Genomic DNA, 72,089 nt, shown 5'->3' with positions numbered 1-72,089 from the left:
TTCTGGTGATATTTTTGCGTACTAACACCTGTTACTTCGTCTTGTTTATCGAGTTGTTGTACATCTGCTTATTGAGTTGTATTTTACATCCTTTAAGTCTTGGCTTTGCTTATAGAGTTGTATTTACAGTTGGTTAGTTTATCGAGCTCTTTGTTTTGATTATCGAGCTATTTTTGTCCTTACTCGGTTCACTACCTGATTATTACGAGGCAAGTGCTTACTTTTCAAACAAAGGTTCAAATCTCATTTACATTGTTATGCGATGGGATGCATAAAATATAGCACTTTTTGAACGAAATAGTTGTTTCACTTCCATCATGTCTTTTGCAAAATGTACATAGTTTTGAGAAAGTGAAACATGCCTGAGGCAGTGCAATGTGCTTAAACGACCAGTAAAAAGAAAAGTAAAACAAAAGGGGAGAAGGGCAGCAGAGTGTCTGGATTAATACCGGTGGCCTCCCCTTGTGGTCGATGCACCTCCCATGCCCTTGTTCGGGCCAATTATGTGGTTTGGCATCTTCATTACTCAAGACAGTGCAGGGAATTGCACTCTTGAAACCTTAATAGATCTTCATGTTGACCATGGACCGTGTCTTCTATGAGCAACATTTGGTAAGTGTGAAGAGTATCCTTTCTCGTATCCTTTTTGTATCTTGCAAATTCCACAAATCGTTTCAATTATGCTGTAGTATGTTGCTTCGTTTTGGCTTCAATAAAGCATGCTCGTTACGCGTCTTGCGTTGAGTGCTGCCTCGTCTTATTTTGAATTGGCATCTCAACATCATGAGTAACATGCCTTTACCATGCTTCAGTTGAATATCCACCCTTTTCACATTACTTTTCATATTGCATATGTTTCCACGTATGCTTTACTTACATGTGTTTATACCCCCCTTCAAGTTCCTATACACATTGCATGCGTTGTCGCGTCATGCTTTACTTATATGTGTTAAAGTTTCTATACATATTGCATGCATTGTCACGTAATGCTTTACTTTTATGTGTTCAAGTTCCTATACATATTGCATGCGTTGTCGCGTTATGCTTCACTTATATGTGTTCATGTTTTTATACACATCGCATGCACTGTCGCGTCACGCTTTACTTATATGTGTTCAAGTTCCTACACACATTGCATGCATTGTCGCGTTATGCTTTACTTATATGTGTTCAAGTTCCTATACACATTGCATGCGTTGTCGCGTCGTGCTTTACTTATATGTGTTCAAGTTTTTATACACATTGCATGCGTTGTCGCGTCATGCTTTACTTGTATGTGTTCAAGTTCCCATACACATTGCATGCGTTGTCGCGTTATGCTTTACTTATATGTGTTCAATTTTTATACACATTGCATGCGTTGTCACGTCATGATTTACTTATTTGTGTTCAAGTTCCTATACACATTGCATGCGTTGTCGCGTTATGCTTTACTTATATGTGTTCAAGTTTTTATACACATTGCATGCGTTGTCGCGTCGTGCTTTACTTATATGTGTTCAAGTGCCTATACACATTGCATACATTGTCACGTTATGGTTTATTTATATGTGTTCAAGTTCCTATACACATTGCATGTGTTGTCGCATCGTGCTTTACTAATATGTATTCAAGTTCCTATACACATTGCATACGTTGTCGCGTGCGCTTTACTTATATGTGTTTATGTTTCAAATCGCATTGTTATGCACCCCTCTCACCCAACATTGTCATGCACCCCCCTCGCTTGCGTTGTCACGCACCTTTCAAATGCATTGTTGTGCATGTTTCTAACAATGTTGTACCTGTAAGTTTTCTTTCCCTTGCAGGCACGATATTGTATGTACGGTTCGTTTGAAGCTGGCACGACCAGACGAACCGCACAGGTATTGCATTCTCCGCGTAAGAAGTAGCGAGAATTCAATAATTCTCTTACATCCTCTTTGCTTTGTAAAGTAGTTTGGTTTATACTAGCTTAAAACTATTGCATGTTTTGCTTCGTTACTGCTTTCTTTGCATGATCATAAGTTATGCTCGGCTTTGTGCATTGTTCTTGCATTTTACCCCTGCCTTCGGGCGCATACCTTTGTCTGTAGCTTGTATGTTTTGTCTAAGTCTTCGGCCTTGTCAAAAATGGGTCATCTCTGGGCTTTGACATTCACTCCCGTCATTGTTATGACTTTCGAGTTCTATCAAAGAGGGGCAACTGTAGACACCCCATTTTTGACCGTCCTCAAGACTTGGACGTCATCGTTTGAACACTCGATGATCATCCACGTTCGTGTTCGTTTTGAGTTCCCAGAGGTCTCGGCCGCGCGCCTTGCCTCAAGATCTATTAACTTGCCTATTCTGTGCTTGGTTGTGGACCAAGAACTTGTTTTTTTTTGCTTCTGAGGGCAGAGAATGGCTTGTTGGTCATCCCCACACCTCACCGGCCTTGGCTTGAGGCCACCAGCCCGGTTGTGTTGCTACCGGCCATTGGTGATGGCTGGTCGGCATTGTTTTTGGTCGGCCGGCCCAATCGGCCATATTTTCTGGCCGAGACTTCTTTTTTGCCTTTTTTAGGCATTGTGCATGCCAGTTGTGCCAGCTGGAGCACACATACCTGTCCTCCATATGTATGGAGGATTTACACCCTTTGCACCCTTTTGCTCTAGCTTCTTGAGGAAGCTTGAACCCTTTGTCTTAGCTTCCCCAAGAAGCTTGAACCTTTGTTCTAGCTTCTTGAGGAAGCTTGACCCCTTTGTCTTAGCTTCTCCAAGAAGCTTAGGCCCTTGTTTTGTTCTATAAAAAAGGGCCTCCCTTCTCCTTTAGAAGGGTTGAGCAAATCAGAGGTATATATCAGAGATATATGCCATATATATCACTCCCTCTCTATATCTCCCCCTCTCTCTAGATTGTGTGTGTAATAGTGTTCAAAAGTGTGTTTTTGTTCCTATTTTTGCACTAAAACACCTAGTGTTATACTATACTTCAGTTACTAAGGTGTTGAGGGACTGGTTTCAGAGTTTTTTAAGTTGGTTTTGATCAGAGGAAGGGGCTGGGGTTGGTGTTCTTGAAGTATTCTTCAAGGGTGAGCACTATTGCTTTATATTCCCCATTTTTGTACAAGATTTTAACCTATCTTGCATGTTGTTTTGGCCTTTATGTATAACTCATAAAAGTTCTCATTTTTTCACGTTTAAGATGTTTCGTTAAGGTCTCTTTTGTGTTTGGGGTTGTTCACCCCCTCTTAGGCCTTGTTTGGCCTCTTTTTGTGCCTCTCTCTTTGAGCTTTGGGACCCCTTTATTTTGACCTTCTCAGCACTGAAATCCAGAGGATTTTCAGTGGTGGCGAAGTGGTTTTGAGGTCATGTATAGGGGAGGGACACCTCTCTCCCTTTGTGTATCATTTGCTTGTGTTTTTGGCTCATAAAGGTAGCATGCATGCTGAGTCGATTTTGGTTCCATCTTAGTGGGTATTTAGTGATTTTTTGTCATGTTATACCTCTTTTTTAAGTTGGTTTAATGGCTTCTTGCATGCATCATATGCTTGTCTTGTAATCCCATGTTTTGGCCTAACATGCATCATGTTGTAAGGTGGCATTTTAGCATGATTTTGGTTTGGTTCCATGAACATTTTAGCTCTGTTTTGCCATGCTTAAGGTCTGTTTGGTGTCCTTTTGGTCATGCTTACATCGCTTTGTATAGCCACCATGCATTCTAGTTTGTTAGCCCCGGGTTTATGAGTCATTAGCATGCATTACTTTGACCTTTCTCATGATTTGGCATCACTTGAGATCATATTTCAGTCCATGCTTCATGCTCGTATGCTCGCATTTGCCACCCCCTTTAATGCTTTGAAGGGTTGTTCTTTGGTGCCTTAAAAATGGGTCATTGTGCGGGCCTATTTGTTTAAGTCTTTGGGCTGCCATACCAGTGGGTTTTGGGGGTCCTTTTGGCGTATTATAACTTTGTTTTTCTTTAACTCATCCATGCCATGTGTGGTTGGGGTGGTTGTAGTGGAGTGCCCTCTTTGTGGCCTTGCATGCCCCTTTGTTTTGCACCCATTTCTTAACATATTTTGGCCATGATCCATGCATGCTTTAGCCTTGTTTTGGTCTACTCAGAGACTATTTTAAGTCATTTTGACCCTTTGAGACTTGGTTGATACGGCCATGGTTTGAACCCCTTTGTTAGTTTTCGGTTTCAGGCTTTGTTGCATGCCTTACTTGCATGGTTAGGTTGATTTGGCGTCATCCTTTATACATTTTCAGAGCTTGTCATGCTTGTGATTTGTCCATGTTTGTCTCTTCTTAATGTGTTTAAGAGTCGACTCTTTTTATGCCTAAGCGTTGGATCTTTGCATGTGCATATTTGAAGGTGTTTTGTCCATCATTTCCATGCACTTTGGCCACATTTTTGAGATTGGCTGAGGTCTTCCCATTTCGGTTTAAGCCCATCTTTGCATATAGTTGCATGTTTGACATGTTGCATTTGTGTGTTGTTGCATGCTTGCGTTATACCATGTTTGCTTGTTTATCATATTGCATGTCATTTAACTAGTTGCATCGCATAACCTTGTTGCATACTTGGTGTGTTTGTGTTACATTAGCTTAGCTTTCATGTTAGGTCGCATTGCATTGCATCTTGTATGCTTAGCACATTGTACATTTGCATGTTTAGGTTGCATTGCATTTGGCATGCTTTGCTAACTTAGCCTCATATTCCATACATGAGCCATTTTGCATATTTGAGCCATATTGCATACATGCATTGCATTGTGTTTGGTTCGGGGTGTCAAAACCAAACATGAGGTATGAGGTGTGTTCACACTTAAAGTGACAAAATACGGCTCAATCCTCGGTCTCCGACACTCTTGATCCCAACATGATAGAGTGTGTAACATTCATTTGTTTTCGTTGCACTCATTTTACATTGATTTGCAAACTTGGCACCTTTGGCCATCATGCATCGAAATGTATGATTGGTGGCTTGAGGACTGAGAGCCATGCTCCCTTGAGTTCATTGCATGATAGGGAGAGTGGCTATGCACACATTGCCTTGAAAATACCTTGTCCTGCACTGTCTGTCCTCTACTGCAGTAAAACCAATGTTTTGCAGGAAGTAATAGTCGGTCCGCCACTTTTAGTGCCGACCGGCTACCAAAGTCTAGCCGGTGGTTCCACTTTTGGTCGATAACTGTATTCCAGTGGCCGGTGGACTTGCATTATGGCCGGTGACATCCCACGGTGCTATGGGAGTGTTCCAAAAGCATCACAAGTATTTTCATAGCTCTCAGAGGTGCAGAACAGTGCTAACAGAGACAACAGTGGCATGGCGATGGGTTTCCGAGCGAGGCGAATCGAGCATACATCATCCAAGCATTCCGAGGCGGGGCTGCAACGTCCTCCCTTTGTAACTAATTTGTTAATAAATTTAGGGTTTGTAATAATCAATTAGCTAGAGTAGTTAATTATTTATTGGGTTTGTATTATTCTTTCGGACCCTCCGTCGAGAGGGAGAATTTGTAATAAGTGTGCGTGCGTGTGTGAATGTCTTCCAACCCCACGTCTTTCTCCCTTTTACTTACCTACTTTTGATGGTTAGTTTTAGGTCATGTTTCGATTAGCATACCTTATGTTATCATGTTTGCATATATTCATTTGTATTGCACGCACCGAGCTCGGTGCATCATACTAATTGCATAGCATTTCAATTCCAACTTGAATACGTGTATCGAGTTGCCACATTTCACATGCCATTCTTGGAATAGATGAGCCTATTTTAGTTGCATTTTGCATGTGTTGCATTAGCGATCTTAACATGAACTAGGATCATGCATGATTCCTAACTAGTTTCTTGTTTTGGCTCGGAGTACTGGGTAAGTTTTTATGCTTTAGCATCTTACATGAGTGTGAGTTTTGCCATGATAGCATGCTTGCCATGAGGCTATCTGCTTACGTGATATAACTGCCTGCTTACGTGATATAACTGCCTGAATGCCTGTGGATGAAGGTTGGGTGGCTTGAATTGGAATAATCCGTCAAAACCCATGTTTTTAGCCTACTTGCGGGTAGCAAACTTCAAATCCATTTTCAAAACAAACGGATATGCGATGTTTTGTTCGAACTTAGGCAATCTAGTCTATACTTAAAAGTTGTGCGCATCACATAGTAATTCTAGGCTAATAACCTGAATAAGAGCACATAATGTTTTCAAAACTCGATATCATGGTTAGTAGAGGTCGATCTTTGATCGGGCGAGCGGGGGTGGTCACGAAGTGACCTTCCCCAATCGTACCCAAGTTCCCGAGCCGAGGCAACTTTGGTGATGACGGACACGTGGCCGTAGGCACGAGTTAGTGTTTCCTAAATTCCCCACAAAATAAAATACTTAGGTGGCGACTCTGTATCTAGCAAAGCAGTCCATGTTTGGCACTTCTTTACCAAAAAAATCTGTTTTCCAAAATGATTTGTCGGATTTGGACTCTTTGACGATTCATCAATCTTGCATTGCACTCCGCTAGATTAGATACAGGACCGTGACATTGAGTGCTGAACTATAGTAAGCCCCAAATGAACAAAACGGGATTTTCCCTTTCCCGGGGTGTTCAGGGACGTCTACAGCACCCAGTTTGATTGTGGCGTATACTGAGAGTTGTGCAGCAAATATGGTATTCGGCCTTACTTTTCTATGCCGGCTTACCCCCAAAGCAATGGCCAAGCCGAAGCCTCTACTAAATCCAAGTTGGACGGCATCAAGAAGAGGCTGGAGAAAGCCAAAGGCAAATGGGCCGAAGAATTGCCGAGTGTACTATGAGCTCATCGAACTACACCGAGAAGATCGACTAGAGACACGCCGTTTGCCCATTGCTTTGGAACCCAGGCAATCTTACCCCTGGAGATCGGCCACTTGACATTCAAGTCGCAAGTTTTTGACACGGGCCGAAACAACATGATGATGGCTTTGGATTTGATTATAATCGAAGAACGAAGAGACCGAGCCCTTGCATCCATGGCACGGTACCTGCAGCAGCTAGCAAAGTCGTATAATCAATGCGTTCAGCTGTGCCGCTATACACCAGGAGAGTTGGTCCTGAAAAAGGTGCTCCCAGCTAACAGGAAACTGGCCGATAAAAAATTGGGTCCTAACTGGGACGACCCCTATCAGATCGATTCGATCGCTGGAGTAAGGGCATATCGGCTCAAAGACAAGTCAGGAAGGAGTCTGCCAGGACCTTGGAATTCCACGCATATTTCTGATCAAATAAAATGTGCCGAATAACAAGTTTCCCACCTTATATTCGGCACATTTTATAATAGACCGATCTTCACTCGGCCCCTTGCTTAATCGGTCGCTTTGGCTGAGTAGGGTTGGATTTGAGCTTTCGAGCCAATTGTCGAGTGCTTCGAATCTCGACTCTCCTAGATTCGACTATCTGGAATATCTACGACTCCCAATTCTCAGCCCCCACAGTTTCTATCAAGTTGTTCCTTGCCCTTATTTCCATCCTACAATCCATGAAGAAGTTGGGGCCAGACTTCAATTTAAAGTTCACTTAGATGTGGAGACTCTCTTAACTGAAAATTAGAAATTATTTGATCAATTTAGCTTTTACTGCTACAGCACCACACCTTACCTTACCACAAGATTCAAGGAATGGTGGCTCCTCATGAATGCTCTGATCTTCGACAATGAGCTCCAAGTCTGCCTCTAGAATGTAGACCCTGACAACAGGAGAGGAGTAGAAATGAGCCTTGGTAAACACTTACATTCCTCTTTCTCTTATGTCTGTTTAGGATTATTTTCTTTAGGTGTGTATTGGTACTAACTTGCCATGCTTCTTTCGTGTAACCAAGACCATTCCTTTGGCCATAGAGATGCCTGCTCAGTCTGCTCCAGTCCCTAAAAGCAAAGGCAAAGCTCCACTGAACCCACCAAAGAAGCTCAAAGGCAACCCTTTGAACACAACTAGTTATGAGGGGTCCATACCTTATAACCAAGCGGTTGAGATTGAATGGATGTAGACACCCCATTTTTGATCGACCTTAAGACTCAAACGTCATCGATTGAGCACTCGGTGATTGTGCATGTTGTGCTCATTTTGAGGTTTCAGAGTTCTTGGCTGAGAGCCTCACCTCCGGACCTCCGAACTCTTTATACTTTGACTCGATCTGTGGACTAAGTCTTGTTTTCTCTTCCCAGAGGGAGGGAGAGGTCTTGTAGACCATCTTGCAGTGGTCGTAGACTACTTTTCATGGTCGTAGGCCACTGTTCCCGTTTGGAGACTAGTTTCTGATTTTCGGAGCCATCGGCTGTGCGCCTCGGTTTGGGACCGCTTAACATTCTCCGTTTGGCACGGTTTTTGGAACACACCTTGTTTCCTCTATTTAGAGGGACACTATGGTCCGAGAGACCACCTTTGTGGTTGTACGCCACCTTTTGTGCTCAACAGCCAGCTTTCGGGGCACTCGGCCGCGCGCTTTGCCCCCCGAACTGTCGTTTTGCATCCGTGTTGGTTCATTTTGGGCATGAACCTTATTTTCCTTGTTTTGGAGGTGGTACAAGGGTGGGAGACCACCTTTTCTCCTTGGAGACCACTTTCTCCCCGCCAGCCGGTTTTCTTGTCAGGAAGCTAGTTTTCTTGGTCTTTGGGCCACATTTGCTGGTCTCCCACCACACCACTAGCTTGCTTTCAATGTGGAGACCACCATTTGCATTGGCCGACAAGTTTTTATCTGGGAGACCACTTCCCCTGGTCGGCCGACCAGGGAAAGTGGTCGGCCGACCACCTCTTCTGGTCAGCCAGCTTCCTCTTGCTTTGTCTGTCTGAGTGCATGCTACTTGTGCCAGCTGGAAGGCACAGACTGGATCCTCCATACACGTGTATGGAGGATCTTGAGCCTTGTTTTAGCATCTTGAAGAAGCTTTGGCTTTTTTTGTCTATAAGAGAGGCTCTCTCTCTCCTTATACCAGGTTAAAAAATTGCTCTAAGGCAAAGCTTATATCTCTCTCTTTGTCTCTATATTTTAGGCTTAGAAAGTGCTTTGTTTTTAGCCTATTGCACACCACCTCATAACCATACACCTCCACCACGGTCACTGAGTTGTTGGAGGGTTTTGAGAGGTCTCAAAAGCTGCTTTTTGGTCCCAAAGTTGGCTGGTTTTGCTGAGCTCCAAGGGTAATCACTTTTCCCTCTTTTAAGCATTATTTTGATCCTTCTTTTAGCTTCATTTGCATGCTTATTTGAGCTTTGCTCTCAACTGAAAAAAGGTTCATATTTAAGTGGTTTTCATGTTTGTTTCAGGTTCTTTTGGTGTTGGGGGTCATCTACCCTCTTCCATGCTCTATTTAGGCTTGTTTTCTGCCATGCCATAAGGCATTCGAGCTAGTCTTTGCTAGGCCTTCCTATCACTGAAATCCAGTGGATTTTCAGTGGTGAGAATGTGGCTTTGAGGGCCTAAATCAGATAGGGGTGACCCTCTCTCTTTTTGTCTTGTTTACTAGCATTTTTGGCCTACTAAAGGAGCATATGTTGATACCATTTGGAGGCCTAGTTTAGGCACTTTTTGGTGACTTCTAGGACCTTCCTAGTCTCTGACCATAGCTGGTTTGGTCCCCTTTTGCTTGCTTCTTGCATGTGTAGAATAATCCCTTTCAGGGCTTATCAAAGGAGCATGTCATTCTTGCATGTATTGGTCTTGTTTCAGTTGGTTTTTGGCCATCATTTGGCATGCCATGACTCTGTTTTTGCTTGGTTTGGTAGTCCTTCACATGCTTCATATGCTTGTAGTGTAACTCATGTTAACTAGCTCACAATGCCTGTTGTTTTAGCCCTTTATGCTGGCATATTTTTACCATGCTCCAAACTGATTTTGTTCATATTTTGGGCTGCCTTAGCTTTGTTTTGAGATCCCTTGGTTGAATGATGCTTTCCATGTATGGTTGTAGTGTAATAGCCTTGCTTAGACTTGAGTTTTGAATTCCCTTGCATGCTTAACTTGAGGTGTTTGCATCTTTTAGCATCATTGAGCATGATATTTCAAAGTTTATTTCTTGGCCATATTCTCATGCTTGTCACTCTTTCAATGTGTTTGAGAGTTGCATCATTATACCCCATTTATGAGCCTTTGCATTGAGCTTTATTCTTATGCCTTTCAAGCCACCATCTTGGCCTATTTTGCCACTATTTTGGACTTGCTTAAGGTCTGTTTGGAGTTGGTTTTGTCATTTGAGCATTGCCTTGCATGCCTCTAGTGTAATGTGCTTCACTAGCTTCGGTCCTTGAGCCTTTCAACATGCATTATGTGAGTTGTTTGCATAATTTGAAGCAATTTTGTATATCATTTTAGAGCTGGAACATGTGTCATTGTTTGCAATATTTCATCTTTTCAATGCTTTTGAAGAATTGCATTTTGTGCCCTTGGGCTTAGGTCCTTGCATTGTGTATGGTAGCATGAGTTTTGGAGTCTTGTTTTCATCATGTTTGGCCACTGATTTGGGTGTGGCTGAGGCCCATTCATTTTGGTGTAAGCCCATTTTTGCATTCAGTATGCCGTTGTATTCCATAGCATTGAGTATGCCACACTGTCGCATGATTGATCATTGCAATGTGCATGCCTTGTTCATCTCATTGTGTATGTTAGTTCTTAGGTGCATTTTGTATGCTAAGTACGACGTGCATTGAGTATGCCATTGTTAGTTCATAGCATTATGTACTCTAGTTACATGTTTGCATGTCATCCTTTGCATGTTTGCATCACTTAGTTGCATAGCATTTAGGTTGCATACTTAAAGTCACATTGTGCATGCCATTGTTTGTTGCATTGTGTTCGGAGTAGGAGTTAGTCCGAACACGAGAAACGAGGGACGTCTCGTACTCAAAATGACGAAACGTGCCTCGATTCCCTATCGCCGACACTCTTGACTCACATGATGGAGTTTAGGCATTTATGTGTTCATATATACATTCATTCTATATTAAGTTGTGCAATTCGGTTCCTCGGCCATCATGCATCGAGATGTGTGATTGGTGGCTCGAGGATCGAGACCTACACTCCCTTGAACTTGTACAATGATGGGGAAAGTGGTCATGCATACATATGTTGAAAATACCTTGCCATGCCTCTCTCTTGCTCCTTGTTGCAGAAAACCAGAAACCAGAGGCAGAAACTGGTCAGCCGACTAGCTTTTCTGGCAGGCCGACCACCCCTTTTTGTTTCTCCCACAAAAGGTGGTCGGCAGGTGTTCTCCAAGGCCAATAGCTGGTCGGCAGCCTTCCCATAGATTCCCAGGGCGGAGTTTCAGCCTTCTAGAGCCTCGTGCAGTGTTCTGAGGTCAATTGCAAACAAAGGCAAGCCAGGGCATTGCGATGGATTTCCCGACAAGGTCACTCGAGCATACATGCATCCTTTGTCACTCAAGGTAGAGCTGAGGCAATCCACATTCATGTAGTTTGCATGCTAGTTTAATTGCTTACTTAGTTAGTTTGTTAATTAATTAGAGTTGTTTAATAATTAGCTGTAATTTATTATTCATTTTGGCTATGTAATAACTAGCTTAATTAGATTGGCTTAGATTAGCTAGTTGGTGTTGTATTATTTATTCGGACCCTCCATCGAGAGGGCCAACTATTGCAATAAGTGTGCATGTGTGTGGTGCATGTCTTCCAACCCCACGTCTTTCTCCCTTTTATTTACCAGCTTATGATGGTTAGTTTTAGGGTATGTTTCAATTAGCATCCTTATGCTCGCATGATTGCATCCATTCATCTATCTTGCATGCACTGGGCTCGGCGCATCATACTAATTGCGTTGTATTTCAATGCCAAGTTGAATACATGTTATTTGTAGCATCTCATACACCATCTTAGAATAGTCGAGCCTATCTTAGTTGCATTTCGCATGTGTTGCATTAGCCATCTTAACATGAACTAGGATCATGCATTGATTTCTAACTAGTTTCTGTTTTGGCTTGGAATACTCGGTGAGTGTTTATGCTTTAGCATCCTTGCATGTGTGTAAGTGACTGCCGTGACTGCATGCTTGCCATGAGGCTAACTGATTATGTGATATACCTGCCTGAATGCCTATGGGTGCAGGTTAGATTACTTGAATTGGAACAATTCATCGATTGCGAGTTTTAGGCCCACTTGAAAGTGGCAAATCACCAAGTTTTCTAAGCCCACTTGAGGGTGGCAAAATCAGCATTTTAGCCTACTTGCGAGTAGCAAACTGCTTTCAAAAACAAACATGAGGTGTTTTATTCCAACTTAAGCGATCCATTCTATACTTGTATGCTATGCGCATCACGTAGTAATTCTAGGTTTATAAATGGAATAAGAGCACATATGTTTTGGTGATGACGGACCCAAGTTCCTGAGCCGAGGCAACTTTGGTGATGACGGACACGTGGCCTTAGGCACGAGTCAGGGTTTCCTAAATTCCCCCAAAATAAAATATTTAGGTGGCGACTCTGTATCTGGCAAAGCAGTCCATGTTTGCCACTTCTTTCTAAAAATCATTTTTTCAAAACAATTTGCCGGATTTGGACTCTTTGGTGATTTATCGGTCTTGCATTACACTTTGTGAGATTAGATTCAGAACCGTGACATTTGAGTCCGAGCTGTAGTGAGCCCAATGAACAAAACGACATTTTCCCGGGATGTTCGGGGACGTCTACAGTGTTTTGGCCACTCTGTTAGGGAGTTAGAGAACTTGACTCAAACTTATGATATCTTGTTTTGACTACACTTATGTGTTTCTTTGCATTGCATTTGCATTGGTGCGCCTAGGACACTGTGTTTGCCATCTGCTATTCCTAAATGGTTTGTCGGAGGCTCGCTTTGAGAAGCGTGCCATAAGGATGATCGGTTACGGGCTATACCACGATGGGAACATAAACCCCGGTTTTTACCGGGGCACCCTTTTGGACCGTTCGACCTAATGCATATTCGGAATCCATAGTGATTATTCCAAACTAGGACAGGTTGCTTACCCGATTATAGGTTGTTTGAAACCGTTGTGTGCGCAGTGAAACCCTAGCTCCTGACAAAATAGGACAAGGAAACCCTACCCCAACATAGGGGTATTTTTGCTCTCACTTGCTTGTTATGTGCTTTTAGAGTGTGTCTCTACAGGAATGCATGTATCAGTTTGCAAGTCTGGGTATTAGGCCTACGGGCATCAATATCAGTATTTGGCAATCAGTTTTACCTGTGGGTATCGGATTCAGATTTGGGGTAGTGATTTGGAAACAATGATCAGTGTTTGAGAATAGTATATCCAGCTTACAAATGCCGACTGTGTGTTGTGTTTATTTAAGCCGTTTTGCTGTCCATTTTTCTAGTTGTTTATTTCCTTATTATGCTTTATTTCTCTTTTTGCCAGGTAGTTTAGCACAATTGCTTCCAACCAAGCAGATATTCCCCAAGCACTCTGGACTTGAGGTCGCAAACTCCATCGATCTGAGGATCTGATAGACGGACAACCAGTGTTCTACTCTTTACCCCTGGTTGCTAGACGAAGGTCAGTGAGGCACAGTGTATCCATACTGCGGTTCCCAGATCAGTGGTCCTTGAGCAGTCAGGTTGAGATTTTTCGAGTCTACTGTAAAGGCAAATATATCGGCAGTTCAGTTGGATCAGGGCAGTTTAGCAGGAACCGAGGAAATGATGCGTCAACTCCAAGTAAGTATGAAAACTATGCAGCAGGACGCTGTGCGTCAAGCAGAATTTGCCAAACAACAGGCTGAGGTCATGGCTTAATAGGCAGAGTTAATTGCTAGACCACAACAACAAACCGGAGCATCTGCTTCACACCAAGCTCCTCCCCCACCAAGAGTCCCAATACCCGGGGAGACGGCGAATGTCCAGAATGTCCAGGAGGATACAGGCATCCCAACGGGGCCACCTCTGCCCCCGATTCTACCTCAACTATCCAAGGCACCCACGCCTATCAATCTACCGATTCTCCCTTCGAGTTCAAGGTGGACCCCATGGCATTAAAAGTGAGCAAGCTTGAGAAGCTGTTCAAGAAATCTCAAGGTGTGAAGTCCATTTCGGACATTGAGGACAGGTATACTGATGCGGCCATGACTTTGCCGAACCGGTTTAAGGTGCCACATATTTACCACTTTGACGGATCTGGGGATCCCATGGTGCATTTGTGGCTGTTTTCGGAGATACTAAGGCCGATGGGCCTTACTGGATTACAGAAGCTTTCCTTGTTCGGCCGGACCTTGTCAGGTGTAGCGGCCATTTGGTATGCAAAATTGGAGGATTCCGTCAAGAGAAACTAGGAGGAGATGGCCGAGGCCTTCGTAGCTCAATACTCCTACAACACACAGATCGAGATCACAACTCGTGATCTTGAGACGACTAGACAGGAGCCGAAGGAGAGCTTTTCTGACTTCATAACTTGCTGGAGGGCCAAGGCCTCGATGATGACCATTAGGCCAACTGACAAAGATCATATACGGATGGTTGTGCGCAACCTCCAACCCAAGCTCATGCAAAAGATGATCGTCCTCCCTCTCCTCACCTTTGCAGATCTACATGAGATTGGGGTGCAGGTTGAGGACGCTTTGAAGCAGGGTCTGATTGACAATGACAGAGAGCAGCGTAGGAGAACCTTCAACCGCAACACCAATACAGGCACGAGCAGTGCTGCAACTGCCAGTGCCTCAGAAGTAAGCATGGTCACCGCCACCCCCGTAAGAACCCTTACAGCTACACCATTCACCGGTGCGTCCAGAAGCAACTCACAAACAACCAAGTACCAACCTCGAGGCCAAAGAACCTTCACCCCATTATACATGCCACTGTGCAAAGCTCGGGGGGTTTTAATCAAGAAAGGACAATTGAAGCCCCTAGAGACGTGGCCATTGCCAGAAACACTTCCCTCCTCCCATAACCCAGCCAAATATTGCGCCTTTCACCAGCAACATGGTCATTTGTGTCACGAGATTCAGGATCTCATCGACATCAGGGTGATCGTGCCTCCGGAGAAGCCCAACGTCACAACCAACCCTTCTCCTGCCACACAACCAAGCCCCACCTCCCAAACGCATCAACTCAATCCAAACTGGGGTCGTGTCATATGACCCCAACATATATATCACCCCTTCTCACCTACCCAAGCCGGAGGTGCTCATTCCTGACAGCACTGACTTTTGCATGTTGGACATCTCCCGAACCCAACCTGAACCAATGGTGGTGATCATCGAAACTAGAACAAGGATGATTTTGCAGAAAAGTGGGGCTGATGATGCAGGATTTGAGGAAATTAGGAGTTGTGCTGGGGAGGTATATGATCTGAGTTGCTACATCGTGTCAGTAGGCCAGGTTAGGCTGAATGTGGAATTGCTAATGGGGGCAGAAATTTGTGTAATACGGGGGAAGGGACTTGATCAGTGAATAGATGACTTAGCAGCTCTAGAAGGGGACCTAGCTAACCTTCAGTTTTTCAACGAACAAGATCCGGGAGAATGACAGTCAACTGGCTTGATTTTGAGGAGTCGGCAGAGGTTGCAGGGTGGCTTGACAACCAACCAGATATTTTTGAAGAATCACAGCTAGAAAAGGGCCCATCGGGGGCTGTGGACGTCCCCGAACATCCCGGAAGGGAATCCCGTTTTGTTAATTGGGGCTCACTACAGTTCAGGACTCAATGTCACGGTTCTTAATCTGATCTCGCAGTGTGCAATGCAAGACTGATAAATCACCAAAGAGTTCAAATCCGGCAAATCGTTTTGGAAAACAGATTTTTAAGAAAGAAGTGCCAAACAAGGACTGGTTTGCCAGATACAGAGTCGCCACCTAAATATTTTGCATTGGGGGAATTTAGGAAACCCTGCCTCGTTGCATAAGGCCACGTGTCCGTCATCACCAAAGTTGCCTCGGCTCGGGAACTTGGGTACGATTGGGGAAGGTCAGCTATGAGCACCCCCGCTCGCCCGATCCGAAGATCGGCCTGTAGTAAGCATGATATCTAGTTTTGAAAACATTATATGTTCTTATTCTGGTTAATTAGCTAGAATTACTATGTGATGCGCACAGCAAAACAAGTATAGACTAGGTCGCCTAATTTGGAACAAAACATTGCATATCCGTTTGTTTGGAAATAGTTTGAAGTTACTACTCGCAAGTAGGCTAAAATACGGATTTCAATGAATTATCTCAATTCAAGTAACCCAACCTTCACCCAGGGGCATCCAGGCAGTTATATCACATAAGCAGATAGCTTCATGGTAAGCATGCTATCATGGCAAAAATCACACTAATGTAAGGTGCTAAAGCATAAAAACTTACCTAGTACTCCGAGCCAAAACAAGAAACTAGTTAGGAACCATGCATGATCCTAGTTCATGTTAAGATGGCTAATGCAACACATGCAAAATGCAACTAAAATAGGCTCGGCTATTCTAAGAATGGCATGTGAAATGTGGCAACTCGATACACGTATTCAAGTTGGAATTGAAACACAATGTAGTTAGCATGATGCACCGAGCTCGGTGCATGCAAAGCAAATGAGTGATGCAAACATGCGAGCATAAGTATACTAATTGAAACATGTCCTAAACTAACCATCAAAAGCTAGTAAATAAAAGGGAGAAAGATGAGGGGCTGGAAGACATACATCACACGCACACACACTTATTACAACATTGCCCTCTCTCGGAGGGTCCGAATGAATAATACAAATTAATTAACTAACAAGCTAATTAAATATTACAGACCCTTAATTAATTAAACAAATTAATTAAATTACTGAAAGTAGTAAAACAACCTCGGGAAGAGGGACGAATGCATGCACGCTTGGCTCCGCTCGGAAATCCACCGCCATGCTCACGTTGCCTCTGTTTACACTGCTCTGCACCTCTGAGGACTGCACAAGTCTCAAGGTTACTTCTAGACTTCTCCCTGAGCACTGTGGGAGATCACCGACCAAGAGGAAACACCACCAGCCAAGGAATTATGGTCATCGACCAAAAATTAGATCACCGGCACTATTTTGGTTGTCGGCCGGCACTGAAAGTTGCCGACCGACCATCTCCTCCTGCAGAACACTGGTTGACAGCAGCAGAGGGCAGACAGAGCATGGCAAAGCATTTACAATGCAATATATGCACAAACACCCTCCTTATCATGTTATGAACTCAAAGGAGTGTGGTCCTCGACCCTCGGGCCATCAATCACGCGTTTCGATGCATGATGGCCGAAGAGGCCAAGTGTGCAATTTCAATGTCAAATGAAATGCGCACAAGGCAAATAAGAGGCCTCCAACCTCTATCATGTTTGATTCAAGAGGCAAGAGATACATGCATGCAAGCAAGACTAATGCAACATGATCATGTTAAGGCGATGAGCATGCCAAATGCAATGCAACCTAGACAAGCATGCAATAATATGTGGCAATATATCAAGCATATGACAAGATGCAAGCTAACAAGCATGCAAAATGCAACTTCAGCATGCAAGCATGCGAGATGCAACATGGACACCATGTTAGTAAGCTTATGACCTAAACAATGCAACCATACATGGCATGCAACAAAAGGTAAAATGGAGCAAGCATGCGACAACATACAAGACATGCATGCAACAACATGCGAGGATGGTCTTAAACCAATATGGACAGCTCTCAAATAGGTCCAAATTAGTGGCCAAAATGCTACGAAATGAACGACAAAAGTACATACAAACAAGCATGCTAAATGGTCTAACACTTAAGCATCGAAGGGCAACTTTTAAGCATATTTAAAAGGGACAAACATGGACAAATGGCAGTCATTTTAATGCTCTGAAAACATGCAAAGGATGATGCCAAATCAACCTAATAATGCAAACAAGTCATGCACAAAAAGCTTGAAACTAGCCCAAAAGCTCAAACCATGATCATGTGACACATGAAGCAAATGACCAAAGTGGACCAAAACAGTTCCAAATCATGCCAAAGTAAGCCTAAAACATGCAATGGCCAAAGCTAAAACAAGCTAAAACAAAAGGGGCAAGGCATGAGGCATACAAGGCCACCAAAGAGGTGTTACACTACAGCTAAGACAACCAAACATGGCATGATTTAGGTGACCAAAATCAGAGATATGACATGTTAAAATGAGCCCAAAAACCCACTTAGATGGCATCTAAATGGCCTAAGTCTAAAGGCATGCACAATGACCCAATCATGGAGCATAAAACACCAATCTTTTAAAGCATTAAAGGAGTGATAAGATGCAAGCATGTGAGCATGAAACAAGGGCTGAAATATCATAACTAATGGTGCCAAACCACTGAAATGATGCAAATAGAGCATGGTAAAGAAGCCAACACTCAAAGCATACAAGTTAGGTTACATGCTAGCTATACAGAGCAAGCCATAGATGACCCAAACAACCAAAATCAGACCTGAAGCATGCCAAAACATGCATAAAAACTTCATGGAGTCAGGCCAAAACAAGTAAGCGTAGTAGTCTAAATGCTAGGTGCATGTTAAGGCAAAATCAAGGGATTACAAGACAAGTATACATAGCATGTATGACACGTCTAAACCAACTTTGGACAGAGGTAAACCATGGAAAAATAACACCAAATATCAACTAAGACATGGCCAACATGAACTTAAACAAGGTGCTCACACATGAGGCAAATATGCCAAGTATTGAAGACAATAAGGAGAGGGGATGACGCTCTCCTTCTTAGGACCTCAAAACACCATCCCCACCACTGTGAGAAGGCCAGTACAAGGTGGTCCCGGAGCTCACAAAAAAAGGCACAAAAATGAGGCCAAAAAAGGCCTAAGAGGGGGTAAACAACCCCAAACACCAAAGTGATCTTAAACAACTATTTTAAGCACTTAAAAACAGAACTTTTATCAGTTATAACTTAAGCTTAAAAACAGATGCCAGATAGGCTAAAACTTGTGCAAAAGTGGAGAAACTAAAGCAAGAACACTCACCCTTGTAGGCCTTCTTCAAGAACAATGGTCCAGCAGGTTTTTTGAGTTCAAAGCAACCCAAGAACACCAAAATCAACCTCCAAGGGCCTTAGCTCCAAGAGGATGGTGTAATGCTAGGTGTTTGTGTGCAAAAGTATGAACAAAATAACCTTATACACACACAAATATGTAAAGAGAGGGAGATATAGAGATAGATAGATACAACTATTTCTAACCCTAATTTCAGGCCTCTAGAACCCTTTAGGAGGGAGGAGAAGCTCCCTCTTTATAGAATTCCCCTCTTGCAAAGCTTCCAAAACAAGCTAAGCAAGAGACAAATCCCTCCATACACGTGTATAGAGGGGGTGAATTGTGCGTGCCAGCTGGCATGCGTACCAGCTGTGCTAGCTGGCACTAAATATCTGCATTAAGTAGATGAACAGGGGTCGACTGGAAAATATGGCCGATTGACCAAAAAAAATGGCCGGCCGACCAAAAACACTGCCGACCGACCAAAATATTTGGCCGGTGGCAAGAAAACAGGGCCGGTGGCCTCAAGCCAAGGCCAGTGAAGTGTGGGGATGACCAACAAGTCATTTCCTTCCCTCAGAAGCAAAAACACAAGTGTTTGGTATACAACCAAGCACAAAGCAAACAAGTCGAGAGGTCTTTAGGCAGGGTGCGCGACCGAAACCTCCGAGAACTCAAGACAAACATGATCATGGATGATCATCGAGTGTTCAAACGATGACGTCCAAGTCTTGAGGACGGTCAAAAATGGGGTGTCTACAGTTGCCCCTCTTTGATAGAACTCGAAAGTCATAACAATGACGGGAGTGAATGTCAAAGCCCAAAGACGAGCCATTTTTGACAAGGCCGAAGACTTAGACAAGCATGCAAGATAGCAAGATATGTGCCCGAAGGCAGGGGCAAAATGCAAGAACAATGCATGGTGCCGAACATAACTTATGATCATGCAAAGAGAGCTGTTACGAAGAAAATACATACAATAAATGCAACAGTTTTAAGCAAACCAAAGACCAAACTACATTATAATGCAGGAAGGATGTAAGAAAATTATGCAATTCTCGCTACGTTTGACGCGCAGAATACAATACATGTGCGGTTCGTCTGGTCGTGCCAGCTTCAAATGAACCGTACATATAATATCGTTCCTGTCCGGTTCGTCTGGTCGTGCCAGCCTCAAATAAACCGTACATATAGTATCGTGCCTGAAAAAGAAAGAGAACTTAACAGGTACAATATCGTTAGATACATGCATAGCAACGCAAGTGAAAAGTGCGTGACAACGCAAGTGGGAGGGTGCATGACAATGCGGGTGGAAGGGGTGCATAACAATGCAACCCGAGTGTGTGCATAACAATGCGATTTGAAACAAGCATAACAATGCTACGAAGGCACAAACACATATAAGTAAAGTACACGCGACAACGTGTACAATGTGTGAAGGTGAGGAAAAGTATACACATGTAAGTAAAGCACATGCGACAACATGTACAATGTGTGAGGCAATTGTGAAGATAAGTATGAACACATGTCAGTAAAGCATGCGCGACAACGTATGCAATGTGTAAAGTAAGGAATAAAATGTACACATGTAAGTAAACCACATGCGACAACATGTACAATGTGTGAAAATAAAGGAACTTGAACACATATAAGTAAAGCACACGCGACAACGTGAGCAATGTGTGTGGCAGGAATGAACACATGTAAGTAAAGCATGCGTGCTAACGCAAGCAATGCGTAACCTCCTGAAGGTATGCATGAACACATATAAGTAAAGCACACGTGGAAATGCATGCAATGCGTAAGGAAAGCAAGGTATGAACACACACGAAAACGCATACAATGTGTAACCACCTAGGGGGGATGCATAAACACATATAAGTAAAGCACACGAGGAAACACATGCAATGTGTAAAGCAAGCAAGGTATGAACACATATAAGTAAATTACACACGAAAATGCATACAATGTGTAACCACCTGGCGGGGATGCATAAACACATATAAGTAAAGCACACGCGAAAACGCATGCAATGTGTAAAGCAAGCAAGGTATGAACACATATAAGTAAAGTACAAGCGAAAACACATACAATGTGTAACCACCTGGGGGGATGCATAAACACATATAAGTAAAGCACACGCGGAAACGCATGCAATGTGTAAAGCAAGCAAGGTATGAACACATATATGTAAAGTACACGAGAAAACGCATACAATGTGTAACCACCTGGGGGGATGCATAAACACATATAAGTAAAGCACACGCGGAAACGCATGCAATGTGTAAAGCAAGCAAGGTAGGAACACATGTAAGTAAAGTACACGCAAAAATGCATACAATGTGTAACCACCTTGGGGGATGCATAAACACATATATGTAAAGCACATGCGGAAACGCATGCAATGTGTAACGTGTATGACAATGCGAGGTAGGAAAATGCATGACAATGCATATGCTGAAATGCATGACAATGCATGTAATTGAAATGCATGACAATGCATGATAAGGAAATGCGTGACAAGGCGTGATAAGGGAATGCATGACAATGCATGTACTGAAATGCATAACAATGCAAAGTAAGGAGATGCATGACAATGCATGATAAGGAAATGCATGACAATGTAAATGCAGTGTGCATAACAATACACGATGAGAGAAATGCAGGACAATGCATGTACTGAAATGCATGACAATGAAAAGTAAGGAAATGCATGACAATGCAAAATGAGACACGCATGACAATCCATGACCTGAAATGCACGACAATGCATGTAATTGAAATGTATGACAATGCGTGTAATGCATAACAATGCGTGATAAGGGAATGCATGGTAATGCATGTACTAAAATGCATAACAATGCACGATATGGAGATGCATGACAATGCGAAATGAGACACGCATGACAATGCATGAATTGCATGACAATGCATGTAATTGAAATGCACGACAATGCGTGTAATTGAATGCAAAACAATGCAAATGAAGTTCACATGACAACGCGTGGTAGGAAATATGCATGACAATGCGTGTAATTTGAGATGCATGACAATGCGAAATGAGACACGCATGAAAATGCATGGATTGAAATGCATGACAATGCATGTAATTGAAATGCATGACAACGCGTGTAATTGAAATGAATGACAATGCATGACTTATTGAAATGTGTGACAATGCGTGTAATTGAAGTGTATGACAATGCATGAATTGAAATGCATGACAATGAATACTATTAGGATGCACGACAATGCAAATGAATTCAAAATGCATGACAACGCACGTCTCTTGAAATGCATGGCAATGCAAATGACCTTAAATGCGTCACAACGCACGTTTGTTTGTTTGTTTTTTTTTTTTTTTTGAAATGCATGACAATTCAAATGAACTCAAATGCGTGACAATGCGCGTCTTTTTTTCTTGAAATACGTGACAATGCAAATGAACAGTGCATAACAATGCAAATTGTGTGTGTTACAATGCGCAGACGTGCATAACAATGCAACCTATGCATGATTATCATAAACGAGGCAACACATGTAATGCAACGCATTTAAAGTGGTTATTGAACCTTACAAGATACTCAAGGAAATGAAAAGGATACACCTTGCGCGTACTGAGCATCACATACAGGAAACACGGCTCAAGGTCAACACGAAGGCCGATCAAGGTTCAAAAGTGCATTTCCTTGTACTGCCTTGATAAATGGAGGTTCCAAACCACATAAATGACCCAACCAAGGGTGTGGGAGACTCACTGACCATCAGGAGAGTCCACAGGCCATACACCGGCCATAAAATAAGGCCATCGGCCAACTTTTTGGCCGACCGGCTAACAATTTGGCCGACAGGCCAAAAATGCCTGTGTAGGGGCAGTTTTGTCAATTGGCCGCGGGTCTTCAAATATGAGGTTCTAAACCTCATATTTTTACTTTGCCCTAGCTCGAAAACTTTCCCCCCTTCTCTCTAGGTGATTTTCCTCCTCTCAGTCCCCATTTCTCCTTGGTTTTTGGGCCCATTTCGTTGTTTGATTCGCGAAATCCTTCCGATTTCGCATATTTTGAACTGAACAAAACTTGATTTCGATGTAGTTTTCTTGATTTTCATCACCTAAGGTTTGTTTCTCCCAAGTTTTCCTCGGTCTTCGTGCCTTTTTTCGTACTTTAACATTTTCTCTCATTTTCCGCCCTCTCGGCGTTGACCTTAGGGTGGACTTTTCACATTCTTGCCCGATTTTTGCATTTCCGGCCATTTTCACACCATTTTCGTCATGGCAGACGATCTCCCACAGGACGGGCTCCCCCGGAGATGGACATGGATCCCGTGATCGAGCTCCTAACTCTCCACATCCGGCCGTTCGACCCGGCGACCTACCGGCCATCGATACATGTGTTGCCTCCCAACGGCATCCGCCACTTCAGCAGCTTTGCGAGGAGTGTGCCACCAGAGCTTCTACTGCGCGACCCAGAGTCACATCTGTCCTTCGGTGCCTCCGGGGTACACTCTTCTTTGTTTCATTTTCGGTAAAGTAGAATACATAACTACAATAGCTGATGTTGTTCTTTAACTACTTACGTCATGCCCACTAGTACATTACATGCTATATTTGATTGTGAGCACACCTGCACCCGATATCTGTTTGAATCTGAACATATGTACACACGCTGTATTTTCCACTAAACCACTCAAACACACTGACACATCACATGCTATAGTTTACTGCGAGCACACCCGCACCCGATATCTGTTTGAATCTGAACACATGTACACACGCTGTATTCCCAACTGAACCACTCAAGCACACTGATACATCACATGCTGTAGTTCACTACGAGCACACCCGCACCCGATATCTGTTTGAATCTGAACACGTGTACACACGTTGTATTCCCACCTGAACCACTCAAGCACATTGATACATCACATGTTGTAGTTCATTGCGAGCACACCCGCACCCGATGTCTGTTTGAATCTAAACACGTACACGTTGTATTCTCATCAATTCTAAGTATATTCAACACTATATTTGTAACACTGCTTCACAACTATTTATTTTAATCACAAGGAGACTCCCATGCCTTCCAAAGGTATGGGAACACTACTGCCAGAGGTTGGTACATGGAGCTACCTGACGCGGTTCGTCGCATCGTTGACCGAGCTGGCTTTGGGACTTTTTGCATGGGACTCTCGCACCTCACTGCGAGTAGGCCCCTCCTTGCTGCTCTGGTGGAGAGGTGGTGGGACACCACCAACTCTTTCTACATTTCCGCCGCCGGGGAGATGACGATGACTCCCTTCGACTTCTCCTTGCTCACAGGCATCGGAGTGGGGGGGATCGGATCCCCATTGATACAGACATGGACGAGTGGGACACCGCTCAGATGTACCTGCTCGGCGCTTGGCCACCTCTCGCTCGGGAAGGGTTTGTGCGATACTCATGGTTCGAGGACCATTTTCGGATCCAAACGCCTACTACCCAGGAGGAAGATGAGCAGTACGCTCGTGGCTTTATCATATTTCTTCTTGGGATGACACCTTTCACCGATCGGGCAAACACCGTGGCCCTCTACTTGCTGAGCACACTGGTGGATGTGACACAAATCCGTCGCTATGACTGGGGTGGCGGAGGCTTGGCCACTCTCTATGGCTACATGAGTTCGTCCTCCCGCCTCAGCGGACAGTTGCTCGGAGGCTACTGGCAAGCTTGGGAGGTACATATTCCCTTTTCTGTTTTCTTAGTTCTATTTCACATTATCTATACACTGCACACACTGTACACTCTGCACAATACACTGCATATACCGCTTTCTACTTTATCTGCATATTGTTTTATCTGTATACCGCTTTATCTGATAAGCATGCTCATATCTATTCTGTCACACTATACAGTTGTGGGTGTATGCCTATTTCCCGAGGCTTGCCCCAGTGCCAGATGAGGAGATTTCCCTTGGTGTCCCGTTCTCTCATCGCTTCGACGTGAGATGTGAGCGGAGGCCGCGGGAGAGTTTCATGTTCTTTCGCCGTTATTTCGATACCGTCACCGCAGCTGAGGTACGTCAAACATTACAGTTCATTTAAGCTCTACTTTACATTGCTCTTTCAATATCAGTAGGTAACAAACTGTATTGTATTTGCAGATTACCTGGCAGCCTTGGGCTCCATTGCCTGACGTAGTTCGAGACCGGTATGCTGGTGCCCGAGAGACGGCCCGATTCAGAGTTCTGCTAAAGGGCCCTGTCTGCCGTGCCAGGTACCTAGGCGAGCGCTTCTTGCGGCAAACCTTAGGTGGGCCAGAGCAGACAGTTCTGGAGCTGCCTCCTACGACCATGAGGTAGACAAAGATGTACACTCTAGAGGAGATGATAGACTACATGATCGGCTAGGACTCCGAGGGATTCAGAGGCAAGGGAGACTACACTGAGTATATCTAGGCCTATCTGATGCCACCTCTGACCGGTCCTCGCCGAGCTAAGAGGGAGAGGCCTGCGGCACCAGCGGTCGGAGTAGGAGTACGGAGGGCGGCTCGAGCTCGCGGCAGGAACAGATCTCGGAGAGAGTAGAGAGGCGAGTGGCCAGCTTTACCTACGATGATGACCTACCGAGGGCAGGGTGGAGAGACTTGTCAGATCCCCATTGCTCCCCCTCCGGCTAATCACGAGCTAGTCAGATTCCACAGCTTTTCCCTGGTATGTATAACGGCATTTTGCATCATGTAAAGTCATTTCATTTCTCTTGATGTTCCGCAGAATACTGATATCTCTAATACCCTTGCAGGCTTCTGCCAAGTATACACGCCAGTCCTTAGAGTTGACTGCCTTCGTGATGGGGATGCTATAGCGGAGCCTCAACCTACTGGCTATTGATAGCATCCCGGTAAGCTCTTTCAACCACAATCTCAAACCCTACATAATCTAATGCACCGCATTATCAACACAGCACTTGCTATATTGCCCTCACGGCGTTGATACATTGTAACCCGCATACTATTCACAGCGTTCATCATGGCCTTTATACACTGCACTCACACGCTGTATTTTGTAACAATATACTGCTCACAGCACTCATACACTGCACTCACACGCTGTATTCTGTTCTGATATACTGTTCACAGCATTCATACACTGTACTCACACATTGTGTTCTATTTTATCTGCAACTGATGCATTTGCCCGTTGTCCTTTTCAGGCCTCGTTCCAGATGTCGGCTGCAGGGGGGCTCTAGCAGGACCATCTGCATCTGCCTGAGGAGGAGGGAGAGCAGGGTGAGGGACCGTAGTACACCCCCGCACCAAGGCGGGGCTCACTCATGTTGGGAGCAGGTCACGGGCACCGATTCCGGACGATGATGAGTCCGAGACAGAGGCAGAGGCAGAGTCATCGGAGGATCAGACTGGAGATGATTCAGGCTCGAGCTCAGATGGAGGAGTCGGCAACAATGCTCCTGGACCTTCGTCTAGGAAGAGGACGAGGACAGATTCTCATGCCTGAGACCATTTGATATTGATCTAGACTTTTGCTGCTTTTCTTCTTTTTCTGGCTTTGTTTAGACATTTGTTTTTGCTTTTCCTTTCTTTTTACTGGTGGCTTGAGCACATTGTACTGCCTTAGGCAGGTTTTGTTTTCTTCAAAACTATGTACTTGAAAAGATGATGGAATGAAACAAACTTCTTCCTAAAAACAGTGTTGCATCGCATATTTCATACATCGCATCGCATCATATTACATAACAATGTAATTGAATTGGAAATTGAACATGCATGTATCACCAGGTTAGGTAGACCAACGTAGCAACATAACTCAATAAGCAACCATAAAACCTTGACAAGTTTACAACTCGATAAACAAATAGCAACAACTCGATAAATAAAATTGCAACAACTTAGTAATCAAGTGAGCAACAACTCGATAGACAAATGAGCAACAAAATGAGCCACAACTCGATAAGCAAATGAGCAACAACTCAATAAGCAAATGAGCAACAATTTGACAAGCAAATGAGCGACAACTCGATAAGCAAAATGAGTAACAGCTCGATAAGCAAATGAGCGACAACTCGATAAGCAAAATGAGTAACAACTCGATAAGCAAATGAGCAACAACTCGATAAGCAAATTGAAGTAATACAGGTGTGACTTTGCAAAATCAACACCAGAATGCACTAGAAATGGAACTAATCACGAGTTCTCGATATGCTCAAGATATAGAGTAATCGTTTTGAACACACCGCTCGCAACACAGTACTCTATTCGGTTTGGTCATACGGCCCATGCAGGACACTGTTGATTTTGAATACACAGCCCATTCTAAATATTGCTCATTCTGAACTCACAGTCGATAACACAGCATTCGGTTTATTCGGCATGTAGCTAATTCTGAACAAACAGTTCGGTCCGAACAGACGGGATGCAAAGATGGCATTGGCAGAAGTTGAAACATACTCAGATGCTCCAAATGTGGAAGAACAAATGTGGAGAATGGCACAGCACTCTGAGTACAAAGCGATTCATTTTGAAAATCGAGAAATGAATTCTCAGTCGAGTATTAAGCCTACTACTGAACACAGCAAAAAAGGATTCAACAACAGAAAGCAAAAGGTATAAAACCTAAAAACACAGACACTTGAAACAACTCAAGACAAGAATCGAGACAAACAAAAGGCACGACATTCAGACGTGTTACAAAAGCGAGAGGCTAGTTTCTCTGGGTATTGTTTCCCACCCTTTCTCATTTGTGATTCTCACATCACTCGGCCCTCAAGCTCTTTTTTCTATGAAAAAGCCTTTTCCTCACTTTTTCTCTCAGCACACATCTCTCTATTCTTCAATCTCTCATTTTTTTATCCCTCTCCTGGGTGGTTTGATGGATAAACAAAAGGTTGTTGGTTCATGCCCAACACTATTAGCTCGCGGCTATCTCCTCCGGTGTCATTTAGTCAAGTCCCCGGAAGAGGGAATGGAGTAATTTGATCCACTTGAGTTCGTGCTTCGCACTTGGCTTGATACCTCGTTGCTCGGAGGACGTTGAGAGCTTTCGGCCCTTTGTTGTTAGCTTCAACTGTGTGCCTTCCAGGCAGGTAGAGTGCCCTTTCTAGCAAACGCATGGATAATGGGGAAAAGACAGGAAGCCTGATTCAACTGTGCCCCTAGTTCATCATCTTGACCCTTTTTTGTTTTTGGTTTTCTACTAAAACAATTTTGATCAATACAAAAGTTTGATTAACATGCTCATTCAACTTTCTGACTTAAAATCATGCAAGTTAGGTAGTGAGCACTGAAAATTTTCATTTTTGGGTCCAAGAAAATGGTCCGGTTTTGAAAAAATGGAATAATTTCGAGAAAATTAGTCAACCTCAATAAAAATTCTCAAAAACTATTTTTGCAAACGGCCACTGCACTACGAGCACAAAACCTACTCTTGAGATGTACAACCTTGAATCGGAAGTAATGGAAAATTGCCCCTTGTCTGAACGGCATCGCAGCACACTGAATGGCAACAGAAAGTTTGCCCTTGTTTGAATGGTATTAAGGCGCATTGTAATCAGCCTTCAGAGTAACGATCACAACCAAACTCTCGGATACAGAGAAAACAAAGATGAGCAAAACCATTACATGGAGACAATCCAATTGGAAGTATTTGTGGCTGGACTTCAAGATGAAGTTGCCCACGTATCCCAAACATGAGAATCAAGCCTTACGTAGTTCCGGTAAGGGACACTCGTGTATTAACCTCTCCTTTTACGCTCTAACTTTTGCCAAGGCCGCCCTTATGGGTTTTCGGCCTTGCGAGCTTTGTTTTTCTTTTCATTTCATTTTGTTCATTTCTTTTCAGATTTTTTTTTTTTTTTTGATTTCTTTGCATTTTTCTTTTTTTTTTTGCTCTTTTCTTGCTCTAACTTTTGCCTGGGTTGCCCTTTCGGGTTTTCGGCCAAGCAAGCCTCTCAAGGGTAAAAGTGTAGCTTTGTCCATGTTGAATGGTTTTGAGATCTCAAAGCCATCTGGATACGGGAGAATGGCTGCTGTTTGCTGATGATGTCGAAGTCCATCCAACGGGGGCTGAATTTGACCCTAGTGTTGTGGATAGGAACTCAGTTGTTCTCTGGTGATGTTTTCCTCTTTCCTCCCTTCTGGGATTTGCCATTCTTGCCGATCTTCGTTTTGGACTCTTCGAGTGCATTATCTGACGCCTTTTGCCTCTTGTTCGAGAGGTGCTTCTGATCTGGCCATACAAGCCTCACATCGTGATTGACCGTTTGAAGATTCTGAACGCAAGTTCACCTGTTTGAAAGCAAAAGGGGGTCAAGTCTCGAGGGTGAGAGCAATCCTAAGCTACACAATCTCAAGAGCGATTCCACACAGGTCATCGCAGAACCGCGCAAAATATTTTTTTGAAAAATTTTAAGAAAGCGACTAATCGCTTGTGCTGAAGACAGTGTAGAACCAATCTGGATCAAGTCAGGATACTTCTCAGTACTCACATTAACAAACATAATCTCATTCATTAAGGGCTTAGCATGCCTCTCTTTCTCTCAATTTGTTCAAATTTTGAAAAACTCGAGGAATTCCTTCCACTTCGTTTTCATCACAATGTTCAAAAAGTTTTAAAAAACTTAGGTCAATACAACGACTTAAAGGCACAAAAGAGCAGGTGAAATGCACTGCCGTTTCATTCAAACTTCTGGCACAACTAGCGCAAGGCAGAAGCAAAACACAAGACTGTGAAAATCACTGTTGTTTCATTCAGATCTGTTGGCATAACTGGTTCCAAGGTAGAAACAGACTCAAAAGAAAGGATGAACAAAAAACAAAATAGTGATATCCGAAGCAACAACCCCTGAATCACCCAACTTCTATACAACAGGACTGACTCGATACAACAAGGGAGACCCTTAATCAAAAAGACTGACTCGAAACAAAGAGACAGACTAAAACAAAACCACAGAACCAACTCCACACCCGAGTCAGAAACTACAAAAGTTAGCATTCGCAGATGCTCAAAACAGTGCGTGCCACACGCCACATCTGAAGTAAACCGAGCACCGCCAGTAGGTGGGCCAACCCCTGATCACATACTTGCATTATCTTTGAAGTCCAGAAACACAGTGGCGACAGACTTTGCTGGGCTGGGTGGGAGGATGACCTCATTATCGATCAAGTCTTGCACTTTGTGGTGAAGACGAAAGCAATTATCGGTAGTGTGACCAGCCTGTTGATGGTACGCACAGTACTGCGTGGCATCATGTGAGAGAGGGAGATTACTCGGGAGAGGCTGAGGCTCAAGAGGTTTGAGATGACCATTTTTCGTGAGGGATTCGAAGAGCCTCGGACAAAGGCATGTAAAGGGCACAAAAAACCCTGCGCCTTCGGAGCAGGTACTTCGAAGTCTGTGGACCTTTGCTGGATGCACTAGCAAAAAGATCGGCAGGTGCTGCCTTGGCTCTCTGATCTTTTCCAGGTGCAGGATTAGGGTTGAGAGGAACGGTTCTGGTACGACGGTCCCTATCTCGATTTTCCCTTTGGCTTGAACTGCTCTCGGTTTGAGTGGGGAAGATGTCATCCACAGTCTTAGCCAAAACCGTGAGTACTTGTTGCTTATTCAACCCCCCGACTTTCAGAGCCTCAACAGCTTGCTGGAGTTGTGCATAGGGATTTGCATCTGCCTTTATCTTGTTCTTTCCACTAGCCTCAGCTTGGTGGGAGGTTTGGCTTATTGCTTCAGTGCGATGCCCCGTTGTCGTTGATACGTCATTGCCGGAGTTCAAGACAGCTTCAGGCTGGCTGAGCTCAATTACAATTCACCCCAGTAGCGGAGGCTCCTCTGGCTTAAAGTTCCCAGCATTCGATGCAGTTGGCGGCGGGGCTGACATTCCGTAGGCTAGATCAGCCATAGATCTCTGGAGGTCGCCAATCATTCCCATTAACTCGAGCATGGTGGGTTCACGAGCTTGAAACAACTGGGGTTCCCAGATCGGGCACGTAGCAGGCGACCTGGGCGGGTGTGATATCTCAACATCGGTCTCACCCTGTAAGATGATACCTTGATTTAGTGCGGGTGCCATAACCACAACTTCCTTTGAATTATGTGACATCATAAATCCGCTGAACTAAACGGAGGCGATGTGACTGGTGACTTGACTAATCAGATATCTACCTTGCTTCAGCAAAGGAAAACACTGGCTACTCTGAACTCAGATCTCTGAAACTCCCCCCTTCTCCTGAAAGAGAAAACAGGCAGCAGCTCAGCCCAATTTTACCCAAACAATCGTAAGCACAACTGAACAACTGTATTTGATCACTGATCACTGTTCCCAAAAACTACTGCCCCAAAACTAAATCTGATACCCGTAGATACTACTGATTCTCAAAACACTGACACTGATGCCCGCCGGTCTGATGCCCAGTCTTGCAAACGGATATGTGCGTTCCCTGTAGAGGTCAACTCTAAAGCACATAACAAACGAGTGAGAGAAAAAACACCCCTATGTTGGGGTAGGGTTTCACTGTCCTATTGTCAGGAGCTAGGGTTTTCACTACACATACAGTGGTTTCAAACAACCTATAATCGGGGAAGCAACCTATCCTAGTTTGGAATGGTCACTATGGATTCCGAATAAGCACTAGGTCGAACGGTCAAAAGGGGTGCACTGGTAAAAATCGGGGTTAGTGTTCCCATCGTGGCAGAGCCCGTAACCTATTAGCCTTATGGCACGGTTTCAAAGCGAGCCTCCGGTAAACCGTTCAGGAATAGCAGATGGCAAACACAGTGTCCTAGGCGCACCAATACACATGCAATGCAAAGAAATACATGAGTGTAGTCAAAACAAGATATCATGAGCTCGAGTCAAGTTCTCTAACTCCCTAGCGGAGTCGCTAGAAACTGTGGACGTCCCCGAACATCCCAAGAGGGAATCCCGTTTTGTTCATTGGGGCTCACTACAGTTCAGGACTCAATGTCACGGTTCTTAATCTGATCTCACAGTGTGCAATGCAAGACTGATAAATCGCCAAAGAGTCCAAATCCGACAAAGTGTTTTGGAAAACAGGTTTTTATGAAAGAAGTGCCAAACATGGACTGCTTTGCCAAATACAGAGTCGCCACATAAATATTTTGTTTTGAGGGAATTTAGGAAACCCTGACTCGTTGCCTAAGGCCACGTGTCCGTCATCACCAAAGTTGTCTCGGCTCGGGAACTTGGGTACGATTGGGGAAGGTCAGCTATGAGAACCCCGCCTCGCCCGATCCGAAGATCAGCCTGTAATAAGCATGATATCAAGTTTTGAAAACATTATGTGTTCTTATTCCGGTTAATCAGCTAGAATTACTATGTGATGCGCACAGCAAAACAAGTATAGACTAGGTCGCTTAATTTGGAACAAAGCATCGCATATCTGTTTGTTTGGAAATGGTTTTAACTTTGCTACTCGCAAGTAGGCTAAAATACGGATTTCAATGAATTATCTCAATTCAAGTAACCAACCTTCACCCAGGGGCATCTAGGCAGTTATATCACATAAGCAGATAGCCTCATGGTAAGCATGCTATCATGGCAAAAATCACTCTCATGTGAGGTGCTAAAGCATAAAAACTTACCTAGTACTCCGAGCCAAAACAAGAAACTAGTTAGGAATCATGCATGATCCTAGTTCATGTTAAGATGGCTAATGCAACACATGCAAAATGCAATAAAAATAGGCTCGAGTATTCTAAGAATGGCATGTGAAATGTGGCAACTCGATACACGTATTCAAGTTGGAATTGAAACACAATGTAGTTAGCATGATGCGCCGAGCCCGGTGCATGCAAAACAGATGAATGATGCAAACATGCGAGCATAAGTATGCTAATTGAAACATATCCTAAAATAACCATCAAAAGCTAGTAAGTAAAAGGGAGAAATACGTGGGGTTGGAAGACATACATCACGTGTACACACACTTATTACAACATTGCCCTCTCTCGGAGGGTCCGAATGAATAATACAAATTAATTAACTAACAAGCTAGTTAAATATTACAGACCCTTAATTAATTAAACAAACTAATTAAATTACTGAAAGCAGTAAAATAGCCTCGGGAAGAGGGACGAATGCATGCACGCTTGGCTCTGCTCGGAAATCCACTGCCATGCTCACGTTGCCTCTGTTTACACTGTTCTGCACCTTTGAGGACAGCACAAGTCTCAAGGTTCCTTCTGGACTACTCCCTGAGCACTATGGGAGATCACCGACCAAGAGGAAACACCACCGGCCAAGGAATTATGGTCATCGACCAAAAATTAGATCACCGGCACTATTTTGGTAGTCGGCCGGCACTGAAAGTCGCCAACCGGCCATCTCCTCCTGCAGAACACTGGTTGACAACGGCAGAGGACAGACAGAGCATGGCAAAGCATTTACAATGCAATATATGCACAAACACCCTCCTTATCATGTTATGAACTCAAAGGAATGTGGTCCTCGACCCTCAGGCCATCAGTCACGCGTTTCGATGCATGATGGCCAAAGAGGCCAAGTGTGCAATTTCAATGTCAAATGAATTGCGCACAAGACAAATAAGAGGCCTCCAATCTCTATCATGTTTGATTCAAGAGGCAAGAGATGCATGCATGCATGCAAGACTAATGCAACATGATCATGTTAAGGCGACAAGCATGCCAAATGCAACGCAACCTAGACAAGCATGCAACAATATGTGACAACATATCAAGCATATGACAAGATGAAAGCTAACAAGCATGCAAAATGCAACTTAAGCATGCAAGCATGCGAGATGCAACATGGACAACATGTCAGTAAGATTATGACCTAAACAATGCAACCATACATGGCATGCAACAAAAGGTAAAACAGAGCAAGCATGCGACAACATGCAAGACATGCATGCAACAACTTGCGAGGATGGTCTTAAACCAATATGGACAGCTCTCAAATAGGTCCAAATCAGCTGCGAAAATGCTATGAAATGAACGACAAAAGTACATACAAACAAGCATGCTAAATGGTCCAACACGTAAGCATCGAAGGGTAACTTTTAGGCATACTTAAAAGGGACAAACATGGACAAACGGCAATCATTTTAATGCTCTGAAAACATGCAAAGGATGATGTCAAATCAACCTAATAATGCAAACAAGTCATGCACAAAAAGCTTGAAGCTAGCCTAAAGGCTTAAACCATGATCATGTGACACATGAAGCAAATGACCAAAGTCGACCAAAACAGTTCCAAATAATGCCAAAGTAAGCCTAAAACGTGCAATGGCCAAAGCTAAAACAAGCTAAAACAAAAGGTGCAAGGCATGAGGCATATAAGACCACCAAAGAGGTGTTACACTACACCTAAGACAACCAAACATGGCATGATTTAGGTGACGAAAATCAGCGATATGACATGTTAAAATGAGCCCAAAAACCCACTTAGATGGCATCTAAATGGCCTAAGTCTAAAGGCATGCACAATGACCCAATCATGGAGCATAAAACACCAATCTTTTAAAGCATTAAAGCAGTGATAAGATGCAAGCATGTGAGCATGAAACAAGGGCTGAAATATCATAACTAATGGTGCCAAACCATTGAAATGATGAAAATAGAGCATGGTAAAGGAGCCAACACTCAAAGCATACAAGCTAGGTTGCATGGTAGCTATACAAAGCAAGCCATGGATGACACAAACAACCAAAATCAGACCTGAAGCATGCCAAAACATGCATAAAAACTTCATAGAGTCAGGCCAAAACAAGTAAGCGTAGTAGTCTAAATGCTAGGTGCATGTTAAGTCAAAATCAAGTGATTACAAGACAAGCATACATAGCATGTATGGCACGTCTAAACCAACATTGGATAGAGGTAAATCATGGCAAAATAACACCAAATATCAACTAAGACATGGCTAACATGAACTTAAACAAGGTGCTCACACATGAGGCAAATATGCCAAGTATTGAAGACAATAAGGAGAGGGGATGACCCTCTCCTTCTTAGGACTTCAACACACCATCCCCACAAGGTGGTTTCGGAGCTCACAAAAAAAGGCACAAAAATGAGGCCAAACAAGGCCTAAGAGGGGGTAAACAACCCCAAACACCAAAGTGATCTTAAACAACTATTTTAAGAACTTAAAAACAGAACTTTTATCAGTTATAACTTAAGCTTAAAAACAGATGCAAGATAGGCTAAAACTTGTGCAAAAGTGGGGAAACTAAAGCAAGAACACTCACCCTTGTAGGCCTTCTTCAAGAACAATGATCCAGCAGGTTTTTTGAGTTCAAAGCAACCCAAGAACACCAAAATCAACCTCCAAGGACCTCAGCTCCAAGAGGTTGGTGTAATGCTAGGTGTTTGTGTGCAAAAGTATGAACAAAACAACCTTATACACACACAAATATGTAAAGAGAGGGAGATATTGAGATAGATAGATACAACTATTTCTAACCCTAATTTTAGGCCTCTGGAACCCTTTAGGAGGGAGGAGAAGCTCCCTCTTTATAGAATTCCCCTCTTGCAAAGCTTCCAAAGCAAGCTAAGCAAGAGACAAATCCCTCCATACACGTGTATGGAGGGGGTGAATTGTGCATGCCTGCTGTGCCAGCTGGCACTAAATATTTGCATAAAGCAGATGAACAGGGGTTGGCTAGAAAATATGGCCAATTGACCAACAAAAATGGTCGGCCGACCAAAAACATTGCCGACCGACCAAAATATTTGGCCGGTAGCAAGAAAACAAGGCCAGTGGCCTCAAGCCAAGGCCGGTGAGCTGTGGGGATGGCCAACAAGTCATTCCCTGCCAAACCACTGAAATTATGCAAATAGAGCATGGTAGAAAAGCCAACACTCAAAACATACAAGCTAGATTGCATGGTAGCTATACAAAGCAAGCCATAGATGACCCAAACAACCAAAATCAGACCTAAAGCATGCCAAAACATGCATAAAAACTTCAGTGAGTCAGGTGTAGACGCACCCGTGAGCCTCACACTACAGTTCGGACTCAAATTGTCAAGGTTCTAAATCTGAACCAAAAAGTCCAAATTCGGCAAATCGTTTTTGAAAACAAATTTTTTGTAAAGAAGTGCCAAACATGGACTACTTTGCTAGATACAGAGTCGCCACCTAAATATTTATTTTTGGGGGAATTTAGGAAACCCTGACTCGTTTGCCTAAGGCCACATGTCCGTCATCACCAAAGTTGCCTCGGCTCGGGAACTTGGGTACGATTGGGGAAGGTCAGCTATGAGCACCCCCGCTCGCCCGATCCGAAAATCAGCCTCTACTAACCATGATATCTAGTTTTAAAAATGTTATGTATCCTTATTCTGATTAATTTGCTAATCTTACTATGTGATGCGCACAACACAAAAGTATAGACTAGATCGCCTAAATTGGAACAAAGCATTGCATACTCGTTTATTCGGAAAATGGTTTGAAATTTGCTACTCACAAGTAGGCTAAAATACGGATTTCAACGAGTTGTTCCAACTCAAGCAATCCAACCTTCACCCACAAGCATTCAGGCAGATATATCACATAAGCACATAGCCACATGGTAAGCATGTTGTCATGTTAACATTCACACTCATGCGAGATGCTAAAGCGTAAAACACTTACAGTGTACTCCAAGCCAAAACAATGAACATATTAGCAACTACATGTCTGATCCAAGTCCATGTTATGTGGCTAATGCATCGCATACAAAATGCAATCTAGAATAGGCTCGGCTAATCAAAGAGTGGCATGTGGAATGCAACAAGTAACACGTATTCAAGTTAGATTTGAAATACTATGTACTTAGCATGATGCGCCGAGCCCGGTGCATGCTAGACAAATGTATGGATGCACGCATGCATAGCATAAGGTATGCTAAATTAAATATGCCCTAGTACTAACCATCAAAAGCAGGTAAGTAAAACGAAGAAAGAAATGGGGGTTGGAAGACATGCACACACACACCCACACTTATTACAATTGTGCCCTCGCTCGAAGGGTTCGAAAGAATAATACAAATTAATTAACCTACAAGCTAATTAAATAATTACAGACCAATTAACTAGTTAAGCAAATTAACTAAGCCAATAAAGCGATAAAACCGCTTCGGGAAGAGGGCCCAATGCACGTATGCTCGGCTATGCTCGGAAACCCACGGCCATGCACAAGTTGCCTCTATTTTCACTATTTTCCTCCTCCGAAGACTGCACAGATCCCAAGGTACACCCTCTGAACACTGGGAAGTGCCACCGATCATGGGGAATGGTCACTGGCCAAATATAAGTGGTCATCGACCATCTATGAAGCCATCGGCCAGAAATGGATAGCCGGTTAGCACTGGAGATGGCCGACCAGCCATATCTTCCTGCATGAACCCGTTTTGACAGCAACAGAGGGCAAAACAGGGCATAACAATGCATTTCAAAGCATTGTTTGTACCACCACACCCCTTATCATGTTTATGACTCAAAGGGGTATGGTACTTGATTCTCGGACCACCAATCGCGCATTTCACTACATGATGGCCCAAGAAACCAGGTTGTGCATTTTGGTGTGGAATGAAATGCACATAAACAAACAATGGAGGCCCAACCTCTATCATAATCTATTCAAGAGGCAAGGCATGCATGCTTAATGAAATACAACCTGGGCATGCAAGCTAAACATGCAACATGAGGATGCAAACAAGCATGCTAAGATGCAAATATGTAACAATTATGCAAGTTAACAAGCATGAAAAGATGCAATGTGAACATGCAAACATACAAGACATATAACATGTTAAGCAATCAAAACAAGAGGAAACGCATGCCAAATGCAATGTGATTCGAACATGCAACACATGCGATAGGCCAAGTATGCAACAAGATGCAAGGCTAGCATGCAACAACACGCGAATGAGGGTCTTAGACCAGTTTGGGCAGCTCTCAAATAAGCCCAAAACAGTGGCTGAATGCTAAGGAAATGAAGGCCAAAATACACACAAACATGCATGCACACATGGTTCAAAACTTAAGCATCAAAGAGCAACTTTTAAGCACACGTAAAAGGGACAAACATGGACCTATGGCATGCATACTAAGCTCTGAAAATCATGTTATAAAGGTGCCAAACCAAGTAATCAAGACAAGCCAAGCATGCAACAATGTCCAAGACTCAAGGGGGCTTAAACCAAAGCTATATGGAGCAAGCCCCAAAGGGCCGGGAGGACCTAAACTAGGTCCAATGAAGGTCTAAACAAGACCAAAGATGCACCTAGATGGCATCTAAATGGCCTAAACATGGAAGCATACATAAAGGTCCAAACATGGAGCATAAGACACATGCCTTTTAAAGCATTAAAGGGGCATCAAATGCAAGCATACAAGCATACCACATGGACTGAAATGATGCTATAAGTAGTACCAAACCACTGAAACAAGCAAGTAAAGCATGCTCGAGGGGTCAACACTCAAGGCTCACGAGGGGGATTACATGGTAGCTATACAAAGAAAAGCATGGACGGCCCGAACAACCAAAAATAGACCTTAGGCACACTAAAATATGCATAAAAGCTTCACAAAGCTAGGCCAAAACAAGTAAGCATAGTGGTCTAAATGCTAGGCACATGTTAAGGCAATTCATGGCATTACAAGACAAGTATGCTAAGCATGCATGGTGTGTCCACACCAACTTAAAACAATGCTATATCATGGAAAAATAAGCACAAATACTAGCTAAGACATGGCCAACATGAACTCAACAATGGTGCTTACATATGAGGCAAAAATGACAACTTTTGAAGACAATAAGGAGAGGGGACCCTCTCCTTCTTAGGACCTCAAAGAACCATCCCCACCACTAAAATCCAGGGATTTCAGTGGTGAGGAGGCCCAAACAGGGTGGTCCCAAAGCTCACCAAAATAGCACAAAATAGTGGCCAAACAAGGCCTAAGAGGGGTCAAACAACCCCAAACCTCAAAGGGACCTTAAATAACTATTTTAAGCACTTAAAATTAGAACTTTTATATGTCATAAGTTATGCTTAAAACTGGATGCAATGGCGGCTCAAAGCCTATGCAAAAATGGGGAATAAAGAGCATGGATCTTACCCTTGTAGACCCCTTCAAGGATGGAGCTCCAGCAGCCTTCCTTAGCTCAAAACCAGCTCAAAACTTTGAAAACAGACCTTTGGCACCTCAGAAACCAAGGTAAGGTGTAGCACTAGGTGTTTATGCACAAAAGTAAGACACAAACACACTTATACGCACACAAAGGCAAAAGGAGAGAGAGAGATATAGAGATAGGTGATACACAAACCCTAACCCTAATCCAGACCTCTAGAACTCAACCTTCTAACCCTTGAGAAGGGAGGAGAAGGCCTCCTTTTATAGAGGATCACTCTTGCAAAGCTTACAAAGCAAGCTACGCAAGGGGGTACAAAGTGGGTGCCAGTTAGCACAGCTGGCACAAAATATCTGCCAAAAGTAGATGCACAGTGGTCGGCCAGCCAAAAATGCCAAATTGACCAAATAAATGGTCGACTGACCAAACAGAGTGCCGACCGACCAAACATTTGGCCGATGGCAACAAAACAACGGCCGGTGGCCTCACGCCATGGCCGGTGAGATGTGGGGATAGCCAACAAGCTATTCCATGCCCCTCAAAAGCAAAACACAAGTATTTGGTGCAAAACCAGACACTAAACAGGCAAGTTGAGAGGTCTTGAGGCAAGGCGCGTGGCCGAGACCTCCAAGAACTCAAGACGAACACGAACATGGATGATCATTGAGTGTTCAAACGGTGGCATCCAAGTCTTGAGGACGGTTAAAAATGGGGTGTCTACGCTACAGTTCGGACTCGAATTGTCACGGTTCCAAATCTGAAGCAAAGAGTCCAAATCTGGCAAATCATTTTTTAAAACAGATTTTTTGTAAAGAAATGCCAAATATGGACTGCTTTGGTAGATACAGAGTTGCCAGAAACTGTAGATGCGCCCATGGGCCTCACGCTACAGTTTGGACTTGAATTGTCACGGTTCTAAATCTGAACCAAAGAGTCCAAATTCGGTAAATTGTTTTTGAAAACAGATTTTTTGTAAAGAAGTGTCAAACATGGACTGTTTTACCAGATACAGAGTCGCCACCTAAATATTTATTTTTGGGGGAATTTAGGAAACCTTGACTCATTTGCCTAAGGCCACGTGTCCGTCATTACCAAAGTTGCCTCGACTCGGGAACTTGGGTACGATTGGGGAAGGTCAGCAATGAGCACCCCCGCTCGCCTGATCCGAAGATCGGCCTCTACTAACCATAATATCTAGCTTTAAAAACGTTATATCCTTATTCCAATTAATTAGCTAATCTTACTATGTGATGCGCACAACATAAAAGTATAGACTAGATCGCCTAAATTGGAACAAAGCATTGCATACTCGTTTATTCGGGAAATGGTTTGAAATTTGCTACTCGCAAGTAGGCTAAAATACGGATTTCAACGAGTTATTCCAACTCAAGCAATCCAACCTTCACCCACAGGCATTCAGGCAGATATATCACATAAGCACATAGCCACATGGTAAGCATGCTGTCATGTTAACATTCGCACTCATGCGAGATGTTAAAGCATAAAACACTTACAGTGTACTCCAAGCCAAAACAATGAACATATTAGCAACTACATGTCTGATCCAAGTCCATGTTATGTGGCTAATGCATCGCATACAAAATGCAATCTAGAATAGGCTCGGCTAATCTAAGCGTGGCATGTGGAATGCAACAAGTAACACGTATTCAAGTTAGATTTGAAATACTATGCAGTTAGCATGATGCGCCGAGCCCGGTGCATGCTAGACAAATGTATGGATGCACGCATGCACAGCATAAGGTATGCTAAATTAAATATGCCCTAGTACTAACCATCAAAAGCAGGTAAGTAAAACGGAGAAAGAAATGGGGGTTGGAAGACATGCACACACACACCCACACTTATTACAATTGTGCCCTCGCTCGAAGGGTTCGAAAGAATAATACAAATTAATTAACCTACAAACTAATTAAATAATTACAGACCAATTAACTAGTTAAGCAAATTAACTAAGCTAATAAAGTGATAAAACCGCTTCGGGAAGAGGGCCTAATGCACGTATGCTCGGCTCCGCTCGAAAACCCACCGCCATGCACATGTTGCCTCTGTTTTTATTATTTTTCTCCTTTGAAGACTGCACAAGTCCCAAGGTACACCCTCTGAACACTGGGAAGTGCCACTGACCATGGGGAATGTCACCGGCCAAATATTAGTGGTCATCGACCATCTATGAAGCCATCAGTGAGAAATGGATAGCCGGCCGGCACTGGAGATGGCCGATCGGCCATATCTTCTTGTAGGAACCTATTTTGCCAGCAGCAGAGGGCAAAACAAGGCATAGCAATGCATTTCAAAGCAATGTTTGTACCACCACACCCCTTATCATGTTTATGACTCAAAGGGATATGGTACTCGATTCTCGGACCACCAATCGCGCATTTCAATACGTGATGGCCCAAGAAACCAGGTTGTGCATTTTGGTGTGGAACGAAATGCACATAAACAAAGAATGGAAGCCCAACCTCTATCATAATCTGTTCAAGAGGCAAGGCATGCATGCTTAATGAAATACAACCTAGGCATGCAATCTAAACATGCAACATGAGGATGCAAACAAGCATGCTAAGACGCAAATATGTAACAATTATGCAAGTTAACAAGCATGCAAAGATGCAATGTGAACATGCAAACATGCGAGACATATAACATGTTAAGCAATCAAAACAAGAGGAAATGCATGCCTAACGCAATGTGATTCGAACATGCAACACATGCGATAGGCCAAGTATGCAACAACATGCAAGGCTAGCATGAAACAACACGCGAATGAGGGTCTTAGACTAGTTTGGGCAGCTCTCAAATAAGCCTAACACAGTGGCCGAATGCTAAGGAAATGAAGGCCAAAATACACACAAACATGCATGCACACATGGTTCAAAACTTAAGAATGAAAGAGCAACTTTCAAGCACACTTAAAAGGGACAAACATGGACATATGGCATGCATACTAAGCTCTGAAAATCATGTTACAAAGGTGCCAAACCAAGTAATCAAGACAAGCCAAGCTTGCAACAATGTCCAAGACTCAAGGGGACTTAAACCAAAGCTATATGAAGCAAGCCCCAAAGGGCCGGGAGGACCTAAAACAGGTCCAATGCTGGTCTAAACAAGGCCAAAGACGCACCTAGATGGCATCTAAATGGTCTAAACATGGAAGCATACATAAAGGTCCAAACATGGAGCATAAGACACAAGCCTTTTAAAGCATTAAAGGGGCATCAAATGCAAGCATACAAGCATACCACAAGGACTGAAATGATGCTATGAGTGGTACCAAACCACTAAAACAAGTATGTAAAGCATGCTACAGGGGTCAACACTCAAGGCTCACAAGGGGGATTACATAGTAGCTACACAAAGCAAAGCATGGACGGCCCGAACAACCGAAACTAGACCTTGGGCACACTAAAACACGTATAAAATCTTTACAAAGCCAGGCAAAAACACGTAAGCATAGTGGTCTAAATGCTAGGCACATGTTAAGGCAATTCATGGCATTACAAGACAAGTATGCTAAGCATGCATGGTGCGTCTAAACCAACTTATAACAGTGCTATATCATGGAAAAATAAGCACAAATACTAGCTAAGACATGGCCAACATGGACTCAACAATGGTGCTCACACATGAGGCTAAAATGACAACTTTTGAAGACAACAAGGAGAGGGGATTGCCCTCTCCTTCTTAGGATCTTAAAGCACCAGCACCACTGAAATCCCTTTGGATTTCAGTGGTGAGGAGGCCCAAACAAGGTGGTCCCGGAGCTCACCAAAACAGCACAAAATAGGGGCCAAACAAGGCCTTAGAGGGGTCAAACAACCCCAAACCTCAAAGGGACCTTAAACAACTATTTTAAGCACTTAAAATTAGAACTTTTATATGTTATAAGTTAAGCTTAAAAACAGATGCAAGGGTGGCTAAAAGCCTATGCAAAAATGAGGAATAAAGAGCAAGAATCTTACCCTTGTAGACCCCTTCAAGGATGGAGCTCCAGCAGCCTTCCTTAGCTCAAAACCAGCTCAAAACTTTGAAAACAGACCTTTGGCACCTCAGAAACCAAGGTAAGGTGTAGCACTAGGTGTTTATGCACAAAAGTAAGACACAAACACACTTATACACACACAAAGGCAAAAAGAGAGAGAGATATAGAGATAGGTGATACACAAACCCTAACCCTAATCCAGACCTCTGGAACCCAACCTTCTAACCCTTGACAAGGGAGAACAAGGCCTCCTTTTATAGAGGATCACTCTTGCAAAGCTTACAAAGCAAGCTAAGCAAGAGTGAAATCCCTCCATACACGTGTATGGAGGGGGTGCAAAGTGGGTGCCAGCTAGCATCGCTGGCAAAAAATATCTGCCAAAAGCAGATGCACAGTGGTTGGCCAGCCAAAAATGCCAAATTGACCAAATAAATGGTCGACCGACCAAACCGAGTGCTGACCGACCAAACATTTGGCCGATGGCAACAAAACAATGGCCGATGGCCTCAAGCCATGGCCGGTGCGATGTGGGGATGACCAACAAGCTATTCCCTGCTCCTCAAAAGCAAAACACAAGTGTTTGGTGCAAAACCAGACACTAAACAGGCAAGTTGAGACGTCTTGATGCAAGGCGGGTGGCCGAGACCTCTGAGAACTCAAGACGAACACGAACATGGATGATCACTGAGTGTTCAAACGGTGACGTCCAAGTCTTGAGGACGGTCAAAAATGGGGTGTCTACATCAGGCCAAAACAAGTAAGCGTAGTAGTCTAAATGCTAGGTGCATGTTAAGGCAAAATCAAGAGATTACAAGAAAAGTATAGATAGCATGTATGGCACGGCTAAACCAACTCTGGACAGAGGTAAATCATGGCAAAATAACACCAAATATCAACTAAGACATGGCCAACATGAACTTAAACAATGTGCTCACACATGAGGCAAATATGTCGAATATTGAAGACGATAAGGAGAGGGGATGGCCCTCTCCTTCTTAGGACCTCAAAACACCATCCCCACCGCTGAAATCTCTCTGGATTTTAGTGGTGAGAAGGCCAATACAAGGTGGTCCCGGAGCTCACAAGAAAAGACACAAAAATGAGGCCAAACAAGGCCTAAGAGGGGGTAAACAACCCCAAACACCAAAGTTATCTTAAACAACTATTTTATGCACTTAAAAAAAAACTTTTATCAGTTATAACTTAAGCTTAAAAACAGATGCAAGATAGGCTAAAAGCTTGTGCAAAAATAGGGAAACTAAAGCAAGAACACTCACCCTTGTAGACCTTCTCCAAGAACAATGGTCCAATAGATTTTTTGAGTTCAAAGCAACCCAAGAACACCAAAATCAACCTCCAAGGACCTCAGCTCCAAGAGGATGGTGTAATGCTAGGTGTTTGTGTGCAAAAGTATGAACAAAACAACCTTATACACGCACAAATATGTAAAGAGAGGGAGATATAGAGATAGATTGATACAACTATTTCTGACCCTAATTTCAAGCCTCTGGAACCCTTTAGGAGGGAGGAGAAGCTCCCTCTTTATAGAAGTCCCCTCTTGCAAAGCTTCCAAAACACGCTAAGCAAGAGACAAATCCCTCTATACGTGTATGGAGGGGGTGAATTGTGCATGCCAGCTGTGCTAGCTGACACTAAATATCTGCATAAAGTAGATGAATAGCGGTCGGCTGGAAAATATGGCCGATTGACCAACAAAAATGGCCGGCCGACCAAAAACACTGCCGACCGACCAAAATATTTGGCCGGTAGCAAGAAAATAGGGCCGGTGGCCTCAAGCCAAGGCTGGTGAGGTGTGGGGATGGCCAACAAGTCATTCCCTACCCTCAGAAGCAAAAACACAAGTGTTTGGTATATAACCAAGCACAAAGCAAACAAGTCGAGAGGTCTTGAGGTAGGGCGCGCGATCGAAACCTCCGAGAACTCAAGACGAACACGAACATGGATGATCATCGAGTGTTCAAACGATGATGTCCAAGTCTTGAGGACGGTCAAAAATGGGGTGTCTACAGGGGCAAGGACATCAATTGTGGCCGGAAGGGTCGGGGATCAGAATGCATCGCCGGAGAGTGCCGGTGCCAAGAATTTCGCTCGGGATTTGGGTATTTTGAGTACAGGAGATGTTAAACAGCAGGCTACATTGAAGCAATTTGAACGGGAAGGAATCGAAAATTCTGAAAGAGCCAGGAAGGCCAAAGCTCCTATGGGAATTGAAGGTGCTGTGGGCACAAGAACAGAACGTGCTGCGAATACAGGGGCGCAAGGTGCTGTGGGCATAGGGACCATTGTAATGGAGCCGGACAGGTGTCTGTCGGCTGCCAAGGGCATGTGGTGGGAAAACATTGACCTATGTCTTGCCCACATTGATGAGGACTGGGGGAATAACCACCCGGATGATACCTGGTATATTGGTGAACTTGACTATATGACTAGTAGTGGGCGGCATTTCAAGATCCTGCACCTAGTTCAACCAGAGGCGTCCGGAAAGGACAAGGAGGTGGAAAAGCAGAAAGAGAAGCTACTTGAAGAAGAAGCTGTGCTAAAACAGTTAAAAAAGGTACAAACAGATATCTCCATCTGAAGACTGCTTATGGCTTCATGTGTTCATAGACAAGTTGTCTTATCGGCAATGGACAAGGCCAAACTCTCAATAGACACCACGCCAGAACAGCTGGTGGGATTGGTCTTTCCAGGAGGGGCTTCCTCAATGTTGACCTTTTCCGACAAAGAATTACCACCTGAGGGTGCAAATCATAACAAACCGCTCTATATCTCTGTGGAATGTAGAAGCAAATGGATACCGGTGGTTCTTGTCGATACATGATCCGCTATTAATGTCTGCCCGTCAAGGACGGCATAAGCAATCGGGTTGAAGCCCGCGGACTTTGTGCCAACAGCCCGGGTGATAAGGGCGTTTGATAACACAAGCAGAGAGGTGATGGGGACTGTGAAAATTCAGACCCAGGTTGGTCCGAGACAACACGAGATTGACTTTTACGTCTTGGACGTTCCCGCAACCTTTAATCTACTTTTGGGGCAGCCGTGGCTGCACCAGGTAAAGGCAGTCTCTTCCACCTTGCACCAGATGTTGAAATACCCCCACGGGAAGGGGGTGGCTATTGTTTTTAGGAATTCGTCAATCCATCCGCCGTCAGAAGTGTCTACACCAGTTTGGAAATCAAGCACGGCACGGAGGATGTGTTCCTATCATGGTTTACTCTAGCTGAGGACTGGGTCGTACATAACATCTTAGCTGTTGATGAGGGGTTATATGTCAGCGCACAATTAGTGTACCTCATGAACAAGCTCCAACACATCCCCGGGATGTGATTGGAAAGAGTGGCCAGAAAGGCATTGCAGTATCAGCCAAAGTGCCGCACAACCCACATACCTTTGGCTTGGGTTATCTGCTGACCAAAGAGGATTGGGAAAGGAAAGGCAAGGAGATGGCGGGGAGAGCCAGAGCAAAGCAGACAAGGAAGCCTTATGAGCTAATGCACCGACCCATCCAGGGTACCCGTAACAGACACTTTGTCCGAGAGGGGGAGGATTTGCCATTCTGCGGCTTCCCAAAGCCATGGTTGAATGCGGAGAAGCGTCGCTTGCCAGGGTTTGAGATCTTTTTTGACCTACAGTTATTCGGGGATGATGTTTCCGAGGAGCAGACAGACCCATCAGCTGAGGTTGAGCAAAATGAGAAAGTGGATTCTGAGAACCCTGAAATTGAAATAGGGGTAGCGCTGGCTTGTCTACTTTCAGATCCTCCGATCATACAGAATTTCTTGGGGGATAACTTCTCGGTGTCCATGATTGGGAATGAAACGGCTGCGATCCCACCGTCAAGCATTTTGGATGCATCCATCGCGCCCTCTCTCATCTAGCAGTACGAGAAGGGATTTTTATCAAGCAGCATCGGGTCAGGTAGTGAGCCAAAATCTGATTCCACCAAATCTGTGGAGTCAGAATCAGGTTCCAGCTCGTTTGTGTTTGAGTCTGGTATTCCTGGGGGTGACAACCGGAATGCCACAGCCCTGTCTAGGTCGTCTTTTTCTTTCTCTTTTGAATCTGTTGTAATAGAGGAATCAAATGATTTGGAAATGATTAATGAGAATGGAATGGATGTGGCTTCTGAGTACTTTTCTGTGCCTTTGATTTATTGTATTAATTAGGACTTTCAAAATTTTGATGAAAACGACGAGGAAGAAATTTCTCCGGTTTTACAACGTTTAGTTGATCAAGAGCAGGAGAGATTTGTTAAACCCTTGGTTGATGAAATCACTACAGTTAATATTGGTACTGAGAAGGACCCGCGGCTAGTCCAGATCGGGTCCACGTTGTCTTCGGAGGAACACAAGCGGTTAATCGTTTTATTAAAAGATTTCAAAGATGTTTTCTCGTGGTCCTACGAAGACATGCCTGTGATCGATCCTGAGATTGTATAGCACCGGATCTCTCTTGACCCCAAGGCCCGACCTGTTAAACAAAAACTCAGAAGGATCCGCCCGGACTGGGCTCTCAAGATTAAAGAAGAGGTCACCAAGCAAATTGACACAGGGTTCCTGCTAGTATCTGAGTACCCAACTTGGTTGACCAACATCGTTCTGGTGCCAAAGAAGGATGGCAGGATCCGGGTATGCGTGGATTTCAGGGATTTGAACAGAGCTAGTCCGAAGGACAACTCTCCTTTACCGTATATCGACGAGTTAGTGGACTTCACAGCGGGGCATGCTTTGCTTTCGTTCATGGATGGCTTTTCGGGCTACAACCAGATTGTGATGGCACCCGAAGACCGGGAAAAGACTGCCTTCACCACCCCGTGGGGGACCTACTGTTACAGAGTGATGTTATTTGGGCTGAAGAATGCTGGAGCAACATATCAACGGGCCGCGACCACGATATTACATGACATGATCCACAAAGAGGTTGAGGTGTACATGGACAACATGATTGTCAAGTCCAAAGAAAGAGAGGGCCACTACACCGCCTTGCAAAAGTTCTTCCAAAGGATCAGAGAATTCCGATTGCGGCTGAATCCTCAGAACTATACGTTCGGTGTTACAACAGGGAAAATGCTGGGGTTCTTGATTACACAGAGAGGTATCGAAGTCGACCCTTCCAAAATCAAGGCTATCTTAGAAATGGCACCACCGAGGACTGAAAAGGAGGTGCGAGGCTTTCTGGGTAAAGTGCAATTCATAAGACGGTTCATTTGAAAACTAACCTTGACTTGTGAACCACTTTTTGTTCTCCTAAAGAAAGGAAAGAAGTTCCAATGGGACGGCCGATGCCAAGCTGCTTTTGAACAGATCAAACAATACTTATAGAACCCACCCGTGTTGTCACCGCCTGAGCCGGGGAAATCGTTGATTTTGTACCTTTCAGTGACTGAAACTACAATGGGTTGCATGCTGGCACAAAAGTCTGAGGACAAAATGGAAAGAGCTATCTACTACCTGAGCAAGAAGATGCTAGATTACGAAACCCATTACACTCCGTTGGAAAAGGCTTGCTTAGCCTTGGTATGGGCTACCAGGAAGCTGCGGCACTACCAGTTAGCTCACTCTGTAATGTTGGTTTCAAGATTAGATCCCATCAAATATCTCTTCAAGAAACCAGCACTTACGGGTAGGCTAGCTCGTTAGTTGCTTCTACTTTCCGAATTCGATTTGAAGTATGTGACTCGCAAGTCAGTAAAAGAGAGAGCGGTAGTGGCGTTCCTAGCTGATCACCCAGTTGAGGGGGATGAAGCAGTTGAGTACTTATTCCCAGACAAGGCCATCTTGCATATCGAAGACGAGTTTTGGACGATGTACTTTGACAGAGCATCAAACCAGTATAGGTATGGGATAGGGGTGTTGCTGATAGCACCTGACAATTCCCGTATCCCTCTAGCATTCAAACTCTAATTCAAAGTCTTAAACAACGAAGCAGAGTATGAAGCATGCACTGTTGGTTTAGAAGTCACCCTAGAACTAGGAGCAGAACGGTTAGACGTCATCGGGGACTCGAACCTTGTTGTATCTCAAGCTACAGGAGTTTAGAAAGTCAAAGAAGAAAAGATAAGAATTTGCCACCAGACCTTAGACTTGCTGATTCCTCGGTTTGAGAAACTAAACTTCGCTCATCTACTAAGAGAGAACAACAGGTTCGCAGATTCACTAGCAACTCTATCTTCTATGATAGACATCCCTTTTGGAGTCCGGATGCATCCGATCATCATTGACCAGAAGTTTGCACCAGCCTACGAGTTGATTGGTGCCATAGAAGAGGTTCAAGATGAGAACCCCTGGTATTATGATGTCTAGAACTTCTTGGAGAAAGAAGCGTATCCACCAGGGGCAAACGGTAAAGACAAGAGGGCAATCTGAAGAATGGCTGCTCAATTCATCATCTGCGGACGAAAACTATATAAGAGAGGTCATCTGGGAATGCATAAGCGGTGTGTTGGGGTTGAAGAGTCGAAGCGCCTAATGGAGGCCATCCATTGAGGAGAATGCGGAGCACACGTGAACGAGGTGATGCTAGTCCGAAAAATCCTCAGACAGGGTTACTACTGGTCCACCATAGAGGAGGATTGTATCGGCTTTGTTCGGCAATGCCACAAATGTCAGATCCATGCAAACCGCATGAACATCTCACCGTTGAAGCTGTACAATATGACTTTGCCATGGCCATTTTCAGTTTGGGGAATTGATGTGGTCGGGGCTGTCACTCCAAAGGGGTCCAATGGGCATGAGTTCATTCTGGTCACGATAAATTATTTCACAAAGTGGGTTGAGGCCCAATCTTATGTGGTGTTGAAGGCGTCGCACGTTGCAAAGTTTATCAGGAATAACATCATCTATCGTTATGGGGTCCCGAATGAGATTATCTCAGGTAATGGTTTCCACTTCAAGAAGGAAGTGATTGACTTGTTGGAGAAATACAATGTGGCTTTTCACAAGTCATCTACATATCGGCCGTAGACCAACGGAGCAGTTGAGGTTGCCAACAAGAACATCAAGTCTAATGACCCCAAAATGCGTATAATAAGTCATCCTTATTTAACTAGGAGATAATGTGTTTTAATTTAATTATATCTATTGGAATTGAAGAACTATCTGTTGAGTTACGACTTTAAAATTTAAATTATCGACCTTTATGGGTTCAGAAATCAAAATTGAGTACTTGTATATGTTAATGAGAATTTTTGGAACTATTTGGAAAAATTAATTGGAAATCTAATTTGTCTAATTCGTTAGTGTACGTTTGGGTGGTTAACTTGGTACTGCAAATTGAAGGCCTTAGAGTCTTCAGAAACCAGAACAAGGGACATATTTATCATCAGCATGATTTTTAGAGTCATCTGGGAAGTTTAATTAGAATTTGATTTTGGGCGATTCGTAAGGGCACGTTTGGTTTCCCTTATTATGATGAACTTATGTGTGTATTATATATGCATAGATATATGAGTTGTTGAACTCATCACTTTGGCTCAAATATCTAAGGGAGAGAGAAAGTGAACCGTGAGAGAGAGAGGGAGAGGCAAAACTCATCATCCATGGGGGATTTGAGGTTGATTGAAGAAAATAGAAGAGAGAGGAAGAAGATCAACCAAGAAGCTTGGGAAAATTGAAGAGATTAAAGGGAAGAACAAGGATTTGGGTAAGGTATGTGGCTCTAACTATTATCCTTGTAGGGAATCCATCTACTACATGAAATCAAGGTTTAAATTTAGTAGTTTCATATGTAAATAAGCAAGTGTGTTGAATTATGAGTGGATTGGGTTGAATTCAAGGAATTAAACCATGTTTTCCTTAAATCTAAGTTATATTTACATGATTTGGGCATATATAGTGGAAGGTTGGATATATAGAAAAAGATGAGATTCTATTGGATGATGTTAGTTGATTATGTTTTGGAAGGAATTATACATGTTTTTGAGTGAATGGACTTGAAATCAAGCTTAAAAAATGGATAGATTAAGTGTTGGGGCAAAAACCATTTTCGGATTGTTTGATTCTGCCCAGACCGCACGAGCGGCCACGGGCACCGTATGAACGAACATGAAGAAAAAAAAAAGAGGTTTTCATTCTACTTTTGGGTGCTCGGGCGGCCGGGTTCTTCCGCTCGAGCGGATTTGGGGCGCACGAGCGGCCAAAGTGGGTGCACGAGCGGCCACCACTGTTTCAGCATGTACTGTTAACTTTGAATAAGCATATCTTTTGCATCCAGACTCCGTTTTGAGTGATTCTTGAGCCTAAAATCAAGCCCCGGAAGTCTAGTTTCCAATGGTGGTGGTCTCACTTCCAAATTCTATGTTCAGAAATAGTTATTCCCAAATTAGTGAGAGTTGCACACTTTCTGTCTACCGATTTTGTACCATTTCTTCACTTAAACTATTTTCCTATCGATTCCTCCTATTTTCTGAGGCATGGATTATAACCTATGGAGGACTAATGAATTTAGAACCTCCGTGGCTATTGATTAAGGAATAAGAAAGAGATTGGTTTTATCCTCATAATCTTCTATCTACATTTTGTTTGTAGGTCAAGACGAGGACATCGTTCCACCGCTATCAGAAACCTACCACTGTGAGTAGTAGTACTGTAGTTGTACATTTACTTATCGTTAATGATTTTCATTGTTAACATTCCATTCTTTGCAAGTAATTATGTTAACATTATGTCGATTGGAAAATGTAAGAGCCTTATTGAGCATTATGGAACTGCGGAATCTACGTATCTTTGGAATCATTGAATCTGTAAAATGTGTATACTTTTGTATGCTTCTAATTAATAGATTATATCTATATTCTATTCTCCGTAAGTGAACTACGTCATTTCTTAATGAATAAAGAAACGTTATGTTCATTTTTGAATAACGGTTTCTATGTGAATATGAGAGCATACTGATTTGCTATCATTAGGCCATGGGCCATTCAGTTCTGAGTTATCAAGTGAGGACACCTCCGAAGAATCAGGATAATTGGAAAAGCTAGGTGTATCCTTATGAATCTGAAGTTATTTTGTTATGTTACATATGGACCTGAGGTTGTTCAGAATCTATGACATAAATGCATCATTATGTGGCCCACGTTAGAAGGTGAGTTATTCTGTCTTTGTTAAGCGTACGATAATAACACGATACGACAAGAAATGCTCTATTTTTTGATATGTTATGTTTTCAATCAATGAATGATTGTCCATATATGTAAAAGTATTCATAGCGTCCTTAGCACCTGGCCCTTGCCCGGGGGTAATAATACCGTGGCCTATGGCCCTTGCCTAAGGGTAACAATACCGTGGTCTATGGCCCTTGCCCGGGGGTAATAATACCGTAGTTGAAGTATGTTACAAGTTCCTGGTACCAGAGGTTCCTTTATGGAACTAACAAGTACGCTCTATATTGATTTGTTAGCACTATTGGATGTACCATGTACACTCAAGCATGAACTCTGATTTCTGGTTATGATTCAAGCATAATTAAGAATATGCATAAATTTGTTCTATTTATCAGCTCTGTTTACGCTATGTTATGACATGGTATGGATTGATCGGTCTTAAAGACCTAATGATTTCTGATATGGAACAAGGTGCAGTACGGAACTAAGTGCTGCAATGCAAGTCAGCTCTAGGATCCGTGCGAGACACCTCTTGAGTCCATACATACATGAACTGGGCTTAAAGACAATCTGGGCTTATGGTCATTCTGGATGATCTGTTAGGCCAGAGGCCATTCTGTGTCATCTGTTAAGCCTGAGGCCAATATGTATTTTCTGGTATGAAACAAAGTGTTGTACGGAACTAAGTGCTACAATGCGAGTCACCTCTAGAATCCGGGCGAGACACCTCTTGAGTTCATACATTATGATAAGGGCTATATGCCATTCTGATAAGGGCTTAATGCCATTCCGATAAGGGCTCAACGCTGTAGACACCCCATTTTTGACCGACCTTAAGATTCAGACATCACCGATTGAGCGCTCGGTGACGTTGCATATCGTGCTCGTTCAGAAGTCTCAGAGTCGCGGCCGTAAGCCCTGCCTCCGGATTTCCGAACCCTCTTCTGTGCCTTGTCTGGATTTGAGAACCAGACTCGGTTTTCTCTGTTTCTTTTCCCGAGGGGAGGGAGAGGTCCCGTAGACCATCTCTCAGTGGCCGTGGGCTACATTCAGTGGCTGTAGGCCATTTTTTCCATTTCGGAGTCCGGTTTCCGATTTTTCGGGACCGTTGGCCGTGTGCCCCGGTTCGGGACCGCTTAACCATCTCTGTTTGCTCTAAATTTTTGGCATGCATCTTATTTACTCCCTTTCAAGCGACACTGGGGTCTGAGAAACCCACTTCGTGGCCGAACGCCACTTTCAGTGTTTAACGGGCAGTTTTCGGGGCCCCAAACTACGTGTTTTGGCCCTCGAACATTCGTTTTGCATCGGTTTTCATTCGTTTTTGGCAGGTACCTATGTTTCATCACTAGGAAGGTCATGGAAGGGTGGGAGGCCAGCAATTGTTTCAACAACCAGTTTTTTACTCCTCCGGCCCCCTCCGATGCCCGTTTTTTGCGCTTCCGGGCCAATGTTGAACACCTTGGAGCCATTTTCTTCAAACCCAAACCACATATTTGTGATGTACACACATGGGAGGACCCTAAAAGTTCATGGCCGGCCACTAATGCTTCTTGACCCTTTTGAACCCCTCCTTCCGAGCCAATGTTGAACACCTTGGAGCCATCTTCTTCAAACCCAAACCACATATTTGTGATGTACACACATGGGAGGACCCTAAAAGTTCATGGCCGGCCATTAATTCCATTTGAACCTTTTGAACCCCTCCTCAAAATGGCTTGTTCTCTCTCTTGTTTTAGAGTTTCCAAATTCGAACCACAGGGTTGTGAAGAGGAGACCTGGGAGGCCACCAATATGTGGTGGCCGACCACTATTTCAAGTTGACCCTTTTGACCCCTAACTGGCCGGCTAGGGGGGTGGCCGGCCGGCCACTTCCAAGCCCAATAGGTGGCCGGCCATGTTCCTCTTTCCTTCCACTTTACAGCTGTGTAGCCCTTTCCCCCAGAAAATATCCCAATCCGAAGGATATTTTGTGGGGGGAAAACTTGCCTATTTTCCCCCACCTTTTGCCCCTCCTTTACTCCCCTTTTCTTGTCCATATAACCAGCTGGTGGCATCACATTTAGGGGTTAGAAAATTTGTTCTTCAAGCCTCAAGACACAAATCCTCCTCCATCCCTCTCATTTTCCTAAAAATCCCTAAGTCCTATACCTTATTTTCTTCATCACCACCAAGCTCTACCACCACCACTTCATTTCCAACAACAAGGAGGGCTTCTCAAAGGCTAAAAGAGCTGCAAATTGGTCCAAGAAGCAACAAAAGACTTGTCTCCAAGGGTGAGTTGCCATTTTCTCTTTTTTGAGCTTTTCTTTGCAATATTTCTTAGCCTCTCCTTCTTATACATTTGAGCTCCGACCAAAACTGAAAGTACCCTTTTTTTGAGCTCATTTTCATGTCTCATTAAGGGCTCAACCCTGTTTGAGCCCTCCATCTTGCACTTGCTTCATTATCCATCTAAAAAGTCATTTTCTTGCATGATATTTTTAGCTTGTGTGAGATTTATTTTGGAGCATGTTATAAACTGTAAGTAGGCTTATTTTGAGCCCCTATTCAACATTGAAGAAGGGCTCAACACTGTTTGAAACTTCCATGTTGTACTTCCCTTTATATAATCTTTTTGGTCCCATTTTTGTATGCCTTGGCAGCCCCTGATGTTGCTGTTTTTGGACCTTGGTCCAAACTAAAAGTGGCTTTATTTTGACCTCCTGAACATGTTTTATTAAGGGTCTTTTCTTGTTTGATGAATGTTTTGTATACCTCATGTTATAGCCACCTTTGAGCCTCATTTTTGCATTGCATTTCTAATACATTTGTATACTGTTTTTGGGGCTGCCATAAACTGTAAATAGTCCTATTTTGGGTCCCTCTTCAACATTGTTGAAGGACCCTAACCTGTTTGGGGCCAGCAGCTATGAGTTTTTTTTTAATCTCATGTTTAGGGCCATTTCTTGCATGCTTGTTTTGCCCTATCTTGGTTTGCTGTTTGACCATGTTTTGTACTAGTAAAATGATAATTTTGGGGCTTCCTTGCTTCTGTCTTTACATTCCACGTCCATATTGTGCACGCATTGCATAGCTATAGGCCATTTCGGGTGCCTAAATTCGCATTTCGGGACTATTCCATGCATTTGGTGTCATTTCGCCTCATTTCGGGACTGTTTTACCCCATATTTCATTGCTGAAAATCCATTAGCATGCTTGCATACCATTTTTTCCACATTTGCATTGCATATACCATTGCCTCGGTTTGCGTGCCCGTGTGCACGCATTTCGAGGCACTTCATTTTCATTCACCGGCATCCTATGTGAGTGTGGCTGAGGCTCTCTCATGTTGGTATAAGCCCATATCATGTTTTCATCTCATTTGCATTGTATATGTCATTGCCTCGGTTTGCGTGCCCGTGTGCACGCATTTCGAGGCACTTTATTTTCATTCACCGGCATCCTATGTGAGTGTGGCTGAGGCTCTCTCATGTTGGTATAAGCCCATATCATGTTTTCATGTCATTTGCATTGCATATGTCATTGCCTCGGTTTGCGTGCCCGTGTGCACGCATTTCGAGGCACTTCATTTTCATCTCTCGGCCTCTTATGTGAGTGTGGCTGAGGCTCTCTCATGTTGGTATAAGCCCATATCATGTTTTCATGTCATTTGCATTGTATATGTCATTGCCTCGGTTTGCGTGCTCGTGTGCACGCATTTCGAGGCACTTCATTTTCATCTCTCGGCCACTTATGTGAGTGTGGCTGAGGCTCTCTCATGTTAGTATAAGTCCATGTTGCATTTTCCATGTCATTTACATTACATATACCATTGTCTCGGTTTGCGTGCCCGTGTGCACGCATTTCGAGGCACTCTATTTTCACTCCATTTTCATCTACCGGCATCCTATGTGAGTGTGGCTGAGGCTCTCTCATGTTGGTATAAGCCCATATCATGTTTTCATGTCATTTGCATTGTATATGTCATTGCCTCGGTTTGCGTGCCCGTGTGCACGCATTTCGAGGCACTTCATTTTTATTCACCGGCATCCTATGTGAGTGTGGCTGAGGCTCTCTCATGTAGGTATAAGCCCATATCATGTTTTCATGCCATTGGATTGCGTATGTCATTGCCTCAGTTTGCGTGCCCCTGTGCACGCATTTCGAGGCACTTCTTTTTCATCTCTCGGCCTCTTATGTGAGTGTGGCTGAGGCTCTCTCATGTTAGTATAAGTCCATGTTGCATTTTCCATGTCATTTACATTACATATACCATTGTCTCGGTTTGCGTGCCTGTGTGCACGCATTTCGAGGCACTCCATTTTCACTCCATTTTCATCTACCGGCATCCTATGTGAGTGTGGCTGAGGCTCTCTCATGTTGGTATAAGCCCATATCATGTTTTCATGTCATTTGCATTGCGTATGTCATTGCCTCGGTTTGCATGCCTGTGTGCACACATTTCGAGGCATCTCATTTTCATAGCATTCTGCATGCTAGGCTGTATCTTAGTTGCATTCATGCATGTCATGCATATTGCATTGTGTTCGGAATAGGAGTTAGCCCGGGCACGGGAAACGAGGTGCGTTTCGTACTCCGAGTGACGAAACGTGTCTCAATTCCCCAGTCACCAACACTCCGGATTATCCATGATGGAGTTAGGTTCTTGTTGTGTTTTCATGTGCATTCATTCTATATTAAGTTGCACATTTCGACTCCTCTGCCATCATGCATCGATATGCGTGATTGGTGGCACGAGGATCGAGGCATGCATATATTTGTGAAATACATTGCTATGCCCCTTTCCTGCTCTCTGTTGCAGCAAAAATCAAGAATCAACAACTTTTCAGAGTTTGGCGCGCATTTCAAGAAAAAGTGTAAATAGAGGCTAATTGGGGCATCCCAGTGGATTTCTGCGCAAGGCAGTCCCTGGCTTGCATGCCAGTTTTACAGCTTTCTTAGTTAATTTGTTAATTAAGTAGGAATTTGTATATTATTCGGACTGTAATATTTGGACTGTAATATTCTTTTATTTGGGACTGTATTATTTATTTGGACCCTCTGCACGAGGGCACAACTGTAATAAGTGTGCGTGAGTGTGTTGTATGTCTTCCAACCCCACGTCTTTCTCCCTTTTATTTATCCGCTTATGATGGTTAGATTAGGGCATATTTTAATTAGCATACAGTATGATAGCATGTTTGAAATCATTCATCTGTTTTGCATGCACTGGGCTCGGCGCATCATACTAACTGCATCTGTATTTCAATTCCGAGTTGAATACATGATAGTTGTAGCATTTCATATGCCATCTTAGAATAGCCGAGCCTGCTATAGTTGCATTTTGCATGTGTTGCATTAGGCATTTTTTGTATACTTAGGATCATGCATGATTTCTCATGTAGTGTCTATTTTGGCTTGGAGTACTCGGTGAGTTTCATGCTTTAGCATCCTTGCATGCGTGTGAGTGAATGCCATGAATAACATGCTTACTATGAGGCTACTTGCTTATGTGATATATCTGCCTGAATGCCTGTGGGTGAAGGTTGGGTTACTTAAATTGAAATAAATCATCAAATGTTTCAAGCCTACCTGCAGGTAGCAAACCATTTTCAAAAAGCGAACATGAAATGTTTTGTTCCAATTCAGGCGATCCAGTCTATACTTGTATGCTGTGCGCATCACATAGTAACCTAGGCTAATAACCGGAATAAGAACTCACAATGTTTTCAAAAATAGATATCATGGTTAGTAGAGGCCGATCTTTGATCGGGCGAGCGGGGGTGCTCACGAAGTGACCTTCCCCAATCGTACCCAAGTTCCCGAGCCGAGGCAACTTTGGTGATGACGGACACGTGGCCTTTTGGCACCGAGTCAGGGTTTCCTAAATTTCCCAAAATAAAATATTTAGGTGGCGACTCTGTATCTGGCAAAGCAGTCCATGTTTGGCACTTCTTTCAAAAATCTGTTTTCTCAAAACGATTTGCCGGATTTGGACTCTTTGGTTCAGACTTAGAACCGTGACTACAAAGTCGAGTCCGAGCTGTAGCGAGGTCCCCCTCGGGCTTGTTACAAATGCCACTCTGTTTAAGGGCTCAATGCCACTCTATTCAAGGGCTTAAAGCCGTTCTGATTAAAAAAACTAGGCCTATGACCGTTCTGAATGCAACCACAGGATAAGATTAACTATAAGTTCTCTGCATTTATATACCTTGTGATTCTAGTTATTTATTGGATTATCACGTGCTATTATTCACGGAGTCTTGCTCACTTTGTTTTTATGTATGTTTATGTAGGTAAGCCATCGGGGGTTGACACAAGAATTGTATTGGGGTCAACCTGTTTGCCAAGCCGCCTGGGGTACACCTCCGTGTTGAGGCCTTAATTTTGATTACTGGGAGTTATGCAATTTTTGGAGTCTTATTTAAGTGTGTGTGAGATCTGCATAATTCTGTGATTGTATATGTAACTATGGGAATGTATGTAAATGCTGAAATAAGTAAGCCATCATGTATGCACAAACTCAATGGATGTTGTCTTTTATTGATATTGCTTCCGCTTAAGGCCCCGTATATGATTAAATATTATTCTAAAATTCTGTTTTGAGGCCTATGTATAGGCCGGTCATGGACCCAACTTTTAGGGACAGGTTTGGGTCAAGACATCAAGCGTATTTTACAGAAGATGGTGGAAACCTACCAGGACTGGCTAGATAAGCTGCCATTTGCTCTGTGGGGATATCAGACTTCAATTAGAACTTCTACTGGAGCGACTATGTATTCATTGGTTTATGGGATGGAGGCCGTTCTACCTATCAAAATTGAAGTTCTGTCATTATGAGTACTAGTTGAGTGTCAGATAGCTGAGGCAGATTGGCAATAGAGCAGATTTGAGGAACTCATGCTATTTGATGAGAGAAGGGTGAAAGCGATGTACCATGTTCAAGGTTATCAACAAAGAATCACCAGGGCTTTCAACAAGAAAGTTAAGTCCTTGAATTTGAAGGAAGGAGATTTGGTGCTCAAAGACAACCAAGCCCCCATCCACGACCCTAGGGGCAAGTTCAGACCTAATTGGACCGGTCCTTATATCATCAAGTCAATTTGGTCGGGTGGAGCTGTCGTTCTAATGGACCTAGATGGCCTACAGTTCTCACAGCCAATCAACAAGGACAAGTTGAAGAAATATTACCCCTGAGAGGCTCGTTAGGCCGAAAACCCGAAAGGGCGAGCTAGGCAAAAATTAGAGCACAGAAAATTTGAAATTATAAAAACTGAGCTCGCAAGGTTGAAACCCGCAAAGGGCGGCCTTGGCAAAAGTTAGAGCGTAAAAGGTGAGGGTTAATACATGCGTGAACCTTAGCCGAACTATGTAAGGCTTGATTCCCATCTTTGGGATACGTAGGCAACTTCATTCTGAAGTCCAGCCATAAACACTTCCCCGAACAACTTTGTCCATGTGATCATGTTTGGTCATCTTTGTCTATTCTACATTCAAAAGCTCGGTTGTGATCTCCGGTACAGTGCTATTCAGACTAGGGGGAACTTTCCAGTTGCTGGGATCCGGGGTTGTGCATCTCAGTGACAGACCTCAGGCGTGTCCAATTCTGATCCATGTCGAAAGTGGTTTTGAAAAGTTTTAATAAAAGTTGATTTTGCTCAAATTAATCTTTTACAACTTAGACCATTTTTGGACCAAACGGGAAACTTTCAGTACCCACAACTTTTAATTTTATTGATTTCAATACAGATTTCTCCTGCTCTTGCATACAAATTGAAGTTGCTTTTCATTACATTCATAAAGAAAACTTGAAAGTTCTGATTAAAAGCAAACAAATCCAGGGCATAGTTAGGTGTCCCCGCATCCCCTCCCAGTGCTGGTCGAAGCTTCTGATGCCAAGCTGGGCCCAACCTGTGCCTGTTCATTGAGCCAATCTATGCACTCATCAGAAAGGATGTAACTGAAAGTGGGAGCGGGGGTCAGAAGCTCACTTGTCCTCCATGCCGTGGCATACCGAGCTAGCTGTGCGCCTTGGACCGGAAATGCAGTTGGGTACTCTATCCCCTCTGCCGGGCAAATCTGATCATGGCTGAACTGGCGCTGGAACTAGAAAGAAAAGTAGAGCACGCAGTGAGTCGGGCCAATCAATTGAATCTCGGGCTGCCGGGACATGCTGTAGCTCATTGCCGGTAAATTGAGCCAAGGACAACGCCAAGCAATACGGCCTGCGAACAAACTGCACATCCAGTCGAACCACCATCCCTCATCAAGGGCATCGACTAGACGTCACCGGAAGAAGTAGCCGCGAGCTGAGTATGCTGGGCAAGAGTTTACAACCTGTAACTTGTCCATCAACCACACCTGGGGAGAGATGGAGAATGAGAGAATAAAGAATAGAGAGGTGCACGTTGAGTGAAAAGCAAGAAAAGGGTTTTGAGAGAAAAATCGAGCCTGAGGGCCGAGTGATGTCAGCAATATATATGTGAGGAAGGGTGGGAACATTACCTGCAGCAGTAGTGGACTCCACGCAAATCTGGTCGTTTCCCGGCGATGGAAAGCGTCCAAGCCCATCAATGTCTTGACCAATGTCATAGCAATGCAGCTCTTGCCCTCTTTCAATCCTTGGGCAACTTCAATCAGACAAATGCTAGACCCGTTGAAGCCTGGGGCAACCAAAAAGTGAGATAGCATGCACAAACAAAGGGCATGACGCCGAAAACCTTGCCAGTGGTGATCATCGTGGTCACCAGCATCAAAAAAGCGATGAATCAGGCTGAGGATGTCCAATTCTCGGTCACGGATCAAAGACTGAGCATCGTGCATAGTGAGCCCACACATTCGCCGTAAGGCTTGGGCGTGGCCGAAGCAAAGCTGGGGCAAGATTTCTTCGTTGCGGTCAGATTCCATCAAAGCTTGGAAATCTTCGAAGGTAGGACACACCTCTTGCCCGCCAAAACTAAAGACGTGTTACCGAGTTCCAAAACCTCACTGTGGCATGGAGAAACGGAAGGTGCAGCGAAGTGCGACTCAGCATGAATAATGCATTTATGCCGAAGCCTCGGAAGTTCAACTTTTCCGAGCCGTCTAAGGTAGCAATCTAATTGGTGAGATTTTGGATGAGAAAGGCCTCCATTTTGATGTAAAACTGAGATGAAATGAAAGAACCACGAAGCTGGAACTTTTGTGGAGGATAAGGCACTGTTTGGAGGACAAGTGTCAAAAATCTGGAGGTCGCCAAGCCAACTGGTCGGCCGACCACTTTTTCTAGTCGGCCAGCTAGTTTTTCTGGTCAGCCGACCACACAATTGGTCTCCAAGACAAGAAACTGGTCGGCTAGCCACTTTTGGTGGTCGGCCATGGAGGAAAGCTGGTTTTTGGTCTTTTCTTGGTCTCTAGAAGAGAGCTCCTAGTCTTTCCATGTGTTGGGAGTGTTGAAGGTCCGAGTTTACCTCTGTTTCGGATGCATTCCGTCGCCCAGTTTTTTCGAAATGCATTTTCTTATCGAGTTGTTGTTCTTTATTTATCGAGTTATTGTTAAGTTTGTTTATCGAGTTGTTAAGTTTGCTTATCGAGTTGCCGAGTTTTGTGCATCGAATTGTTACTCTTTGTTTAAATCAACGTTGTCGAGATTTGTTTATCTAGTTATAAACTTGCTAAATTTTTGTTGTCTCTTAGTAAGTTAAGTTGTTTAGTTTGTTGCGTCGGTTCACTACCTGACTTGGCAATGTACAATGCTCGATTTTCATTCGATCTCATTTTTGTGCAAAATAATGCAATGCGATGCTAAGAAAACAAAATACAACACTTTTTGAACAAAAAGTTGTTTCATTCCATCATGATCCTTTTGTTACAACATTTTACAACAAGGGTACAAAGTTTTAAAGAAAATAAAACTGCATAAAGCTAATGTGCTACAACTACTAGTAAAATAGAAAAAAAAAAAAAAAAAAAAAAAAGAGAGAGAGAGAGGAAAATAAAGCAAGAACATCTGCATCAGTGCTATCAAGCGCATGACTGAGAGGCCCTCTTCGTCCTCTTCGGCTGAGCAACCCCTGCACCATCACCATCTGAATCGGAGCCGCAGCCCTCAGAATCCTACTTGGTGTAACAGCGCCCGCGCGTGGGCCTCACGCTACAGTTCGGACTCTCGATTTTTGTCACGGTTCTTAATCTGAACCAAAGAGTCCAAATCTGGCAAATCGTTTTGAGAAACAGATTTTTGAAAAAGTAGTGCCAAACATGGACTGCTTTGCCAGATACAGAGTCGCCACCTAAATATTTTTTATGGGAGAATTTAGGAAACCCTGACTCGGTGCCGAAGGCCACATGTCCGTCATCACCGGAGTTGTCTCGGCTCGGGAGCTTGGGTACGATCGGGGAAGGTCAGCTATGAGCACCCCCTTTCGCCCGGTCCGAAGACCGGCCTCTACTAACCGTGATATCCGTTTTTGAAAACTTTATGTGTTCTTAAACCAATTATTAGCCTAGAATTACTATGTTATGCGCGCAGCAAACAAGTATAGACTAGATTGCCTAATTTGGAAAGAAACATTGCATATCCGTTTGTTTTAAAAATGTTTTGAAATTTGCTACTCGCAAGTAGGCTAAAAATACGGATTTCAACGAGTTTTTCCAACTCAAACAATCCAACCTTCACCCACAGGCATCCAAGCAGTTTATAACACATAAGCATCTAGCCACATGTTAAGCATGCTGTTATGGTAGCATTCACACGCATGCGATATGCTAAAGCGGAAATACTTGCATCGTACTCCGTGCCAAAACAAAGAACTCGTTAGCAAACATGCATGATCCAAGTCCATGTTAAGTGCCTAATGCATCGCATACAAAGTGTTGCTAGAATAGGCTCGGCTATCCTAAACATGGCATGTGAGAATGCACAACTATCACATATTCAGTTTAGAATTTGAAGTACAAATGCAGTTAGCATGATGTACCGAGCCTAATGCATGTAGTACAAATGCATGAATGCACGCATGCACAGCATAAGGTATGCTAATTTAAACGTGCCCTAATCTACCATCGTAAGCAGGTAAATAAAAGGGAAGAAAGACGTGAGGTTGGAAGACATACACACACTCACGCACACTTATTACAGATTTTCCCTCACTCGGAGGGATCGAATAAATATTACGGATTAATTAACTACGCAAGCTAATTAATATTACAAATTAATTTAATTAACGAATTAAATTAAGCTAAAGAAAAACAGTAAACCGCCTCGGGAAACGCGCCGCCATGCATAGGCTGCCTCTGTTTTCCTTCCTTCACTCCTCTGGAGGCTGTCAAAACCTCAGGACTGCATCCCTAGACACTGGGGAGTGCCACCGGCTGAGTGGAATCACCACCGGCACTGGTGTGTAGCCATCGGCACAAAATGAAGCTATCGGCAGAGAAATTGTTGCCGGCCGGCACCTTACACTGCCGGTCGGCAGAATGTTCCTGCAGAACCTGCAACTCACAGCAACAGAGGGCAAGGCAAAGCATGGCAGCACAATTCAAGGCATATATGCACCAACCATGTCCCTTATCATGATAATGACTCAAAGGGGCATGTGTCTCGATTCTCGGACCACCAATCACGCATTTCCATGCATGATGGCCCAAAGAACCAAGTATGCAACTTTGATTTCAAATGCAATGCAAACCAATCAAACCAAATAAGGCCCAATTCCTATCATTAAGTCAAGGAACAAGGCATGCATGCAAGATGCAATGCAACCTAAGCATACAAACTAAGGGTGCAACATGGCATGGTGACAAGTTTATGCAAGCATACAAGCAAACATAGGGGCATGCAAATGGATGCAAAGATGGACTTATGCATGAATTAGGCAACTCTAAATAGGCCTAAAACAGTAGCCAAAATGCTCAAAAATGGAGACCAAAACACATGCACACATACATATGTTGGAAGGCCAACACTTAGGCCCAAATTAGACAACCCTCAAGCACACTTGAAAGGGACAATCATGGACTAAAAGCATGCAACATAAGCTCCGAAAATCATGCTAATACATGGTGCCAAACCAAGCAACAAAATCAAGCCAAACATGCAACAAATAGTCCAAGTGTTCAAAGCAAATCAAAGGAGCATTGAACTACATTTAACAAGACCAAACATGGCATGAGCTTATCAACCAAAAACAAAGTTTTGGGGCATCAATACAAGGCCTAAGGACCACTTAGATGGCATCTAAATGACCCAAAAACAAAAGCATGCACAATCACCAAAACATGGAGCATTGCTACACAAGCTTCCAAAGCATTAAAGAGGCATGCAAGGCAATCAAGCAAGCATGAAAATGGGACTGAAATAGCATGTAGGGTGGCCCCAAATCACCAAAACAAATGCAAAGGTGCCATGCTATACATGCACATGCTCAAGGCCAACAAGCCTAAATACAAAGGAGCTATATGATGCATGCCAAATTCGACCCAAGCAACCTAGGACAGACCTAGAACATGGCAAAATAAGCACATAATCTTCACAAGACTAAGCCTAAAACATGCTCCAACAAAGGCTAACAACCTAAGGCACATTAAGGCATAAACAAGGCATTACATGGCAACTATGCTAAGCATGCATGGAGTACCAAAACCAACTTGAAATCATGTTATATTATGGATATATAAGCATGAAAAACAGCCCAAACATGCTCAACACACACTCAAGCGTAATGCTCTCTCAAGAGGCCAAAACATGCCCTTTTCAAGGACAACAAGGAGAGCGGGTGGCCCTCTCCTTCTTGGGACTTCAAGGCATCATCTTCACCACTGAAATCCCTCAAGATTTCAGTGGTGAAGAGACCCCAACACAAAAAATCCCGGAGCTAGCACAAAATGGCCCAAAATGAGGCCTTTCAAGGCCTAAGGGTGGTCAACTACCCTCAAACAACAAAACACTCTTAATAACCTATAAAGAGGGACTAAAAATAGAACTTTTTTATGTTATACAATAAGCACAAAAACAGCTCTAAGATAGGTAGAAAATCAATGCAAAAATGGGGAATAAAAGTGTAAGTTTCTTACCCTTGATGATCCCTTCACAAATGGTGCTCCAATGGCCTCCTTTAGCTTGGATCCAACACCAAAACTTCAAAACCAGTCCTTTAGAACCTCAAGAGCCAAAGGAAGGTGAAACACTAGGTGTTTGTGTGCAATAGTAAGACACAAAACACCTAGTGCACAAAAGAGAGGGAAAGAGAGATAGAAAATGTATGTCACTCAAACCCTAGAACTAGAGCTCAACAATGGCTGTCTTTGCTCTCAAAATATCTAACTCCTCTCTAACCCTAAGCCAAGAGGCCCTCTCCTCTCTATATGGCACTTCTTGTCTTGTAAAGCTTACAAGACAAGCTTCATAAGAGGGAGATCCCTCCATACACGTGTATGGAGGGGAGCAAAAGCAAGACAGCTGTCTTGAAATATCTGCAAAAGCAGATGCACAGTAATCGGCCGGCCAAAAATGCCATCTTGGCCAAAAAGAGTGCCGGCGGCACTAAAAAGTGCTGACCGGCAACAAAAAGTGCCGGCCGGCAATAAACATTGTCGGCGGCAGCAAACACCAGCCGGTGGCCTCTAGCTACTGCCGGTGGTGGGTGGGGATGGTCTACAAGCCCTACCCTGCCCTTCCAAGGCAAAACACAAGTGTTTGGTGCAAAACCAGACACTAAACGGTCGAGTTCGGAGATCCTGAGGCAAGGCACGCGAGCCGAGACCTCTGGGAACTCCAAACGAACACAAACATGGATGATCACCGAGTGTTCAAACGGTGACGTCCAAGTCTTGAGGACGGTCAAAAATGGGGTGTCTACAGTTGCCCCTCTTTGACAGAACTCGAAAGTCATAACAATGACGGGAGTGAATGTCAAAGCCTAGAGACGGCCCATTTTTGACAAGGCCGAAGACTTAGACAAACATGCAAGACAAACACGATATGCGCCCGAAGGCAGGGGCAAAATGCAAGACAATGCAGAGAGCCGGACATAACTTATGATCATGCAAAGAAAGCTGTAACGAAGCAAACATGCGACAGTTTTAAGCTAGCATACATCAAACTACACTACAATGCAGAAAGGATGTAAGAGAATTATGCAATTCTCAATACGTCTCACTCGGAGATACAATACCTGTGCGGCTCGTCTAGTTACACCAACTTCAAATGAACCGTACATACAATATCGTGCCTGAAAAGAAAACAAATTTAACAGGTACAATATTGTTAGCAACATGCATGACAATGCAAATGTGGATGCAAAACGAAATGTAATATATACAAAACAATGTATAAATAATGCAAATGAAGATGCAATGTAATTGAAACAATGCAAGCTACATGCAAAGCATTTGAATCGTGATCCAATCACGAGCGGTTCGAAACCACACCTATGTCAAATAGATTGATGGAGATAACAAGTCTGTCTACCATAGAACGGTCAACTGAACTATGAGTATTGTAGACAGACGCAAGAACAAGTATTGGGTGGAATTGACATAAGTGGGGAAACGACCCGCTGGAGAAAGGACTACGATCCTAATGCCGGATGCAAAAATTACACTACAATGTAATACATGAATATGGCAATGGATATGGCACGCAGGCCAAACCAAATCTTGCCTAGGAAAGGTATGTACGCGTACAGGCCATGTGTAACACAGAAAAGGTGCCGCAACCCTCAACCAACATATCAGCGTGGAATCGGCGCGATACACATGCAGAACTGTGTTTTAACATGAAAAGTAAGGGCACATACCAGACCAAGCTCAACCTGGAAAGGCGCAAGCCATAGGCGGAAGGTGATGCAATGAATGCATGCAATCTGCAGTGCAATATCTACAAATATGCAATGGAATGGATATGGATACAATGGATATGGCACGCAAGCCAAACCAAATCTTGCCTAGGAAAGGCATGTACACATACGAGCCATGTGTAACACAGAAAAGGTGCCGCAACCCTCAACCAACATATCAGCGTGGAATCGGCGCGATACACATGCAGAACTGTGTTTTAACATGAAAAGTAAGGGCACATACCGGACCAAGCTCAACCTGGAAAGGCGCAAGCCATAGGCGGAAGGCGATGCAATGAATGCATGCAATCTACAATGCAATATCTACAAATATGCAATGGAATGGATATTTACAAATATGCATGACAATGCAGTATGATGCCACTACTGGGAAAAATGCAATGGATGCATGCAAGCTACAATGGAAATGCATGACAATGCACTATGATTGTTTGTTTTTTTTTTTGAGATGCACATGATGCAAGAAATGCATGTTGCATGGAATGCGCGACAACACGCGGCTTAAGACATGTACAAAGCAATAGTGTGCACACCAATGCATTAAAGGTCATGCACCTTCCAAGGATTTAAGGTCTCCTAGACCGTGCGTGTTTAAGGTCTCGCCAGACCATGCGCGAAATGTAAGTGTGACACACATGCCACACGGAATGCAAAATGAAACAAATGAGACACGTGTGCCTCATAAGATGCAAAAAAAGATACAAGTGGACTTACACGCTACGCGAAGCCGGTTTTGAAAGTTGGACTTATACGCTACGCGAAGCCGGTTTTGAAAGTTGGACTTATACGCTACGCGAAGCCGGTTTTGAAAGTTGGACTTATACGCTACGCGAAGCTGGTTTTGAAAGTTGGACTTATACGCTACGCGAAGCCGGGTTGCACTCAAAACAATGCAATGTACTAACAAGTACAAGCAAGATGCGCAAGATAGCGCGAATGGATGCATGCAAGATGCAATTAAGGTGCACAAAACAGTGCGATGCGCAAAACAGCACGATTGAAATACAATGCACAAAACAGTGCGATGCGCAACACAGCGCGATTGAAATACAATGCACAAAACAGTGCGACGATTCGAATTGCACAAAACTGTGCGATGGTTTGAAATGCACAAAACAATGCGATGATTTGAAATGCACAAAACAGTGCGATTGTTTGAAATGCACAAAACAATGCGATTGTTTGAAATGCACAAAAGAGTGCGATAGTTTGAAATGCACAAAACAGTGCGATGCGCAAAACAGCGCGAGCAATTTGAAATGCACAAAACAGTGCGACAGATATGCGATATACATGGGGCAACTTTTGGATCTTGTAAAAGTCAAAAGGATACGAAAAGGATACACCCTGCATGGGTTGGAGTGCTACGCACGGCAGATGCAGTCCGAAGTGAAAACGGAGGCCGGTTGAGCAACGGAGATGCACTTTCTTGCACTTTCTTGAGCTATGAAGACCCAAAACTTCTCACATGGCCTAAAAAAAAGGCTGTGGGAACATCACCGGCTGGAAGGGGAGGTCACCGGCTGGCCGCCGGCATCAAAATAAGTCCATCGGCACAAAACATTGCCGACCGGCAAACAGTTGCTGATGCGGGGCAGTTTTGAATTTTCACCTTGGGTGTTTTAAAATAGGGTTTTAAACCCTATTTTCTCATTCCTCCTCCGCCGAAATCTCTTGCTCTCTCTCTCTAGAGCGTTTCTCTCTCCCTTTTCGCCCGTTTCTTCGCGTTCTACGCCCGTTTCGTCGTCGGATTCGCGATTTCCTTCGCGTTTCGGACATTTTCAACCGATCACATTCTTGTTTCGGTGCCTCGTTTGGCGTTCTTGCCTTTTCGGGGTTTGTTCCCCTTGTTTTCCTCTTCATTTCCGTGCCCTTTCACATTCCGGCCTTCCCGGCCATTTTCGACCCTCTCGGGAGTTGACTTTTCGGTTGACTCTTCGTATTCCGGCCCGGTTTTCCTTCCTCCGGCCGTTTTCTCATCATTCCTGATATGGCGGACGATATTCCACGTGGCGGGACTCCCCCGGACCACGAGATGGATCCCGGGGTCGAGCTCCTACCACTGAGCGAGCACCCGTTCGACCCGGCGACCTACCGGCCGGCGATCCATGTTCTGCCCCCCGACGGCCTGCGTCAGTTCCGGAGCTTCGAGAGGCATGTGGCGCCTGAGCTACTACTGTGTGAGCCTACCTCCCACCTTTCATTCGGCACTTCCGAGGTAACTCTCTTTCTTCTGCTCTACTTTCCGCAATGTAGGATACAAAACTGTCATAGTTAGTTGTATTCTTTAACTGCTGAAAACTGATATGCTGTAGACTGTAGTTGACTGTAAACATACATACAACTGATATCTGCTTGAGACTGACACATGCACACACACTGCACTAGCCCTGAATCACTCAAACACACTGCACTCACTGTATTTCACTGCATACACACCGGCACCCAGTATTTGTCTGAATCTGACAAATTTGCACACATGCTATATTTGTTCTTTCAAAACTACATTTTGAATGTTGTCTTGCCCCCGTTATTTTCTGTTTACAGGAGGGTTCCCATACCATTCGCGGGTATGGGAATACTGGTGCACGGGAGTGGTATGATGAGCTCCCTAACGCAGTCCGACGCATCGTGGACCGGGCGGGCTTCGGCGCCTTCTGCCGAGGGCTCTCCAGGTTGTCCACATGAAGGCCTCTCCTTGCTGCTCTGGCGGACAGGTGGTGGGACACCACCGATTCTTTTCATTTTTCCACTGCAGGGGACATGACGATGACCCCTTACGATTTCTCGATGCTCACTGGCATCGGGGTAGGGGGGGATCTGATCCCTTTTGACATCGACATGGATGAGTGGACCGCCGCTCAGGTCCATCTACTGGGGGAGGCGCCACCCCTAGCTCGCCCAGGTTTCGTTCGATACTCCTGGTTCGAGGTCCAGTTTCGAGTCCAGCCCGTGTTGGAGGAGGAGGCGCAGATGACCTCGGAGGACGTGGAGAGGTATGCTCGCGGCTTCCTCATGTTCCTGTTCGGGACTACCATCTTCGCCGATCGGGCGAACACCGTGCCTCTTTGTCTTCTCAGCGCACTGGTGGACGTCCGGGACATTCTGCACTATGATTGGGGCGGCGCCGCTCTGTCCACCCTCTACGGGTACATGAGCTCGGCTTCTCGCGGCAGCGGCCAGCTACTCGGAGGCTACTGGCGGGCTTATGAGGTACACTTCTTCTCCGCTTTTCATTTCTGCCCTATACTTTCTGTATTCTATACACTGCACACACTGTAGTCTGCTTTACATTTGCTGTATACTGTGCACACGGCACACACATACATTCTGCTTTACACTGACTGTACACTGCTCACACTGTGCACTGCACACAATACACTGCACAACACACGACTCTGCCCTTTCTGCTTTATTCTGCATATTCTGCTCTTTCTGATAAATGCACTGGTATTTATCTTGCAGCTGTGGGTTTACGCCTACTTCCCTAGGCTCGCTCCTGTGCCAGTTGCGGAGACTCCTCTGGTCGTCCCGTTTTTGAGTCGCTTCGACGGGAGATGCACCCGGCGACCACGGGAGACATTTGGCTTCTTCCGCCGATACTTCGATACCATTACCCCGGCCGAGGTATGTTTTACTTACAGTTCATTTAAGCTTCGCTTTTTCACTGTATATTTTCAAAACAGTAGATAACAAACTGTCTGTCACTTTCAGATCACATGGCGGCCGTGGGCTCCCTTGCCGGCGGCAATGCGGGATCGGTTCACTGGTGCGGAGGAGACCTCACGTTTCCGGATCTTGCTTGAGAGCCCGGTCTGTCGGGCTTGGTACCTGGGGGAGCGTTTCTTACGCCAGACCCTGGGGTTACCTGAGCAGATAGTCCCGGTTCACCCCCCCCGCAGATATGAGGGAGACCAAGGGGCTCACTAGCGAGAAGATGGACGACTACACCATTGGCTGGGAGGAGGCCGGCTTCAGAGGTACCGGCGACTATCAGGAGTACATACGGACGTACCTAATGCGACCTTTGAGCGGCCGTCGAGCAGAGGGGGCCAGGCCTGTAGCATCGGCGGCTGGGGCCGGAGCGGGAGTTGGAGTAGGGGCTGCGAGGAGGGCCCGAGTTCGTGGCAGGGGCGGAGTGCAGGGAGGACGGGGAGCTGGCTGGCCTGCCCTGCCCGCTGTACTGACTTTCCAGGGGCAGGGTGGGTCGACCTATCAGATCCTCTTCGGCCCTCCACCGGCTGGTCACGAGTTCATCGATGTCCCTGATCTACCTCCAGTATGTGTCACTACACTTCATACAGTCATTTCATTTCCAGTTTATTTGATATTCCACAGAATATTGATGCATCTGATACTTTTGCAGGCTTCTTCTGGGTACACCCGCCAGTCGTTGGCGATGAATGCCTCGATGATGGGGATGCTCCAGCGGACATTTGATCTCCTAGCCCTCTACAGTATACCGGTATGTTCTTCTGACACTGGCCTCAAACCATTCATACCCTGCTTCACATAATCTGATGCACGACACAACACCTGATACACTGATCTCACAGTATCTGAACACTGCATACACTGCATTCTGCACTGTACTCTACACTGATAAACTGCTCACGGCATTCTCACACTGTACCCATACACTGTATTCTGCACTGATAGACTGCTCACGGCATTCATACACTGTACTTGACATTGCATTCTGCACTGACAAACTGCTCACGGCATTCATACACTGTACTTGACATTGCATTCTGCACTGATAAACTGCTCACGGCATTCTCACACTGTACTCATACACTGTATTCTGCACTGATAAACTGTCTACAGTATACTGATGCATTTCCCTTTTGTGTACTTTTTCAGCCTCCTTTCCAGATTCCCATGGCAGGAGGTGCTCCAGCTGGGCCTTCTGTCTCTGCTCGGGGGAGAGATGAGGGGGGCAGGATATTTCCCCGTACCAGGGGAGGGCGTACTCATGTCGGGAGTAGCTCGCGAGCTCCAGTCCCGGATGATGATGATGACGAGGAGTCAGAGGCGGAGGCAGAGGCGGAGTCCGAGTCATCGGAGGAGGAGACCGGAGACGGTTCTAGCTCGGGCTCTGACGACGACGCTGATGATGCTCCTGGACCCTCGTCCAGG

Source organism: Camellia sinensis, chromosome 4 (assembly GCF_055761805.1).
Source record: "Camellia sinensis isolate YWXY chromosome 4, ASM5576180v1, whole genome shotgun sequence".
Classification (NCBI taxonomy): Eukaryota; Viridiplantae; Streptophyta; class Magnoliopsida; order Ericales; family Theaceae; genus Camellia; species Camellia sinensis.
This window is presented reverse-complemented; position numbering follows the sequence as displayed.